At 40.3% G+C, this 72,089-nt stretch overlaps 2 protein-coding genes and 2 pseudogenes across 2 annotated transcripts; 2 read left to right on the top strand and 2 right to left on the bottom strand.

Moving 5' to 3' along the window:
- The first annotated feature begins 22,951 nt into the window (after positions 1 to 22,951).
- Positions 22,952 to 28,373, top strand: LOC148999292 (uncharacterized). Its single transcript, XM_089141316.1, has 3 exons — positions 22,952 to 23,300; positions 26,768 to 26,922; positions 27,607 to 28,373. Exons 1-3 carry the CDS (start codon positions 23,081 to 23,083, stop codon positions 27,823 to 27,825), a joined length of 594 nt encoding a protein of 197 aa, XP_088997442.1. The 5' UTR covers positions 22,952 to 23,080; the 3' UTR covers positions 27,826 to 28,373.
- Positions 28,374 to 32,595: 4,222 nt separating this feature from the next.
- Positions 32,596 to 50,291, bottom strand: LOC148999291 (protein SHOU4-like; annotated as a pseudogene).
- Positions 50,292 to 51,399: 1,108 nt separating this feature from the next.
- LOC148999290 (putative F-box protein PP2-B12) lies at positions 51,400 to 53,668 on the bottom strand. The gene is made up of 3 exons (XM_089141301.1): positions 53,190 to 53,668; positions 52,877 to 52,995; positions 51,400 to 52,490 (listed from the first exon to the last, which is right to left on the bottom strand). The coding sequence occupies exons 1-3, from the start codon at positions 53,490 to 53,492 to the stop codon at positions 51,908 to 51,910; spliced, it is 1,005 nt and encodes a 334-aa protein (XP_088997427.1). The 5' UTR covers positions 53,493 to 53,668; the 3' UTR covers positions 51,400 to 51,907.
- A 1,523-nt stretch (positions 53,669 to 55,191) lies between these two features.
- Positions 55,192 to 56,347, top strand: LOC148999289 (high mobility group B protein 7-like; annotated as a pseudogene).
- The last annotated feature ends 15,742 nt before the right edge of the window (positions 56,348 to 72,089 follow it).

Raw genomic sequence — 72,089 nt, 5'->3', positions numbered from 1 at the left:
GAAAAGCATTGGAGATTCGAAATCCCAAAGATCTTCACATATTCATAGTTAATGTTTTTGCATTAATTAATATATTTAATTTAAATTAGTTTTGTTGAATTCAATCTTAGTAACTTAGCCTTTTAGTTCCCCATAGTTCGACTCCGTACTTTCTGCTTGCTAGATTAGTATAGGATATTATTTTTGATTGGTTAGCGACACGATCAGAAACCTAAGGCATTTAACTAAAAACCCAACATATGGTGATCGAAAAAACACGAAGACCTAAACTTCTTAGGCATCTAAAAACTGAGCTCTGGTAGTCGGAAATCTAAAAAAGGCACGACCTTCGATGCTCGGAAAGGAATGACTATGATCATTCCCTTAACCAAGCTACAGTACTAATAGAGCATCAAAAAGACCTAAGTAAGCTTAGGCACCCAAAGAACCTTAAGAAACTAAGATTTTAAGAAAAAGAAGGATTGCATAATCAAACGTTCACCGAGCAGAAATACTTGGCTCAAAAAGATTTCATATCAATTAAAATAAAGACCAAAAAGGTCATACATACATACATACAAAAGATTAATTGTTCAAAGATAAGGTTCACTTCGGAACCTTCTTATCAGACTTGTCTTTAGAAGAAGCAGCTGAACTTCCGACCTCAGGCAGTGGGTCCCAATCCGAGTCTAAAAAACCGGCCACTTCAACATTCTAAGGTTTGGGAAATCTTGGCTCACCAACACACCATTGAAGACGAGGAACCTTGAGGTCGTCATAAGTCCAAGGGTTGATCAAACCTTTGAATCTCTCCAGATCCAAATCCTTAAAAGCCCCTATGATTCCTTGGTACGTCTGACACCGAGCATAAAGATACCCAGGTGTAGCGACCTTAGCCATAAATTTCTTGCATCTAGCCGTCCTGACCCATCTCTTAATAACTTCATGACAAAGTTCATTAGGGAGGTCTTCAAAAACGCAAGGAGCCTTCGCCTCAACTAGCTTGGTCAGACGGGAAACTGCGCTATCCGAACTCTTCAACTTAGATCGGAGACTAGAAATCTCAACATCCTTACCGACCAGGGAGCCTTCAGCCTCTTCCAAATGAGTCTGAAGAGAAGACTTCTCGAGCACCAAAGCTTCGTTATTCCCCTTCATTGCGGCCAACTCACTCATCAATTCGGCCTCTCGAGCAACCAAAGAATCATTACTCGATTTCAAAGAAGATAACTTAGCTTCTAATTCCTTGTTGCGTTGCTTGGTTTGTTGAAGGGAAAAGAAATCCTATCTGGCAGAATCAATACTTTGACCCAGAGATTGGATCAAAGCACAAGCCATCCTGCAAACAAGTAAAAGGTTTACAAACAAAATAAAGGAAATAAACTTCCAAAAAAGAAGGAAACAAATACATACCTCACAGTAATACTGTGGGCTTGCAAACGACCAAATCCTTGAAGGTAGGTTAGGTCGGCTAGAAGGATGGCTCCACCCAACCATTCATTAGCAACTCTAGACATAGAGCGAAAATCACCCCTGAACACCGAAGAGCTGCATCCAGCGACCACTTTGGTCGGAGAACGTTGGCCGGTCCTAGGCCCCTCATCTCTAACTCTAGAGCATCTTTAAAGGAAATATACTCACCCAAAGACGGATGAGGATTAGAATCAGAGGCTTTCTCGGAGCCAGCACTCCAACTAGCCACCCTCTTCGAGGGTTGGGGTGGGAGCTCAGAAGGCTTTTCTTTCCTAACTCGTGAGGGTGTTTTCCCCTTTGAAGAAGAAGCAAGGCTAGCCTACGCTTTATCTAGCTTGGTTGGATGTTTCTCTTCCACTTTCAGCATAGTGGATGCAGCATCTTCAAAATCCTCTTCATCGTGCAACACTGCATCATTTCCGAGTAAGGTAACTTCGCAAAAAGTTAGAACGAATAAACAAAAGAAAAGGCACATGTCTTACCAGTGAAACCCAGCCCAAACCTTGACCCGGAAAAACCCTGTTGTTTGTAGGACCAACAACTCGAAGTAAAGCAAGAAGTCAGCTTTGGGCCATCCCAGTGGAGGACTTGGTGTCTGGCTTTGAATCCATGAGTGTTGATGACAATGTTCTATTTATGGAAACTGAATCTTGATGAAGATCGGATTAGTTAATGGACTTGGAGTGTTCTCTATCATGGTTTGAAGGCATTTCTACCTATTAGGTAAGTCACTTGGTGTGTGTGCAAAACCCCTTTAAGTTTGGATTTGATCTGAGCCTTCAATTCCCTGTTTTGAACTTGCTGAACTTATTGGTCGACTCATTGGTCGACTGGACCAGTCGACCAATCCAATCGACCAATGGGTTCTGTCTTTGGTAATTAGGTCTTGCTTGCTCTATTTAAGTCCAATCTCGAGTCTACTTCGTATTTTCTGCCTCCAAACTCTTTGGAACGAACCAAAGACCTCTGCAAGTCATCTCCCTTGCGCTCTTGGTGTTTATCTTGACGGATCTTCGTCAAAACTTGTGTTCTTATACAAAAAGGTATGTTTACACTCTCTTCTTCTTCATCATCCTTGTTTTCGTTCCTTTTTGAGTTGAGACAGTAGAGGAGATGCTGCATTCTCTGTTGCAAACATCTCTGAACTTACCTCTCATGATCTTCCTAAGGAGTAATGGCTAAAGCAATGTCCGTAATCATGATCATTGCAAGCTTTTGAAGGAATCATGATCTAAATCATGATCTTGTCTTCGTTTGTCTTTGATTTTAATTATGATCTTCTTAGATCTATTTTACTGATCATATTAGTAGTCAATCGTTGTGTTTTCCTTACATGATCCATGATCTATCAATCTCTTGTTGTTTCTCCTCTATCTTACCATGCTTTCTTCAAGTATCATGACTGATACATCTATGGTAAGTTTTGTTTCCTTATTTAGATTCAGGTTCTTAGATCTATTTCTTGAAGATCTATGTATGCCTTCTATGATATCTTTATCAAAATCAATGATTCATTCTCCTATTGTCCGTGTCTATGATTTGTATTTTTAATTCTTCAAGAACCATGATTAATCTAATTATGGTAACTTTTATTTCCTAATTTGTAACTCTAAAACTTGATTCGATTGATGTTTTGAAGTCCTCTTTATGTTAGGATACTACCAATGTAGTTTACCCCTTGTTTAGTACCCTTTTGAACCACCAAATTCGGTTCTTTATTCTTAAAACTCTGATTTTGTAAGCCACTGTCTCTGTTGGTCGACTGATTGGTCGACTGATTGGTCGACTGGGACAGTAGACCAATCCAATCGACCAATGAGTACAGCAACTCCAGATTTGTTCTGTTTTGGATGTTTTGATATCTTTTCTTTTAGGGATCTTTCCTAATATGTTGTATACACTTGTCTAGGACCTTCTTCTCAAGTTTGTCAAGGTCTTACTTGAATTCTTAAGATTCCTTTGCAAGTTATAAAAGGTAAGGATGGTTACTTCCTTAACAACATAAATTGTATATCTTAGTTTCTACATTTGAATCTTGTTAGTTTAATTCCTTAATTAGATTCTTACAATGTTATACTACTGTTGTACTGTCTTGATATTAGTAGCATTACTTGTTTATATTAAATAGACTGATGTATGATTTACTTACCAGTTTTATACAAGTTGAATGTTATTGTTGATTTCTTTCCATATATGAAGTTACCATATATGTGAGGTTATGGATTGATGCTTGTGTATGCTTAAGTATGGTTTGGAAAGGGGAGGTGTCCTCTTGACACTTCTGTCCTAGGACTACTACGGGAATATTATGGGATGTTTCCGGAGATGCCCTTTGGACACCTTCCTAAACTGTTGGATGACATATTTAGGATTGTCTAGTAGTGTTTGGCTAGGATGTCCCGTTATGTCAGACCCTAATCGGAGGGGTATTGAGACCAAACGACCCGTGGTAGCAATAGGGATTCATGGGCGCTCAAGACCGGTAACCAACCCGTGAGAGGACAGGAATCACATTGTGGGGACCATTTATCGGTAGGGTTGCATATGGTTAGACTTGGGCTCACGGGCGCTCAAGACCGGTAACCAACCCGTGAGAGGACGTGAGAGCTTCCCGTTTACCATATGTGGATGACCTATAGGGTTGATGAGTCCGTAGTCAGGGACTATGAGGACTCTAGTGTGAAGGATACCGGAAAGGATCGCCAGGGGCGAGGAATCGACGTATCTGGATCTGATTGGATATAACTAAGTAGAAAACTTGCATTTGGCTAGGCTTAACCCTGACATGCGCCAATACTTATACCAAATGGTGATGTGAGAGAGCGGTGACCTATACCCCCACCCATGGAATGTCCCGAGGGATGCCAAACCCACTACCAAAAGGCGTTGTGTGATGAGACCTTCCTAAAGAAGTATGGTGCTATGACTTAAAGCATGTCTGCCAATAGAGACCAGCATACATAGAGTTAGATTCATACATTCATTATTTGTCTCATACCATATTGCATTTATGTTTGTTTTGAAATCTTGCCATTTATGTTATTACGGTTTAACTGCCTTACTGAGTTTCTTTGAAACTCATTCCTTTTGTACAATGTTTTGTTAGATTACTCTACAGGTTCTGAGTATCATGACTGCTCGTATGAAGAAGCGCAAGGAGAAGAGGCATATCTCCAGGAAGGTGATTGCGGTTACGACAATTACACTGAAGATTCCGAGGGTGGTTATGCTCCGTACGATGCTTAGTCCGACCATAGAGTGGAAGCGCCCTTGTGCCATTTTTGAGATTTATACTTATAGAGACGTTGTCTATAAGATTGAGAACAATTTAGTTACCTATTGTACCTGCTATTGGGATTAGATTTTATCTTGTTCCTTTTCTTTTAGAACTACTTTTCCGCTGGTTGTAGAGTGGGATTCCGCCTCACTTTACTTATTGATTTAGACATTCTGATTATCTTTCGTACTCTGATCGTATACATGGTGTATTCTTTCCTTATTTGGATCTTTGGTTTATCTATTGCATAGATTATTATTGTTCATAATTATGTTATTGTTTATGTGGGAGGTTGATTACTCAATACCTGATCTTCGGGGTTGTGGATCACACTCTCGGGTATGCCAGTTAGGGTACCGGCTGGGAGGATGTGATAGATTGGTATCAGAGCCCAAGGTTCGAGGAAATCCTAACCACAGAAGACAATAACGGAACATTCCTGGGTCATAAATCTGAAATGACTCATCTACTCTTAGAAGTAAATAATAGGACATTTGGATTAGAAACTTAACCAATGAAGCATAACAGAACATTTCTGAATAACATACCATAATTATACGTGAACCAATGTCATTAATGCAATAAAAGAAAAGTGCATAATATACAATAATTAAGTGAAACAAAATGAACTTCATTAATTTCAAAAGCTTTTACAACGATTACATCTGAAATGCATAAATGAAAAATCCTAAGGTACAGTCTATCTAGGTGATCTCCTCTGATCTCTGTATGCTCTGAACTCCTCCGTTAGCTAAGTCACCTGATGCTCTATCCTATCCTGTCGTGACTCCATCCTCCCATACATCTGCTCCTGTCTAACCTCCATCCTCTCTAGCATGGAAGTCATCGATCTTATCTGTGCCCCAAGATCTGAAGCCTCTGGAACTGCATGAGAGGGGCCACCTGCCTCAAAGTGCGATGAAGGAAACTCGTGATGCATTGGCTCAGCCTCGTGCATCTCTGTATCGTCTCCGGCCTGATCATCACTATCAGGACCGATATCCTCTCCTCCATCCTCTGACTCCTGATCCTCATCCTCTGTCTCCTCATCATCCTCACCCTCTGGACCGGGGAGATCTCACGATCTGCTGCGTCTCATCTGACGAATGGTCCGAGTCCCGATCGTATATCCCTGTGAACCAATGTCCACTGGTGTATCCTCGAAACTCACCCCGAAATGCCTGAAGATCAACGTCAGTAGCCTCCCATAGCAAAGGTTCCGCATGCTAGGCCGCAGAACCAAGTCCAGCATAACCTGCTAAATGATGTAGGAGAGATCGATCTCAAAGCCCATGTAGATGCGGTAGATGACTAAGGCTTCCATCACTGTGACCCGATGGTGATGTCCAGCTTTCGGCATAATGTTTCGGCCGACTATGCGATCGATAATCCGTGCTGAATCTGTCATCCGTCCGCTGGTCCACGGAGTGAAGCAGCGGCGACTATCCCATAGTGTGGAGCATATCTCACGCAGCTCATATGGCATCAGTAGCAGTCTATATCTGCCCTCGCAGGTATCCATACACACTGCCGTGGGTAGTAAGGAACCTGCAAAATCTCAGCTAGTGATCGGGTGGAAAAGCGAATCTGAGTCTGGAAGACCCTGCTCCTTAGGACAAGTCTAAGCGGATGTCCTAGACCTCGAGCCTCCTCAGTGTAAGTAAGGTTGCTGAAGAACAACCTCACTAGCTCCGGGTATACCCGCAGATCCTCAGTGAAGAGATGTGTCCTCTGCAACGTGTTGAATCTCTGCCGAATCCTAAAGACTCTGAGCTGGCATAGGTGAAGCAGACGTCCCAGCTCGATGTTGCAATAACTGAAGTAGGCCTCGTACAAAAACTCGGCCTGTGGTCTGTCGAACATGTCCGGTCTCCGAACCTCCTATCTAGGCTCTGAAGGAACCTGACCTCTGCCCATGAGTGCCCCTACAATACGACCATGACCTCTACCTCGTCCTCGCCCTCCCCTCTGCATAGTGTGTGTCTGTAGAAGAGACAATGACATTGTTGGTTAAGTGCTATTCAAGATTTAAGCCAAAAGGGTATTTTCGTAATTTTTCGAAAATTTTCAAATTTGGGGGAAATTTGATTTGAAGATACTATCATGTGCATAATACTTGGAATTTCATGTCTATGAAGTTTGTTGAAGAAAATCGATCGAGAACTTGGGTAAAAGTGGAAAATTCAGCAAGAAGGAATTTGGGGATTTTGCATTCTAGGTCAAACTGGAATTTTTGAAAAGTTGAAATTGGTTAAATCAAACTATATGGACATATCTACAATATCATTTTGAGCATGTAGCAATTGATTTCATGCGAAAACTCTTAGCGGTTTGTGAGAAATCGAAATTTTTCTAAAGATAACGATTTCGGTACGAAAATCTTGCGAGAAGTGCAAAGAGGTGTTAGAACTTGTTGACTATGCATGGCATTGTGTTTAAAACCTAGGGAATATGTTTCTAAGTATTCCTAAACATGATTTCTAACAATGGATACGAGTAAAACATAGATTTGATTGAAATGCAAACATGAGAAGATGAAGTAAAAGAGAAAATGTTAGTTTTACCTTGTGTTTGATGATTGTGAATTGTGGTGTTGTTGTTGAAGCACTTGAATCACCCAAAGATGCTTGGAAGAACCTTAGAAGATGTTTCCCTAGAGCTCACTCACTTGTGGAAGAAGTTAAAATGAGGTTTGAATGTGAAAATGAGGCTTATAATGCGAATTTTCGTATTCTGTCTTGATTGGTCGACTCATTGGTCGATGGGCCCCATCGACCAATCACTTGACTAATGGATACAGAGACCTCATTTTCTGCAGAATTTTTGGAAATTGTGATTTTTATCTTATGGATTATTGTTTGATGGTTACATGGATATATTTAAGTATGATTTAAGTTTTCAAATCATTTGGACTTGTGGATTACGTTGAAACTTCGAAATTCGGTATTTTGATGTTCTCAATTTTTGCAGAATGGTTACTCTGAGAAGTGGGCGTGGTGAATCCAGTGGTCATGGAGGTGGTGAAATACCTCATGGAGGTGGTGAGATACCTAATGATGGTCATGATCAGCAGACCAATAATGAGGATCAGGGTACCCAAGAGATACCCGGTGCCCCGAATGTTGGAAGCTTTCGTGATATTGCCAATATTATGGGCAATATGATGCAGCAGCAAGCAGCTCAGTTTAATCAAATGTTGACGGGTTTCATGACTCTGCATAATGCGACTCGAACTGGTGCTAATGTAAATCCTCATGCCGCAGTCCTGAATGCGGGAGGTTTAGCTGGAACTCCTCATACTCGCCTAATGGAGAGTTTTCTGAAGATGCAAGTGCCCACTTTCACTAGAGTTACCAAGGACCCCTTGTTTCCTAACAAGTGGCTTCGTGAGTTGGAGAAGGCTTTCAGACATCTGCAATGCTCGGAAACTCAGAAGATTTTGTTTGCTAAACAGAAGTTGCAACAAGAAGCTGATGCATGGTGGACCTCCACTCGGCCTGTTTTGGAAGGTTTGCATGCGGGAGTTGTAACTTGGGAGTTGTTCAAGGAAGCTTTTTGCATTAATTATTTCCCTTAGGCGGTGAAAGATGCGAAGGAAGCTGAGTTTATGGTTCTCGTGCAAGGATCTTTGTCTGTGTTGGAGTACCAACAGAAGTTTGAGGAACTTCACTTCTTTGCTCCTAATTCTCTGAAGGTCGATCTCGCCAAAGCGAAGAAGTTCTTCAAAGGACTGCGCCCTGCCATTAAAGCTTACCTCACAGTCCAGCCTATTGTGAGCTATGCCCAAGTGGTGCAGAACTCGAAGAAGTTGGAAGAAACGGAGAAGGAGAATGCACGTATGCAAAGGCCCTGGCAGCCAAGGAACCCTAGTTTGGTGGATCGTAATGATCGGCGTTTTGTAAGACCTACACCCTACCCCACTCCTACTTTTCAGCCTAGGAGTGTAGGTCAGAACCCTGGTTTCCAGCAACGCGGCCAGTTTAAATAGTATGGCAGAAACCGACCACCAATGAGTGCAAGTGCTAGGCCTATGAATGCGAATCCTAGGCCTTTTGTTCAGAAGCCCCCTGTTGCAGCTACCCCAGTTGGACCCAGCAATCCTGTTTGCTTTTTATGTAAGCAAACCGGTCATTTCGCTCGTGACTGTCCGAAGCGGCCTGCCCAACAGCCTGCTCCTGTGGTGAAGAATACTCCTACTCCTCCCTCTGGTAGAGTGTTCAGTATTTCTAGTGCTGAGCAGGATCCAAGCCATGAAGTGATTACAGGTACATTGTTAGTCGCTTCTATTCCTGCATTTGTCTTATTTGATACGGGTGCATCTCATTCGTTCATGTCATCTGCATTCATCAAGAAGACTAACCTAATCCTTGAGAAATTGTCTAGTTGTTTGTTGATTAGTACACCTACTGGTCCTGTTGTGAAACTAGATAAGGGTTTAGTTAAATGTCCTGTTTTGATTGGTGAGAAGAACTTGGAAGCCAATTTTGTACTTCTTGATATGAAGGACTTCGATGTTATTTTGGGAATTGATTGGTTAACAGCCCACAAAGTTGTGTTTCTTTGTTCCTCAAGGAAGATTCAGTTCCATATCTGTGGAAGTCCACTCTTTGAATTTCAAGGTGAGAAAAGAAGGGTTTGTAAGAAGGTGCTGTCTGCACTGATGCAAGTCTATGCCCTAGTGGATGATGCTTCATCTGAAGACAAGGGTAAGGTGGAGAAAAGAGTTGATGAAGTCAAGATTGTCTGTGACTTTGTTGATGTCTTCCCTGACGATCTATCAAGAGTGCCTCCAGATAGGGATATTGAGTTTTCTATTGATCTCGTCCCTGGTGCCGCTCCGATATCTAAGGCTCCGTATAGGATGGCTCCAACTGAGTTGAAAGAGTTGCAAAACCAGTTGAACGAGCTCATTGATAGAGGTTTCGTACAACCTAGTGTATCACCTTGGGGAGCTCCGGTCTTGTTTGTCAAGAAGAAAGATGGTAGTATGCGTCTGTGCATCGACTACCGAGTTGAATAAGCTGACTATCAAGAATAGATAACCGCTGCCCAGAATTGATGATCTCTTCGATCAGTTGAAAGGTGCAGCTCTGTTCTCAATGATTGACTTGAGATCTAGATATCACCAATTGAAAGTGAAGTCTAGTGATATCTTCAAGACAGCTTTCCGAACACGGTATGGCCACTATGAGTTTAGAGTCATGCCTTTCGGATTGACTAATGCTCCTGCAGTGTTCATGGACCTCATGAACCAAGTTTTTCACGATGTGCTTGATAAGTTTGTAATTGCTTTCATCGACGACATCTTGATCTACTCGAAGAATTAAGAAGAGCATGCGAGCCATCTAAGTTTCACTTTGCAAAGATTGCGAGAAAAGAAGTTGTACACCAAGTTTAGCAAGTGTGACTTCTAGCTTAAGAGAGTAGTATTCCTCAGCCATGTGGTTTCAGCTGAAGGGATTCATGTCGATCCTGAAAAAGTCCAAGCTGTGGCTGATTGGGAAAGACCGAAATCGGTAACGGAAATAAGAAGTTTTCTTGGATTGGCGGGTTACTACAGAAGATTTATTGAGAACTTCTCTCGGTTGGCTGCTCCTATGACTGAGTTGACCAGGAAAGAAGAGAAGTTTGTTTGGTCTGACGCCTGTGAGAAGAATTTCCAAGAGTTGAAAGATAGATTGACAATCGCCCCGGTTTTGACTATACCTGATAGTTCCAGTGGTATGACAGTTTATACCGATGCGTCAAAGATTGGTTTGGGTTGTGTACTGATGCAACATGGCAAGGTCGTAGCCTATGCTTCTCGGCAATTGAAAGATTATGAGCGGAATTACCCCACTCACGATCTAGAACTTGCCGCTGTTGTCTTCGCTTTGAAGATTTGGAGACATTACCTCTACGGTGAGAAGATTTCCATTTTCACGGATCATAAGAGTTTGAAATACTTCTTTACCCAAAAGGAGTTGAACATGAGACAAAGGAGATGGTTGGAACTAGTCTCTGATTATGATTGTGATATTCAGTATCACCCTGGGAAGGCAAACGTTGTTGCTGATGCTCTTAGTAGGAAGAACCAGAAGAAGACTTTGGATTTGAATGCTTTGAATCTACCGTTGTGGTATTCTATTAAGAGTTTTGATTTGGAAGTTGTCCCAGAGAATTCTGTTTTTGTTCTTTCTGCCATGACGGCAAGATCTGGCCTTAGAGATAAGATTGTTGCTCTGCAGAGTTCTGATCAAGAACTTATGGTCAAAGTTGAGAAGATTTCTTCAAATCCTGAGTCAGACCCCGACTTTGGTATATCCATGGATGGTGCCTTATTGTTTAGAGGTAGACTGTGCGTGCCGGCAAATGAAGAAGTTAAAAAGGAAATATTGAAGGAAGCACACCAGTCAGTCTTTACTATACACATGGGAAGCACCAAGATGTACAAGGACTTGAAGGAACATTTTTTGTGGATTGGTTTGAAGGCTGATGTTGATAATTTTGTTGCCAAGTGTGAGACTTGCCAACGTGTGAAAGCCGTTCGTCAACCCCCATCTGGATTACTTCAACCCCTTCCTATTCCTAGTTGGAAGTGGGAGGATATCTCTATGGATTTTGTAACTAGCTTGCCTCGGACAAGTAAAGGCAATGACACGGTGTGGGTGATTGTTGATAGGTTGACCAAATCAGCCCACTTCATTCCTATGAAGATCACTCATACTCTGGATAAGTTAGCTAAGCTTTATGTGGACAATGTGGTTCGTCTGCATGGTGTGCCGATGAGTGTTGTTTCTGATTGCGATCCTAGGTTCACCTCAAGGTTTTGGAATAGTTTGCAGAAAGCTTTGGGAACCCAATTAAATTTGAGTATAGCTCATCACCCACAATCGAATGGACAATCTGAGCGAACAATTCAGACGTTGGAAGACATGCTCAGATCTTGTGTAGTGGATATGGGTGGTAATTGGGATGAACACCTAGCTTTGGTTGAGTTTGCCTATAGCAACAGTTATCAAGCAACAATAGGCATGGCTCCATTTAAGGCTTTGTATGGAAACACTTGTAGGACACCTCTGTATTGGACTGAGACGGGGGGAAGAAAAGTCTTAGGTCCTGAGATGATTGAGGCTACAAGTGCTATGGTTGATTTGATAAGAGAAAGGATTAAGTCTGCCCAGTCAAGACAGAAATCTTATGCTGACAAGAGGAGGACCGATTTAGAATTTCAAGTGGGAGAGAAAGTTTTTCTGAAGGTTTCACCAATGAAGGGTGTGATGAGATTCAACATTAAGGGAAAGCTTAGCCCTCGTTTCATTGAACCTTTTGAGATTTTGGAAAAGGTTGGACCTGTTGCGTACCGATTAGCATTACCTCCGCCTCTTACTGGTGTTCATAATGTGTTTCATATTTCGATGCTTCGGAAATACATAGAGAATCCGGAACACATTTTACAACAAGCGCCTGAAGGACTTAGTGCTGATTTGACCTACGATGAAGAACCGGTCGAAATCCTGGATAAGAAGGACAAGCAGCTGTGGAATCGCACCATCCCTTTGGTGAGGATTCAGTGGAAGAACCATACCCCTGAAGAAGCTTCTTGGGAGAAGGAAGAAGATATGAAGGAGAAGTTTGCTCACCTCTTTGGAAGCACAGGTACGCTTTCAATTTCGAGGACAAAATTTCTTTAAGGGGGGAGAATGTGAAACCCAGCCCTAACCTTGACCCGGAAAAACCCTGTTGTTTGTAGGACCGACAACTCGAAGTAAAGCAAGAAGTCAGCTTTGGGCCATCCCAGTGGAGGACTTGGTGTCTGGCTTTGAATCCATGAGTGTTGATGACAATGTTCTATTTATGGAAACTGAATCTTGATGAAGATCCGATTAGTTGATGGACTTGGAGTGTTCTCTATCATGGTTTGAAGGCATTTCTACCTATTAGATAAGTCACTTGGTGTGTGTGCAAAACCCCTTTAAGTTTGGATTTGATCTGAGCCTTCAATTCCCTGTTTTTAACTTGCTGAACTTATTATTCGACTCATTGGTCAACTGGACCAGTCGACCAATCCAATCGACCAATGGGTTCTGTCTTTGGTAATTAGGTCTTGCTTGCTCTATTTAAGTCCAATCTCGAGTCTACTTCGTATTTTCTGCCTCCAAACTCTTTGGAACGAACCAAAGACCTCTGCAAGTCATCTCCCTTGCGCTCTTGGTGTTTATCTTGACGGATCTTCGTCAAAACTTGTGTTCTTATACAAAAAGGTATGTTTACACTCTCTTCTTCTTCATCATCCTTGTTTTCTTTCCTTTTTGAGTTGAGACAGTAGAGGAGATGCTGCATTCTCTGTTACAAACATCTCTGAACTTACCTCTCATGATCTTCCTAAGGATTAATGGTTAAAGCAATGTCCGTAATCATGATCATTGCAAGCTTTTGAAGGAATCATGATCTAAATCATGATCTTGTCTTCGTTTGTCTTTGATTTTAATTATGATCTTCTTAGATCTATTTTACTGATCATATTAGTAGTCAATCGTTGTGTTTTCCTTACATGATCCATGATCTATCAATCTCTAGTTGTTTCTCCTCTATCTTACCATGCTTTCTTCAAGTATCATGACTGATACATCTATGGTAAGTTTTGTTTCCTTATTTAGATTCAGGTTCTTAGATCTATTTCTTGAAGATCTATGTATGCCTTCTATGATATCTTTATCAAAATCAATGATTCATTCTCCTATTGTTCGTGTCTATGATTTGTATTTTTAATTCTTCAAGAACCATGATTAATCTAATTATGGTAACTTTTATTTCCTAATTTGTAACTCTAAAACTTGATTCGATTGATGTTTTGAAGTCCTCTTTATGTTAGGATACTACCAATGTAGTTTACCCCTTGTTTAGTACCCTTTTGAACCACCAAATTCGGTTCTTTATTCTTAAAACTCTGATTTTGTAAGCCACTGTCTCTGTTGGTCGACTGATTGGTCGACTGATTGGTCGACTGGGATAGTAGACCAATCCAATCGACCAATGAGTACAGCAACTCCAGATTTGGTCTGTTTTGGATGTTTTGATATCTTTTCTTTTAGGGATCTTTCCTAATATGTTGTATACACTTGTCTAGGACCTTCTTCTCAAGTTTGTCAAGGTCTTACTTGAATTCTTAAGATTCCTTTGCAAGTTATAAAAGGTAAGGATGGTTACTTCCTTAACAACATAAATTGTATATCTTAGTTTCTACATTTGAATCTTGTTAGTTTAATTCCTTAATTAGATTCTTACAACGTTATACTATTGTTGTACTGTCTTGATATCAGTAGCATTACTTGTTTATATTAAATAGACTGATGTATGATTTACTTACCAGTTTTATACAAGTTGAATGTTATTGTTGATTTCTTTCCATATATGAAGTTACCATATATGTGAGGTTATGGATTGATGCTTGTGTATGCTTAAGTATGGTTTGGAAAGGGGAGGTGTCCTCTTGACACTTCTGTCCTAGGACTACTACGGGAATATTATGGGATGTTTTCGGAGATGCCCTTTGGACACCTTCCTAAACTATTGGATGACATATTTAGGACTGTCTAGTAGTGTTTGGCTAGGATGTCCCGTTATGTCAGACCCTAATCGGAGGGGTATTGAGACCGAAAGACCCGTGGTAGCAATAGGGATTCATGGGCGCTCAAGACCGGTAACCAACCCGTGAGAGGACAGGAATCACATTGTGGAGACCATTATCGGTAGGGTTGCATATGGTTAGACTTGGGCTCACGGGCGCTCAAGACCGGTAACCAACCCGTGAGAGGACGTGAGAGCTTCCCGTTTACCATATGTGGATGACCTATAGGATTGATGAGTCCGTAGTCAGGGACTATGAGGACTCTAGTGTGAAGGATACCGGAAAGGATCGCCAGGGGCGAGGAATGGACGTATCTGGATCTGACTGGATATAACTAAATAGAAGACCTTCATTTGGCTAGGCTTAACCCTGACATGCGCCAATACTTATACCAAATGGTGATGTGAGAGAGCGGTGACCTATACCCCCAGCCATGGAATGTCCCGAGGGATGTCGGACCCACTACCAAAAGGCGTTGTGTGATGAGACCTTCCCAAAGAAGTATGGTGCTATGACTCAAAGCATGTCTGCCAATAGAGACCAGCATACATAGAGTTAGATTAATACATTCATTATTTGTCTCATACCATATTGCATTTATGTTTGTTTTGAAATCCTGCCATTTATGTTATTACGGTTTAACTGCTTTACTGAGTTTCTTTGAAACTCATTCCTTTTGTACAATGTTTTGTTAGATTACTCTACAGGTTCTGAGTATCATGACTGCTCGTATGAAGAAGCGCAAGGAGAAGAGGCATATCTCCAGGAAGGTGATTGCGGTTACGACAATTACACTGAAGATTCCGCGGGTGGTTATGCTCCGTACGATGCTTAGTCCGACCATAGAGTGGAAGCGCCCTTGTGCCATTTTTGAGATTTATACTTATAGAGACATTGTCTATAAGATTGAGAACAATTTAGTTACCTATTGTACCTGCTATTGGGATTAGATTTTATCTTGTTCCTTTTCTTTTAGAACTACTTTTCCGCTGGTTGTAGAGTGGGATTCCGCCTCACTTTACTTATTGATTTAGACATTCTGATTATCTTTCGTACTCTGATCGTATACATGGTGTATTCTTTCCTTATTTGGATCTTTGGTTTATCTATTGCATATAGATTATTATTGTTCATGATTATGTTATTGTTTATGTGGGAGGTTGATTACTAGATACCTGATCTTCGGGGCTGTGGATCACACTCTCGGTTATGCCAATTAGGGTACCAGCTGGGAGGATGTGACATTATCAATCAAGAACCCCCAATGATGAAGGATATTCGGATATTCCGGACAATATCCATTTACAGCAAGAAGGTTCCAATCTTTAGTGGGGATCATCCGAATACGATCCCTTGCTTCCTGTTTGAAACGAGAAAGGACAAGGATGGCATTTGAATCCTCCCTAGCATTTTAGGGCCAAGAAGTTAGAAAGTTAGGAGGAGAAGGAAGACGAACAAAGAAATATCTAGACCTCCAACCCTTGGTATTTGAAGGAAGGGTATCTTTCCCAACGAAATTACCCACACATCCAAACTGAAGAATAGTTCGTTTTGAAAGATAGAACCAACGACTTTGCTCTTGCTTCTTATGCATAAAAAAATGAAGAAATAAATTTAAGGTCGGTACTACACCGACCTCGTTTTGCTTACAGAAGCCCCAAAAACAGATTATGCTACGCCAACATCCCCAGACACATCCCAAAATGATTAAGAATGTCTATAAAGACCTGGTGTACGAGAAGCCTAAAGCCACTAATTAAAGCATCCTCATACACAGCAAACTCATCCAAGGGAGGTCAGTGAGCCTGTTCATGAGAAGAGGGGACCCTGATCACAAAATCATTAGGAATAGCGTATTGAGCTCGGATAAGGTCTAAGTCACCCTCAGTCAGCTCAGAAGGAAAAAAGATAGGACCCAAACTGCTAGGATCAAAGTCTATATGCTCGGACATCCTAGGTCGACTTCTCTCAAAATCAAGTTCAAATGGAGAAAGGCTTTTTAACCATTTTCTCCTATTCGTACGAAACCGAGCACGAATACTTAGTGACTTAAACTCAACATCACTAAGAAGATTTGGACGAGCTCCAGGAGACAAGGCTGGGTTAACAGAGGTATCACTTTCAAAGTCGCTATACCCAGAAGAAGAAGCTCCACTGTTCTCAGAACGAACAGTCTCACTTTCAGAAGAGGGTTGGCTAACGGAAGTCCTAAGAGGTTTTGAAGCTACCGACTTAACCCCCATGAAGACAAATGCAAATACACAGACTAGAATAAACAGAGAAAAAGAAGAAGAAAAACAGTGAAAAGAAAGTGCAAAATACACTTAGAATCTAGCACAAAATTATATTTATAAAGCAAATAAAAATGACCGTGAAGAAAACATGAACTTACTTGCAAAAGGAATCACTGAAGAAGCTCCTGGGAAGATCAAAGAAGAGATTTTGAAAATTCTGCAAATACTCTTCTTCTTCACAGATGAAAGGGAAAGTTTCAGCAGAAATGAAGTGAAAGAGAAACAATGGGTTCTTATATTTTTCAGAAGATCCTAATCTAAGGGACCAAAAGGGAAGACTACAAAACTTCAATAAAAAATCTTGATCTAACATCTTCTAAGAAATCCTCATCCAAACGGTCCAAGAAGAATTAATCTCTTGTAGCCTCAAAAGATTCCAATCTAGAGGACAAGATAGGAAGATAAAAAACGGTTGAAATTCGTGACTTTTGAAATCCAAAAAGTCATCATGAGACATCATTCGTGCCAGGCCACATGTCAATAAAGTCGTTCCTTCAATAAACGTGCGCCATCGTTTTTGTTCTTACGGCGCAGTATCATATCAAGTGACGTTAGCAAAATAAAAATTAGATTTTTTAGATACAAAAGACTTAAGTTATGTTGGACGGAAGTTCAAGCATCAAATCTCTAAAATCCGAACAGCCTGCAATTCGGACTTCAAAGACTGGGGGGCTTATGATGAAGAGAAATAAGGAATACGAACCAGCTCGGAACCAGCTCGAATAAACCTAGCCCGAATAGGTCGAACCTAATCGAACTGACCAGGCCAAGGTCGGTCAACCAAGCATAAAGACGGAATAGCAAGACGAATCCAATAAAGCTAGTAGCCAAAGAAAAAGTGTTTGATTGGAATCCAATAACTCATATTTGAGTAGGACTCAATTGTTGTATAGTCTTAGTCCCACATCTAGTAGAAGTAGGAGTTGTTATCCCACATCATAAAGAAGTGGGAGTTTGTTGAGAGTTTTAGTCCCAGTTCAAGTAGATGTGGGAGAAGGTAAGATGGGGAGAGGCTATAAAAGGATGCCTCCCCCCTCCATATGTAATTCATCCCAAAATCTTTCCTCTTATATATTTCTTTATCTATAGTGGAGTTTTCTCTCTTGCCCGTGGTTGTTTCCCTTTAAGGGTTTTCCACAAAAATTCTTGTGTTCTTCTTTTCTCTTATTTGTTGATTGTTCTATTCGGTGGGTTTTTCATAATCCAACAATGGTATCAGAGCAAGGTTTTGTTTTCATCCTACGGAGGTGCTGAAGAAATATTTTGAAGTCATTATTCACATATTTGTTTTCTTTTTGGGTATCCTGGAAAGGTATATTGGGTGATTAAGTGCATGTCTAGGAAAATTTTGTCTAAGGAGTCTGGTATTTAAGCGGACCGGTTGTATCCCTCCAGTCTTTCCTGAAAATTTTCCTGGTGTTCTTTGGTTCAACAATATACTAGTTGGAGGTAACCTGAGGAAATATTTTTCACGTGAAATAGTGGGAGTTATTCTGTAGTCAAAAACAGTTCGTGATATAAGCAATGGCAGCAAAGATCGACATCGGCAAGTTTAACGGCACGAAATTCTCATTATGGAAAATGAAGATGAAGGCATTATTGATAAAAGATAATTGTCTGGAAGCCATTAGTGTTCGGCCGGCAGAGATCATAGATAACGAAAAGTGGAACAGAATAAATGCAATGGCCCTTTCCAATTTGCATCTGGCATTATCTGATGATATTTTAGCAGGCGTAGAAGAGAAGAAAACTGCTAAGGAGGTGGGATCACCTCATCAAATTGTATGAAGCCAAATCACTTCACAACAAAATCTTCTTAAAGAAATCTTCTTGAAGAGAAAGTTGTACACCTTATGAATGGCAGAATCTATATTAGTTACAGAGCACTTACGTACTCTGATTTCCTTATGTTCTCAACTTTCAACGTTAGGACATAATGTTTCACCACAGGAACATGTTGAAATTCTACTCCAAAGTCTTCCAGATTCATATGACTTAGTCATCATCAATTTAACCAATAATATCCTCTCTGATTATCTGGTATTTGATGATGTCGCTACTATAATTCTTGAAGAAGAAAGTAGACGAAAAGGTAGGAAAGATAGATAGGCAAGCTCACAACAAGCAGAAGCTTTGTCTATGACTCGAGGAAGGTCAACGGAACATGATTTCAGTGGGAGTCACAATCAAGGGAGGTCAAAATCCAGGGGTAAGAAGAATTTCAAGTGTTATAATTGTGGCAGAAGGGGACACTTCAAAAATGAGTGTCAATTCAAAAAGGGTGTAGATAATGCAGAAACATCTCAAGGGTGCGTTGCTGAAGGAGATATTCTTTACAGCGAAGCAGCAACGGTATCCAAGGATAGATTGGAGCTCACTGATGCTTGGGTCTTGGATTCGGGAGCAACATGGCACATGACCTCTCATAGAGATTGGTTTCACACTTATGAACCTATCTCTACAGGGTCTATGTACATGGGAAATGATCATGCCTTGGAGATTGCTGGAATTGGTACTATCAAATTGAAAATATATGATGGTATGATACACACTATTCAAAATGTGCGGCATGTGAAGGGCCTAAAGAAGAATCTATTGTCTTTGGGACAGTTAGATGAAATTGGGTGCAAGGAGACAGAAGCATCAGTTGCATCAACCGGTACTGCGGAAGAGATGACAAAAGTGTGGCATAAAAAATTGGGCCACATGTTAGAGCAATGGTTGATGGTTCTCGCCGAACGGAAATTACTCTCGGGCCTCACAAAGATTTCATTACCCTTTTGTGAGCACTGTGTTACAAGTAAGTAGCATAGATTGAAGTTCAATGCATCTGCTTCCAAGAGTAAAAGTATTCTAGAATTAGTTCATTCTAATGTTTGGCAAGCACCTGTTACATATTTGGGAGGAGCAAGGTACTTTGTATCTTTTATTGATGATTATTCCAGAAGATGTTGGGTGTTTCCTATCAAGAAGAGTCAGATGTGTTTTCAGTTTTCAAAATATTTAAAGCGCAAATTGAACGAGAAACTGAGAAGAAAATCAAGTGCCTCAGGACAGACAATGGCGGAGAATATACAGGGGATGACTCTGTTGAGTTTTGTAATCAAGAAGGCATCAAGAGACAATTCACGGTGGCTTACATCCTCAACAAAATGTAGTGGAGCGGATGAATAGAACTCTACTCGAAAGAACGAGAGCCATGCTAAGCACTGCAAGTATGGCGAAGTCCTTTTGGGCAAGAAGCGTAAACGCTGCCTGCTATGTGATTAATCGATCACCATCAAGATCGATTGATCTGAAGACACCTATGGAGATGTGGACTGGCAAGCCAGTTGATTATTCACGCCTGCATACATTTGGGAGTCCTGTGTATGTGACGTATCATTCCCAAGAAATTTCGAATTTGGATCCAAAATCCAGAAAGTGCAGATTCTTGGGATATGCTTATGGAGTTAAGGGGTATCGACTGTGGGATCCCACTGCCCACAAGGTCGTCATCAGCAGAGATGCCATTTTTGCAGAAGATAAGCTGCAGAAGGAAGATGTGAGTAGCACTTCAATAGAAATTCCGGAGAGTAGAACAATTCAGGAGGAAGAGAAATCCGATCCAGAAAATTCTTCTAGAGCTAAATTAGAAAATGAGGAAGAAGTACCAGTTGAGTCTACAACTGTAGAAGTTCGACGATCACCTCGTGAAAGACATACACCAACCTGGCAGTCTGATTATATTATGGAGAGCAACGTTGCATACTGTCTTCTAACAAAAGATGGGCAGCCATCAACATTCAGAGAAGCGATTGATAGCTCAAAAGCGTCACTTTGGATGGTAGCTATGCAAGAAGAACTAGAAGCTCTTCATAAGAATAAGACGTGGGAGCTTGTACCTTTACCGCACGGAAGGAAGCCCATTGATAACAAATTGATTTACAAGATCAAATGAAACAGTGATGATCAGTAGAGCGGTATCGTGCAAGAATGGTGATCAAAGGATATGCTCAGAAAGAAGGTGTCAATTTCACAAAAATCTTTTCTCCAGTGGTTCGACTTACTACTGTCCGGATAGTTCTGGCACTTTGTGCTACATTTGATCTACATCTTGAGCAGTTAGATGTAAAAACTGCATTTCTTCATGGAGATCTTGAAGAAGAAATCTATATGCTCCAACAAAAAGGTTTTAAAGAACTAAAAAATAAGAACTTGGTTTGCAAGTTAAACAAATCTCTATACAGCTTAAAACAGGCACCAAGATGTTGGTATAAGAGATTTGATTCGTTCATATTAAGCCTTGGATACAACAGACTTGCTTCAGACCCTTGTGCGTATTACAAGAGGTTTGGTGGTGATGACTTCATTATTTTGTTGTTGTATGTTGATGATATGTTGGGCAACAAAAATCATATCGTAGAATTAAAGGCTCAGTTGGCTAGGGAATTTGAAATGAAGAACTTGGGACTCGCAAACAAGATTCTAAGGATGCAAATTCACCGAGACAGAAATAACAGGAAGATTTGGCTATCTCAGAAGAGTTACTTAAGGAAAGTCTTGCGCCGCTTCAATATGCAAGACTGTAAGCCAATTTCTACTCCTCTTCCTGTTAATTTCAAGTTATCCTCAAGTATGTGTCCTAGCAATGAAGCAGAGAGGATGGAGATGTATCGAGTACCGTATGCATCAGTAGTGGGAAGTCTGATGTTCGCTATGATATGTACAAGACCGGACATTGCACATGCAATGGGAGTAATTAGTCGGCATATGGCGAATCCGGGACAAGAGCATTGGATTATAGTGAAGAGGATCCTAAGATACATTAAAGGAACCTCGGATGCTGCTCTATGTTATGGAGGATCTGAATTTACTATTAGAGGATATGTTGATTCTAATTTTGCAGTTGATCTTGATAAAAGGAGATCCACTACTGGCTATGTGTTTACAATTGCAGGAGGAGCTGTGAGCTGGCTATCTAAACTACAGACAGTTGTAGCACTATCTACAACAGAAGCTGAGTATATGGCAGCTACACAATCTTGTAAAGAAGCAATCTGGATAAGACGATTCATGGAAGAACTTGGGCACAAACACGAGAATATTCTCTTGTATTGTGACAGTCAGAGTGCCTTGCACATTGCAAGGAATCCAACGTTTCATTCCAGGACAAAACACATAGAAGTACAATATCATTTTGTTCATGAAGTGGTGGAAGACGGAAGGGTGAATATGCAAAAAATCCACACGAAAGAGAACCTAACAGATGTATTGACAAAGGCAATCAACACTGACAAGTTCATTTGGTACAGAACCTTGTATGGCTTGACAGAGACATAGACAGCATGGTGGTGGCAAGATAGAAAATGGTGTGGAGATTAATTGGTTCTCAATCTAATCTCCAAGTGGGAGATTGTTGTATAGTCTTAGTCCCACATCTAGTAAAAGTAGGAGTTGTTATCCCACATCATAAAGAAGTGGGAGTTTATTGAGAGTTTTAGTCCCAATTCGATTAGATGTGGGAGAAGGTAGGATGGGGAGAGGCTATAAAAGGATGCCTCCCCCTCCATATGTAATTCATCCTAAAATCTTTCCTCTTGTATATTTCTTTATCTATAGTGGAGTTTTCTCTCTTGCCTGTGGTTGTTTCCTTTTAAGGGTTTTCCACATAAATTCTTGTGTTCTTCTTTTCTCTTATTTGTTGATTGTTCTATTCGGTGGGTTTTTCATAACCCAACATCAATCACTAAGATTCGTATTGCAGTCCAAATAATGTTTAAGTTCGAGACGAACTCACACATAGAAAACATATAAAAAAGTAAGGGAGCACAAGAGAAAGGTACGCTGAATAGAACTATCACTATTCGAATTCTTATTGTTCATTACTTTTTTGTCTTCCTTAGTCGGATTCCTAACTAAATCGTCAGAGGTGAAAGCTCGACTTCGACGGTCGAGCTCATTCTTGCGATTCATCTGGTTGAGTGGACGAACAGGATTGCGTAGCAACAGGTCCATTGTTCAAACCGTTTCAATTTACAGATTCGTTTGAAAACTTACCAATTAAAAGTCAGCAGCTGGATTTTAGCCTCTGAAACGTGGCAGCCATCCAGGATGGCCGCTTGGTTTTGGGCTGCAGAGGATTAAAATCCCATCATCATCAGGAGAGAATAACATGCTCCCCTCATTGTTTGAACCACACAGTAAAAGGTGGGGCCCACATGAGACTACAAAAAGTTTTGTTTTTAATTTATAAATATTTATAAGTGGGACCCGGTTCTCATACTTTATGGGACAAAATTGCATACATTGTATTGTTATCCCCTGACGGGGAGGCGACCAGACATCGTGGTTCATTGACAAACATATGTGCTCCCCTCCAAACACACATGCCGTGCAGGGCATCCCAACTCGGCCTTCTTTACGAGACTGAAACTCATCGATACAACAGAAGGGAGAGAGAGAAGAATGAGTGGGATTTTGGCTCCACCTTCTTCCCTCCCCACACCTCGTCTTACCATGAAAACTAAATACGTTTGTTCTCCTCCTTCTGTTTACTGTGTTGGTTCTCGACTCCCTTTTCATCCCTCAGACTCTGAATTCAAGAGCTGTAGTCTCAGAGGAGGGTTTCCGAAGCTCAATTTACAGTGTCGCAGCAGCAGCAGCCCTCCACCTGGAGCCCCATCAGGTGAAAATTGCATAAATCCAATTCTTCTGTTCTGGTTTTTTTTTTCTTTCACTAAAATAGATTCCACGACGAATTGATATGCTAGGAATTTTTTATATATATATTCTGCTATGAATGAACGACTGGTTTGATGTGTAAAGTGGGTTTGTCTCGTTTTGTTGGATTTTCATTTTGCATCATTGACTTTGGTAATGGTTGGTAATGATGGAAACTTCTCGCTTTTGCTTGATTTTTTGATTCTATTTTCTTGTCTGACTTTCAGTTATTGATCCTCTGAAACTAGATTTTTCCTTTCTTCTGTGTTGATCATTGGACTTAAGATAGAGTAGATAAAAGGGATCCTGTAAACTTAATTAGATTGTTTTTGTGTCAATCCTGTTTGCCTTTTCTTGTCCTACAAGTGTTTGAGATTTTCCCAGTTCACTGAATTGGGGCCTCTGAGCTTTCACCGTTGAATTAATGTAGACTTGTGGTTGGCATCTAATATTACCAGTGCTGCTTCTGATTATCCTCATTGAGTATTGTTATTGTTTTGGTGGGAGTTACTTGCTTCATGGAGAGGCTCGGCTCTTGGTTGTGAGGTTGAACATCTCATCCCAATAGTTACCCCATAAACCTAACATGGTGTTGACTGATGTGTTCTTTAACATAATAACCTATGGGGAGAGATTGTAGTGTGGGATATGGATCTTTTAATTATTGTAGTACTGGCTATTGTTGCTGCCAAATCCGACTCAAACGCTCTTACTTTCTGATCTGACTAGAACCAGGCTTGGGCTGATCTAATCTCTGGACCTACATACAATGAACCAAATGGAATCAGGGAATCCAACCAGAGCCAGTAGAAACCTTCAGATGCCCAAGCAATAGATTTTGCTGAAATGACTGAGACCAATTCAAGAAGCAATGAATTGAACTTCTGCAACGAAAGGGAATACCTTTATTAATAGGCTGTTAATAGATCAGTGTAAAATAAAGTGTTTATGTAGACATTTTTAAGGATGTTTCCCATGGTACAGGTTGTAGACTCTCATACTGACATACTGACACCTATGATGTCATGTAAATTGTGTGACTTGGAACCCAGGTCACAGGTGTCCAATTATTCAGCTTAGTTAAAAAGTAACTGACTAGGTAAACTGTTGTCCTGCTTAGTGTCGGTCTGCTAAGACCATGCAAAATGCTCTCCATGTGAGAGTATTCTGAATGGGACTATTTGCCATATGAATGATTGGAAGTGGCTCTAGGGCTGATCCATCAATCTTAGTCATCTGGTCAGAATATCATCTAAGGGATCCAGAATCATCATGAACTGGATTCTGGTTCGGCTGACTGCCAGTAGGTTCAAGACTCCGCTTCTTTTTGCTATTATACGTGTCAATCCTTGATTGGGTGAACAGAAATTGGTACATGAGCTATCAAGCTTGTCAGTTTTCTCAGGTATGTTTTTAGTAAAGCCTATGTTTTGCTCTTTTTCTCTGCAAAAGAAATTTATCCTATGTGGTACAAAAAAAGAAGGGAGGAAGGGTTGGCATGGAGGAAATCTGGCAGCAAGATTATGGCTTACTGGACAAATGATACTCTGTATTCGAGATGCACCTGAGGAAAACTGAAAATAGAAATAGTCTCTAAATTACAATTTGATAGCCTTTCTAAGCATAAGAAGGGAAATGAGGTAAAGTCTTTGCTTGTAAAGGCAATCCTTCCAAGTTCTGATACTATAAGTTCATTGTATCCTCTTCTGTTCTATTCTATTCTCCCCCACTCATCTCTGGAATTGGAATTACAGAGAGTTATTTTCTCTTATTTCCACTGTTGTAATTAATCTTCCTTGTTATGAAAATAAATAAATAAAGAATGAGGATATCCACATGAAGCTCTGTTTCATATGAAAAAGAAGAACTCTTTCCCCTCAGAGCTTGAAATTGATATTACATCAAGCTTCACTTTCATTAAACTTACTGTGTGGATTGCTCCTTGTGCATTGAAGAGTCGTCTGAGTTACCTATTTCTTTCCTTCATAGTTCTTGAAACATATATAATCTCACACTGACGGAAATACGGGATTTGTGTGAGATCTCTATCGGGCTGTTGATTTGATGCCAATAAAGATGAATCTTACAAAACATGGACATAAAATGTAGTCAAGCCTTTATTTTTAGTAGGCCATGTCTAGTCATCTAATCCTGTTCTCATTTTGAAATGTATTTCTATTTTTAAACTAGAGGCTCCTATTTATAATATGTTCTGTTATTCTTATTATATCACCAAGTTGCAGCAAATGATTAGATTTTAAGGTCTCTGCTAAAAGAGGAGTATCATCTAATTATGCTTTTGTGCTTATTCTCTAAATGTTTTAAAGTTAATTTTTAGCTATTTGTTTTTGATTATTTCCTCCAATATTATTGTTCTGTGCTAGTGTAATAGGTTAGTGAAACTTATTTTCTTCCAAAATTTGTGAATTTTCCATAAGAAGGAAGACTCTAATATATTTTTCTGGGAGCAACGTTTTGAGATTGAAGTGTATAACATTCAATTCTTTTAGCAATTATTTGGATCAGCTGACCATATAAAAGCATTTTCTTGAAACAGAAAGCATTTGCATCTATTTGGATGTATATATGGCTTGAATAATGGTCACTTTACACACTTGTAGAAATAAACAAGAAGGGGGGGTGTTGTGGAGGGGAAACTTGTTTCCCCATATTGAATGTTTGAATTGGATTATCCCCTTCTCTCACAAGCACCCACCCCTCCCTTTTCTGTCTCCTCTTTGGGAGATTCCCACTAAATACCCTGAAACAAAAGAAAGGGGCTATACTATAACATGCATGTAAGATTTGTCTGGTTGTAATTAGAGGGTAGGACAGTAAACCAGTAAGAGAAAAAAAGGGAAGGTTTTCGTTTTCATGATTCTGTAAACTGTGTAAATTTTTTTAACATATATCAGGTATTTTTCTTTCCCAAAACAATTTGATTAAAAAGTAAAATTTGACAACCATTTTTAGAATATTTCTGGAGTGAGTTGCACTATCATGAAGGTGATGATACAAAAACTTTCCACTTTGGTACATTCGCTTCCCTTTCATTTATTTCCCTTGCAACCAGAGGAAGCTGTAAGGAGATAAGACATGAAATACACTGCAAAGTGCCAATGGTAATTTCCAGTTGGTTGTGTTTTCTTAATTATTCAGTTGGGATAATGCTTGGTCTGGCACAACCAAAACAGCCAGAGATTTCACTAGACGCGAGACCAGGAAACCAAATGAATATGTGGGATGCTTTCACTCAGTGGGGGCTTGAATTTTTATTTATTTATTTATTTTTGTTTTTTAAGAGAATGTCAGTGTCGCCCAGGATCATTATTTGGAAGGCCATGGGAAGAAATACCCACTCCAGCATGGTGGAAATCCTTATTACTTCTAGTATCATTTATGTTAAAAAATACGGTAATTTTCATCTTGCAGGTGATAATGATAGTAGGACCATTCTGGATGCCTTTTTCTTAGGCAAGGCTTTTGCAGAAGCAATTAATAAACGTATTGAGTCTACTGTAGGGGAGTTGTTGAGTGCAGGTGGGAGGTTGCAAGCTGAGCAACAGAAGCAAGTGCAAGAATTCCAGGTGGAACCTCCATCCATTTATGAGTAGTTTTTTTCAATGGGATAATTCATGATTACCTTTGCATTTCTGCATTTCTAGTTCTATCTTTGTTTGTCAAACCACCTTTATGTGAACATGAACATGGCATTTCATGTCAGACTGTGTTGGAGGAAATGGTCCTATGTGGAAATGGGTAAATTACTGTATATTTTGGTCAAACTTTCATGCTTGATATATTTTAGTCCATCCTAAGGTTTTGTTCAAAGGTGACAAAAGGTTTAGCTGACACGTATGAGCTTGGTGTATGATGGTACTTTTTCAGGGCCTCTTATGGTTTTGGTACATATTTATCATGCTTGACTCAAAATAAGCCAATGCAGTGGGAATCTAGGAGAAACACGCGCGCAGACATATCTTTAGGCTATTAAAGTACACCTTTTGTATGGCATGTCAAAGAAATATCTTCAGCAAAAAAGATTTGGAAACACGACAAATTGAAACCATGATTTTCTTTTCTATGAGAGTAAAGTAGATAATCTTATTAATTTTCTTTTGGGGTGGAGGCAGTGTGTTAGCTTTCCCTGAAAAGGATTGAGAGGATGGATTAAGTTGTACATTTTTCCCATTTTTCCCTTGTGTGTCATTCTTTGTCAGGCATTCTTGACTCCGTGCTGCAAATAGCTAACTGAATACATGGTGATGCAGGATGATGTGTTGGAGAGAGCAAAGCGAGCCAAGCAGAAAGCGGCACACGAAGCCAGAGGAGCCCAAGGGCTTACTCCCAGTTCTACTACAGCAGTGATATCAGTGTCCAGTGATGTTGCTACTACATCAATTTCACCTGCTTCAGAGTCAACCTCCTCTGCAACTAATGAGGAACCAGTTGACCAGGATTCTGTTTTGGGGAAGACAAAAATTGACTGAAATTCTTCTCTTCCTGTATAGTTAAGGTGTTATGTTCCTCATCTGATCCGTACTATATTGCTTCAACCAATACTCTACTGAAGAAGAGAGTAGTCGTGTATTTCATGGTAGGCTCAGAGTAAGCTTTTGTGAACCATAATAAAACAGTAACTTTTGTTCACTATGCACAGTCATGTTTGGATTCTTTTTACAGATTTGCTGAAAAATATTTTGGATCTGTAGCAGGAAACTCAAACTCTACACAAGAAGACTTCTGAGTTTGAAGGTTGTCAATCTCCACAACCAATTAAGGTGCACAACTAATGCAAGAGGCTCTAGCCTGTCCACACCGGATTCAGAGAATTAAGGCGTAGCCTTATTCTTATCGTTTTATGTTATTTTACATTAACAAAAAAACAAAAGAAGAAAAATATTTTTTCCTTTGGTATGAATTGGATTTCCAGAAATGAAAAAATACTTTTTTTTTTTCATTTTATTTTGGGAACTTGATAGCTTTATATCAGGGTGGGGAGACTATCACATGTACCATTAAAGATGGTTGAATCTATGAGATCTTCACTAAGAAGTGTTGGTTATTAGTAGAGCAATGCTTTAGTAGTATGATTTCTTTCACTAGATGAAATTGAAGGCATGTGAAATGTATTTTTAGAACAATGATGGTAATAATCTTTTGTATAGAGATATTAAGTCCAAAGAGTTCCTGAGCTCACCACTAACCAACCCCCCCCCCACCAAAAGAAAAAATATTCATCCAATGGGAAATATTCATCCAATGGGAAATATTCATCCAAAGGGAGGAGCTATTGAGGATTTTTTTTTACTACTAGAACAATTCTACATTGCAACTATTGACGATTATCTTTTTTTAATTTAAAACTACACTTTTAATCTCAACCATCGATTGTGTATAAAGAATGCAATGTTGTGCAAAACAGAAAAAAAATTTAATATAAAAGGTAAACTGCTCTGCAAAACAGGAAGATGTCATAGTTGAGGAAGGATTTGTTTTTTTCCCCTAAAAGAGGAGGTCAGTTTAGTTGATTATCTAATAATCATCTCTCTCCTACTCATATTTAGCAGGATTAGAGGGATTCAAATCGGAGAACTTTTGACATCGACATCCATAACCACCATTATAGTAGTCTGACTTGTTAAAATTTTTAAAGTCAAAATAGTACAAGAACAGACGAAACCTTCTTTTTCAAGAAACCCTAAAGTCGTTAAAGGTTGTTTATTCAGCTTCAAATGTAGATGTAGTAAGACAAAAGCATGCAGCTTATTCCGCATGAAGCTAGAAATTAACAATATAATTAATGTCTCCCAGACCCAGTGGAATGGAATATATACGTGACGACTAGGAGTGAAAGACTTCGTCGCTAAGGCTTTTTATCTTCCCTGTTTTTAAGTTGATAGGTCTTCTTTTGTCCAAAGGCGTGGCGGGTTAAATTAAGAAGACGACTTTTAAACGGAGACAAGATATAAGTTATCGAATCCTTCGTGGCTAAGGCTTAGAGCTCATATGATTACCAATTTATTGCTGGTGATTGTGGCTCACACTTAGCAGACTTAGCTAGTTCTGTTTTTCGGTAGAAGACTTAGCTAGTTCTGTTAGGGCTGTTTGATTGGTTACATGAATTCAAATATTTCAAATATCTGGATTCACAAATGGGAGATTTATATTCATTTGGTTGTGTGAATCCTTGAATTCATAAAATCCAAAGATTTCACCTCTACTATAAAAATATTAAACATTTGAACCATTACTCCATAGATGTTTTTTTAGGATGGTTCAATAGATTTCATTCCAAAGATTTAGGCTAACCAAACAGTTACTTTTATGAACCATGACTCCATAAATTTGAAATTTCTAGATTTTTTAAATCTCCAGACTCAAGTAAACAAACAAGCCCTTAAGTAATTCAAATTTTGAAAATCAAATGATCAAAATTTCCTAATACAAATGTTATGACCAAATTATCCCCATCATTGTCTCATTCCATATCCAACCCTTAGGTGGATGAAGAGATTTTTCCTTCACCATCTTCTTCCTAGACCTCGCTGAAAACCAACCACCACCCCCATCCTCCCCCTCCCATTGCCGAAAATCACCCACCACTAGTTGGAAGCATGACCTCCACACTTCCATTGGTTGCAAGTGCTACAGCTTGATATTCAACTTCTCCATTTGAACCTGCCACTACATTTTGTTTTTTGCCCCATCAACAAATGTACAAAATATAGTATTAGATTTTTTGTCTAAAGGGTTTCCAACCCAATCAGCATATGCATAATCAACAATCTTGGTATGACCATGTTTCTTCATCAAGATTCGACCATGGTTCTTCATCAAGATTCCTTTTCTGAAGATGTCTTCAGAGATCTCAAAATTCGATCAACTAGTTCCTACTAATATAAGCACTTGCAAAAATTGGCTCACATAACTGAAAAAATAAGTAATATTAGGCCTAGTTATAGTGAAAAAAAAACAGCTTCCCTGCCAACTGTTGATATGCCCCCACTATCTTGTTATAGGGTATTATTTAAGGTGATCTTACTGTTATAATCCATGGGAACACTTGTTGGCTTCACTCCTTATTTGTTCCTCTATTTTAATAAATCCAAAGCACATTTTCGCTGAGACAAAAATAATCCCTTCTAAGCTTGCAACTTCAATACCAAGAAAAATAACCTAGTTCCTAAGTCTTTGATGTTAAATTCTTTATTCAGGTGTTGTTTCAGAGTCTCAACTCCAAGGTGGTTGCTGTCCGTGATGATAGTGTCATCAACATAGACAAGGACAATCACCACACCTTCTTTGCCCTTTTGAACAAAAACAGATTCACCCTTTTAAAATCGAAATTAATGAATGTCAAACTAATTAAGCTTTTTGTACCATGCTCGTGGTGACTTTTGAGTCTATATATAGCTTTCTTGAGCTTGCAAACTGGTCCAACTTGATTTTCTAGGGCATGGCTAGGAGGGAGATCCATATATATCTATTCTTCTAAGTCTCCAAAAGAACACATTCTTTACGTTCATTTCAAATAGGATCCATCCACAATTGTTGTGACCAGTGGCAGACCCAGGATTCAATATTTGGGGGGAGGGGGGCGAAGAATGAAAACCAGATAACTTTCCCATTAGGGAAGCACTAATGTTTTTTGCCACACATATTGTGGGCCCTTATAAGACCCATTGGGGGTCTCACCTCTAAAATTATTTTATTATATTAATGAATAGGCCCACATATATTTTGTGGGGCCACACATATTTATAAAAAAAAAGTAAATTATTGATAATATTATTTTTTTTAACAAAATATAGGTAAATTGAAGCAACAATTCAAAAAAAATATATACACATGACTTCAACCCTAAAAAGTTAGATGCATGCCAAAATTTTATTTGGTAGGAGATGTAACTCAAATTTTTTTTTTAGGTAAGAGATGCAAACCAATGGTAGTTAGTACTACCTTACTAAGTATAGACATTTTATTCACAATACAAAATCAAATAACAAAAATTGTAGAAAAAATAAAGAAACATAGAATATATAAAATCAAATAAAAAGAATAACAAAAAAATGAGAAAAAGATAAACGATAAATAAATTGAAAAAGAGAAAGAGTACCTAATTGTGGAGTACATATTTTCCAAATTTTCTTAACCTACGCTTATAAAAAGGGAATAGAATAAATAGGAAGAAATAGGAAGAAAGAAAGGAGAGAGAGGATATAGGAGAGAATAAATAGGGATTGAGGAGTATTACCAAAAGAAAAAGAAAAAAAAAAAAAAAAAGGATTGAGGTGTTAGTTTCTAATTAGGAATGACATTTTAAATACCTAATCAGATTTTTTTTTCAAAAATTTCCTTTAACCTACGTTTATATAGAAAGAGAAGAGAATAAATAGGAAGAAAGATGAGAGAGAAGAGACAGGAGAATAAATAGGGATTGAGGAGTTAATTATTTAAACCCATTGTTTTACCTTTAAAATTGTTCTCAATATTGGGGGCGGCCAAATAGTGACATTTCACATGTGGCAAGAGAAAAAACTGAAAAAAAATTAAGAAAATCAATATAAGAACTAGAAAAAATAAGCGAATTAGTATTAATATTTGAATTCCCTCTATAGGTCTGCCCGTGGTTGTGACTAACATAAAAATGCGAACAATATTCATCTTTACGACAAGGGCCAATGTCTCCTTGTAATCAAAAACTATATGTCTGGGTCTATCCTTTGGAGACGAGTCTTACCTTATGTCTTTCAACAATTCCATCACTATTATATTATATTTTATTAGGTAATTTTCATCTGAACCCCCTAAGGTTTAGTCCATGTCATTTTTAGTCCAAAAATATGGACACTTTGCATCTGCCTCCCCTGAGGTATTCAATAAGATCAGTTAAAGACAATTTATGATTTTTATGACCAAAATACCCTCACACCTATTCTACCATAAGATTTGCACATTTTCTAAATGTGGATCATTCTAATCGGATGAACATAAATCCATCTAAATCCCTATTCTCTCTCATCTCTTCATCGTTTCCATCTTCTGTCCGGCGTCTCCGCCCTCTATGTTTTTTTCCTCTTCAACTCCGGCGACAGAATCGTAATAAAATGAAATCAAAAGATGGACCTCCTCAAAATAAGACAAACAAGCAAATTTAAGTTGAGTAAATGGTGAACAAAACTGGAAAAGATAAAGCTCACCAACAGTGGGGATCAACAGGAACAGGAAAAGGAAGGAAATAAAAGAAATCTGTACCGTCAGGAACAAAATCCAATTCTTAGTTTATCAGAATCAAGAGAGCTCTTCAAGTACCTCCAGAGGCCTCTCTTTCCCCAAGTATAATTTCGCAAGAACAAAAGCATAACCGGTGCCACGAGAGGACCAACCACAATCAAATCACAGGTTTTTTTAACTGTAACAAAGACGAAGGCACCCACTAAAAAACTCATTGCATGCACTCACCACTACGAAAACCCACATTATTTACATCGTTTGTAAGACGGCTTAGACACATTAAATCCATTATTTACATCTTCTGTAAGATGGGTTACAGCGGAACCATATACAGGCTTGATCATTGAAACAGAGGGCTCCAACTGGCCCGAGTCGGCGAGCAGAAGCAGTGGTGCCACGGGAAGACCCAAGAGGACCGGAGATGACAAGTCCGGTGGGAGGTATAGGCATAGGACCGGAGGACTTCTTCTAGGGATGCAAAGGCCTGAACCAGTAGAGGATTTGGAGACATGACCTGAACTGGAAGCGGATCGTTGGATTTAATTGTTGTGTTGGAAGGAAGAGTGGCGAGAAGGCCTTGATGGAGTTGGCCCAAACGAAGTTCCGGCGGTGGAAGAAGGATCCACCACTAGTATGTCAAACATTTTGCCCAGTTCGCCTGATTTCTTGATGTCGCCGCCGGTGTACGGCATGGCTCTTGATCCCATTACGGGTTGTCGTTCTTTGGTTGCTCTGGAGGACCTGAGACATACAACCGGATCGAATTTTGATTTTCACCCTTGGATTTAATTGTGAAGAAAATATGCAAATCTTACGGTAGAATAGATGTGTGGGTATTTTGGTCATAAAAATCATAAATTGTCCTTAATTGATCTTATTGAATACTTCAGGGGAGGCAGATGCAAGGTGTCCATTTTTTTGGACTAAAAATGACATGGACCTGAGATGGAGAAAATATGATCGAACCGGGTTCATACCTGGTTTGATCCTCGACTCCCGGTCGAGACAGAAGGAATCGACTCGCTCCCGAGCGAACCGAATCCGTAAGATGGCTTGCTGAGGAAGAAAACTTATTCAGCTACAAGCACGCCCTAATTCAACTTATGAATTAGGTTAATTACCCTAATGATGGCAGACTCAAATTGACGGTTGCGGCTAATCATTATCGAAGGGATAAACATCGCATAACCTAAAGGTTATCTCAGGAGTCCTCTACTAGTCCAAACTAGTAGAAGTCTATCGCTCAACGGATCTAACTGTTAAGATCCAACGACTACCCGAAGAAGGCTCAAGTGCATCCAACGAAGGAGATTCGAAGGTACACTCTATATAAACCTCACTGCCGTACGAGGTGAGGGACAGAGATTGATATACACACTGGTAGACATAAACTATCAGGGGCTCACGATCTAGATCACCTTTCCTAGTTCTTCATTCTTTAGCTCTGTGCTTCTAGCAGAGCCATTTGTGATTAAGTTCATCAACTGACTTAGCCTTCGGAGGTGGACTCCCGACCCCCGCGGTCGGGCCACGTCTGACGCTTTCGTTTTGCAGGTCATCTCGAGAAGATCTAAGGGCTGAGCAGATTTTGGACGCATCATTTGGCGCCGTCTGTGGGAAAGACTTGTGAAGCCATGGTGACTAGATCGGCAGCAGCCGCTGCACAGCGCGATTCCGATGTTCAGATCCCTGGAGTGAATAATCCAGATGTTCCCCAGGGAAGCCAAAATCCTATCGAAGTAGATGGTGGTCAGGGAGGACGTAATCCTCTTGATACATTCCAAGATCAATTGAATCAAGTAAAGATTCAACTCTTGGAGGTGAGCCAAGCACTCCGCATGCTCACCAGATGAGTGGTATTACCACAAGAGCCTGACCATCGCGATCCAGGGAGGCGCGCGTTACCACGTGATCAACTGCGTGATCAAAGATTGGCTGTAGACCGGAATATAGGTCAGAACTTTTATGAAGGCGACCGAGGACCTAAACGAGTTGACGATCAACCTAGGCGGGACGATCGGTTCGACAGACCATAGGAAAGTACAACCGATTCAAATACAAGGTTGGACACAGGGGTGAGAACTCACTCACCAACTGTCAGAAGAACCGTTCATGAGGATCGAATAGCTCGTGAAGATTGTGTTAATCGAGGTCGTGATCATATCGCTGAAGATCACCCGACCCAGATTGGTCAGGAATTGGCCAACTTCAATCAGAAGTTAGGGCAGTTGGCTAAAGGAAGGATGACTGAGGATATTTACTCAGTCATTCAGAAGACCCCCTTTGCCGAGCCAATTGCGGGATATCAGTTTCCCCATAACTTCCGTTTACCTACCTTTTCTACATTCGATGGCTCCGGAGATCCAATGGCCCACATTGGCTATTATCAGCAGACCATGGCAGTTTCAGGTAATTCTGACGAAATTTTATGCAGGGCTTTTGGTTCATCTTTAACCGGAGCAGCACAAAAGTGGTTTTCGAACCTCCCATCTAGAAGGATCGTAAACTTTGATGAATTGGCGCGCAAATTCATAGGGCGATTCTAGAGTGGGATACAGGTCAAGAAAACGGAAGAAACCTTGTTTACAGTCAGACAAGGAAAGAGCGAATCAATCAGAGAGTTTTTGAAAAGATTCAACAAAGTAACGATGGAGATAGAAATTTTGGATGAGCAAGTAGCCAAAACTGCTCTATTCATTAGACTCACTAACCGGAAACTCCTGGAGTTATTACTACAGGATATGCCTGCAACTTATGCTGAGTTGGTACAGAGATGCCAGAAGCAGGCCGAAGTCATGGAGATACTAGATGCGTGCCAAGGAGATAACAAAGTCTCCAATAAGGAAATGTAAGGCTCTGAGCGAGAAGCGAAGCCAAAGAAAAATGTCCGTGATCGGGTTGGAAAATCTCAGGCTTGGCGCCAGAGGTCTCCCGGTAAAAGTGAATATACTCCATTGAATGTTCCTCGGGCTGATATTCTAAATATCATCAAAAGAGAAAATATTTTGAAGTGGCCACCTAAAATTCTTTTGAAACCTGGGGAGCAGCAGGATCGAGAAAAGTATTGCCGATTCCACAAGGACTATGGTCATTATACAAATGACTGTTGTCATCTGAAAGCAGATATTGAGAGATTAATATCTCAGGGACACTTGTCCAATTTTGTTAGTAGAAGAAGGGAGGAGCCACGTGAGCCACGCGCGGCTGCTCCTAAAAGGGATCGTTTGGTTAGTTCAAAACGATCAAGGGAGGCTCCGAAGTCTAAGAAGGGCAAGGAGGTGACTGAAACTACTCGGTCACCTATCCTTACCATTTTCGGAGGACCAGAGCCCGAATCACTCCGTAGTTTGAAGACAAAATCCAAATTTGTCGGAACCGGAGAGACGCAGAAGCGAAAGAAGCTGAATGGTGAAGATTCTATCACCTTTGGCGAGGAGGATGAAAGAGGCGTTTGTTTACCTCATGATGATGCCATAGTCATCAAGGTAGAGATTGCACGTCGGGAAGTGCATAGAGTTTTGGTTGATATAGGATCTGCAGCTGACCTAATTTCTTATGAAGTGTATCAAAAACTGAAGGTGGATGAGGACTTGATGGAGCCTTCATCCACGCATCTATATGGTTTTGCAGGGTCGTCTGCGTTGGTGGAAGGATCTGTCCAGTTGGACTTATCTATTGGAAGTTTTCCTAAGGAAACAACCGTCTGAATCAATTTTTTGGTGGTTCGAGAACTGCCAGCTTACAATGTTATCCTCGGGCGACCATCTTTATCCAAGATAGGTGCTATTGTTTCGACAAAACACCTAAAGATAAAATTCCCGACTGATATGGGAATTGGTCAAGTTTCCTCTGATCAGAGGATCTCTCGGCAATGTTACGTTGCCTATTTAAAAGACAAGGAGGGCCCGAGGAAGGTGACTGCCCTACCTATAGAAGTTCGAGAAGATCGGGAAGAAGCAGAAATGCAAAGGCCTGAACCAGTGGAGAAGCTGGAGCAAATCCAACTGTGTACCGAAGATAAGAAGAAGATTACTTATATCGGGTCTGAACAGCTGGAGGAATTCAAAGATGAGTTGAAGTTATTTCTTCAACAGAATAAAGACATATTTGCATGTTCTGCTGAAGACAAGCCAAGAATCGATCGGGCTGTCGCAGAGCATAAACTCTGGATAGATCCGAAGGTGAAACCAGTGATACAAAAAAGGAGAAATTTCTCCCATTGAAAAGTATGAAGCCGTTCGGGGCGAAGTTGAAAAACTGAAGAATTTTGGTTTCATAGAACCAATTGAATGCCCAACTTGGTTAGCTAACGTGGTAATGGTAAAATAGGCGAATGGGAAGTGGAGAATGTTACAGACTACACAGATCTCAACAAGGCTTGCCCTAAAGATTGCTATCCGTTGCCTCGGATTGACCTCTTGATAGATGCGACTGCGGGATATGAAACTCTAAGTTTCATGGATGCCTACTCAGGGTATAATCAGATCCTTATTAATAAGGAAGATGAGAAGTTTACGGCTTTCATGACTGATCGTGAAAGCTACTATTATAAAGTCATGTCATTTGGCCTGAAGAATGCAGAAGCTACATATCAGAGAGCCGTCAACAAGATTTTTAGAGATTTGATAGGAAAGAATGTTGAAGCTTATGTTGACGACATGCTTGTGAAGAGCTTTACAAAAGCAAATCATATTGCAGATTTGACTGAGGTATTCTCAGTACTGCGAAAATATCAAATGAAGCTGAATCCAGAAAAGTGCGCCTTTGAAGTTTCCTCGGGCAAATTTTTGGGCTTCATGGTGTCACAGAGAGGTAGAGTTGCCGCTTTGAATCGATTCATCTCCAAGTCTGGAGAAAATTGTTTGCCATTCTTCAAGGCACTCAAAGATTTGAGGGGCAGCAAGGAAGCAAAATGGACCGAAGAATGCCAGAAAGCCTTCGTGGAGTTAAAAGAAGCACTCGGACAATTGCCGATCTTGTCCGACCAGAGAAGGGGGAAATATTACAGCTATATTTAGCGACGTCCCTTTCAGCGGTCAGTGCAGTACTTGTTCGTGAGAAAGATAAAAAACAGTGGCCGATTTATTATGTGAGCCACATATTGCTAGCGGAGACACGATATTCGCAGATTGAGAAGCAGGCTCTGGCTCTCATGATGGCCGCCAGGAAGCTAAGGCCATACTTTCAGGCTCATCCAATTGAGGTATTTACAACTTTTCCTCTCAATAAAGTTCTTAATAAACCTGATTTGTCTGGAAGGATGGTGTCCTGGTCGGTTGAACTCAGCGAGTTCTAAGTGAGCTTTAAGCCCAGAACCGCAATCAAGGCTCAAGCATTAGCCGATTTTGTAGTAGAAACTACTGCACCAGTGGAGTCCACCATTGAGGATCCCATTATACCAACCACTTGGGAGGTATATGTGGATGGTTCGAGTAATAAAGATGGAGCAGGAGTTGGAATTCTATTGAAAAGTCCAGCAGGATTTATTATTCGATATGCTTTGAGGTTTGCATTCGGAGCAAGTAATAACGAAGCAGAATATGAGGCTCTGATAGCTGGACTTCGGTTGTCAAAAGCATTGTCTATCGCAGATGTTACTATTTATAATGACTCTCAACTTATAGTCAACCAAGTCCAGGGGGAGTATGGTTTTAAAGAACCACGCTTGCAGAAATATCGAGAGATAGTGCAGGCATTTCAAAACCAATTTCGGAATTTCAAGATATCTCAGATTCCGAGGACTAAAAATTCAGTGGCAAATGAGCTATCCCGACTAGCCAATGCCAAAGAAAAAAATCTAGATCTTTCAGTCTATATTGAAGAGATAACATTTCCAAGTTATCATGAGAAAGAAATTTCTTATATTGAAGCAGAGCGTTGTTGGATGGATTCGATAATTGAGTATCTGAGAGATGACAAATTACCTGAGGATCCGAAAGAGGCAAGGTTGATCAAGAAACGATCGGCGAGATTTGTCATTCAGAATGGGAGACTATACAAAAGATCTTATTTTGGACCCCTTATGAGATGTATAGGCCCCGAAGGAGCAAAGTCAGCTTTGGCTGAGGTTCATGAAGGAATTTGTGGAGCTCACATGGGTGGACGAGCCCTGGCCCACAAAATTCTAAGACTTGGGTTATATTGGCCTAAGATCCAAGAGGCTCCTATGGAGTATGTTCATCAATGTGGCAACTGTCAAATTCATGCTATAGTATCGAAGCGCCCAGCGGAAACCATGACTTCAATTCTAGATCCCATTCCCTTTACGATGTGGGGAATTGATATCATGGGCAAATTCACCAAAGCATCAGGCAGACGGGAATATCTGATAGTAGCAATTGATTACTTCACAAAATGGGTTGAAGCCAGTGCATTGGCAGCAATTACTGAGAAAAAAGTGGAGAAATTTGTGCTTGAGTCAATCATATATCGCTTTGGGATTCCAAAGATTATCGTCACTGACCATGGTACTCAGTTTGACTGTCCGCAATTTGAGCAATTTTGTGGAACATATATGATCGAGCATCGTATGTCCTCAGTGGCATACCCCCAAAGCAATGGACAAGTAGAGGTTACTAACCGAACGCTACTGGAAGGAATAAAGAGAAGACTCAAAGCTGACAAGGCTTTTTGGGTCGAAGAACTTCATAATGTATTGTGGGCCTATAGAACTACGGTTCGAACACCCACAGGAGAAACTCCATTCAGTTTAGCATATGGGTCCGAAGCATTGGCACCGGTGGAGATAATGGCGGGGACATTACGGGATCGAGAGTTCTAGGAAAAAGCAAACGAGCAAGGACTGCTTGATAGTCTTGATCTGTTGGACGAAGTTCGGGCAAAGGCAATAGCACGAACTCAACATTATCAAAGAAGGATAGCGTCTAATTATAATACTCGAGTGAAGAATCGTCGGTATTTAGCCGGAGATTTGGTGTTGAAAAACACCTTAGCTTCCGACCCGTGTCACCAAAGAAAATTGGACCCTTCCTGGGAAGGACCTTATATGGTTGTAAAACCAGTTGGTTCAGGAGCTTACAAGCTAAAGAACATCAACACCCAGAAAGAGTTGGATCGTTCGTGGAATGCCAGGCATCTAAATTTTTTTTATCCTTGATGATGATTTCAATTTTGTTCGTGATGTAAACATTTTCAACTCAATCAATGCAATTTTTGGCTTTCAACAAATTATCTTTTGATTGGGGGCCATCATACACCACATTCAGGAACAAGATCCAACTATAAGGCATCGGATGAAAATCCGTGTGGGTCCTTCAACACTTATGGAATTTTTTTCGGAATTTCTTAAGTCGAGGCATCGGATGAAAATCCGAGTGAGTTCCTTCCGCAAGGCGTCGGTTTGAAACCCGAGTAAGTTCCTTCAAGACTTATTGAATTTTCGAATTATCCTTAAGTAAAGGCACCGGTTTAAAACCCGAGTGAGTTCCTTCTTAGACTTATTGTACTTCTCTGGAAATCCTTAAGTAAAGGCATCGGTTTAAAACCCAAGTGAGTTCCTTCTCAGACTTATTGTATTTCTCCGGAAATCCTTAAGTAAAGACATCGGTTTAAAACCCGAGTGAGTTCTTTCTCAGACTTATTGTATTTCTCCGGAAATCTTTAAGTAAAGGCATTGTTCTAAACAACTAAGACCTAGTACAACAGCGATTCAAGTGGCTAGCAAAGTTCAAGATGAAGTTAATTTCTTATTTCTTCAAAAGACCAGAAGAGGCCGGTCTCAACATCAAACATAAGATTACAAGAGCTGGATACAATCTTCGGTCCAAAAAGAAAGTCATCATCGATGATCATTAAGAAGTCATACAAGATCGGCACAACTTTGCTAGAACAAACACATGAGTCAATCATTGGTATGGATTCAAGGAGAAGAAGAGGAGAAATGAGGATTATAAAAAACATTTCAGTATGTATAAAATCCTCCACAATTTTATACTCTTTGTCCAGCTTGTCCAGGAGAAGTATGGTCTTCGACCAAACTTGCATTCAAGGCGAGCTCGTCATAATTGAATCCTTCCAAGGGAGAATACACAGGAGAATCTTCCAGATAATGCATAATATCTGGATCAGAAGGCGGAGGATCAATCTTATTTTTGGTCCAGTCAGGAGGAGGAAGGCCCAGTTTGGTAAATACTTCAGGATGGCAAACAGCACTGTAGGGAGTCGTATCAAAATGAGGATCCTTCCTTAATATTGATTCCCATACTTCATTCTCACCATCCCGGTACGCCTGCAAGTTCTAAGCATTCAGCATATCAACAAAGGGCTTACTGTGTAAATACTTGAAGACGCAGGCTCTACGAACATCAGTTGGAAGGGATTCGGGCAAAGGAACGACAGCTTGCCTTTGGGGTAACTTTTCAGATCCTTTGGCTCCTGACTTTCCAACTCCTCGCTCCAGGTGCCGAATCTTCTCCCTGGCATCATCCAAGTCTGACCGAAGACGATCGATCACCGAATTCTTTTCTCCTGTAAACTCCCAAGCTAGTTTCCTAAGGCGAGCAATCTCAGCATCTTTAGCTTCAGAGATTTCCCGAAGCCTGGAAACTTCATTGCTCAACCTTTTGAGCCTAGAGGCTGCTTCCACTTGATTGTGGAAGTTGCCAGTAAGACTCCTGCAAACAATTTCCGAGTTAAAAAGGAGCAGAAGAGTAATATTCAGAATCAAAAGATAATGAAGAAAGACTTACATCACCAGTGACTTCATAAAGACTTCATCTGGAAGCTTGGAAAGAACTGCGCTCTCAGAAGTCATTCGAGCAGCAGTGCACCATTCCAACGCTCTGTCAAACTCGTTTGACACTAATTCGGGCGAAGGATGAGAAGGATGAGCTACACCAAGAGAAGGATGAGCTGCATCACTTGTCACCCGACGGCGCTTCCTAGTGGCAAAATCCTCCAACTCCAAGGGAGAGGAGGAGGATGCCAAACAAACACTAGAATTGGAAATAGGAGCAGCACCTGCTGGGACCACACCTTCATCAGACGTCAACATAGTTGCCTCAGATGCCCGAAGAGTCTCCTTCGGGGGTGCATGAACGATCTCTGCAGCAGGGGCGTCAGCAGCGCCATCAATAACAGAGTGATCAAAATCTTCCTGGGAAAAACGAGCGATCACTTCGGGCAGAAGAGGCGTAGGGACGGCGTCAATAGAAACTGTGGGAATCTGACTTGAAGATTCACCAATAGCAGTCGCCTTACGTTTGGAGGATTCACTAGCTGAAACCACCTCACTGGCCCCAACCACCGCCGACGGAACGATTTTCTTACAAGATTTCGCTCTGATAAAGATCGGGTTGATCTTGGGAGCCACTATATAAATAGAAAAGCCGTATCAGTATAGATATCCAACAACGAAAGAAAAGAGGGAAACCCTAGTTCTCTATCAACTATGAAAAACTCGATTAAATAAACCCCAAGTATTACTACTGTGCAATTTACTCAGGGGGAAGGGGGAAAGAGATGAGTAATCAAAAAAACTCACTTGTTCAGAAGTTGATAGAGTTATTGTTGGAGTACGAGGAATACGAAAGCAAGCAGGAGGACGGAATGTCGCTTTAGCAAATCTAACTTGCAGATAGCAGGATAGATGGAGAGTACCCACAAAGGCTTTAAATAGCCTCAGGTATTAAGACGACGGTTGAGAGCTAAAGACAACCAATGGCCCTGATCGAAATGACGCTTCAAAATCCGTAACAAGCAAGATCAACGGTCATAGGGAGGCCACATGGAAACATGTGGAGGCGAGCACCCAATGCAAGAATACCTCCAACCGTCGCACCGCCATTGTGATAATGGATGTATTACCGATTCATTGGAAACAGTGAATGGTATACTAAGGCAAGGAAACGTTTGGACTTCGCAGATACCAGAAGGGAAATGTGTGGACCTTGCAGTAAATGAAGGAGTGGGGAAGATTAATGCATCTTTCCAAAACGTATCTTCATAATATCTCTACAAGATTATTATTCGTTAAGGAATGTGAAGTTAAGTGATAAGTTTTATCATTTATATTTTATTCAAGACAAGATTTTAGCAGGAGACAAGGAAATAGTAAGGCCAAAAAAAAAAAAAAAAAAAAATAACTCCCTAAAGCCTCTTCTTTATTGTTGCCTGAGGAGCCTTGGTCAGGAGGACTTTTCTTAGGATCCCGAGAAGAGCCTTCCTCAAGATTAACGTTGTCAGAGTCCTCTTTAGCAGCAGCTTGTGACTCGGCTTGTGACTTTTCCTCTGAAAGTGTCGGCTCGTCAGCCAGATATGCTTCATATTGCGGGTCGGCTGGAAAAGGATCATCTTCTTCCCGAGCCCAGTCTGGGAGATCCATGCCTAATTTCCCGAAGACCTCTTTATGGCACACCTCACGAAAGGGAGCAGTATCGAAGGAAGGGATTGATGCGAGAATTCGCTCCCAAACATCATTCTGCCCCAAGCGATAAGCTTGGACGTTGTAAGCACCCAATAGCTGGGAGAAAGGTTCGCTGTTCAGGTATTTCCGAACACAATCCTTCCAAAGCTCTGGCTTGATGTGCTCGGGCTTGCTGGGAATAGCCAACTTCAAGTATTCTTCGTTCTCTATACATTTAAATTCAAGTCTGTCACTGAACAACGTGGTAGCTTCTTTTTGCTTTTTGGCCTCGAGCTCGGCAGCAATAGCACGAGCCTTAGAAGCATCAAGGGCCTCCTTGAGGGAGATCACTTCTTCCTCATGCTTTCTTTGCAGCTCCTCGGCAGCTACAGTCAGCCGGTCTATCTCAGAATTGGCTTTGGCCAAATTCTCTTCACTGGTTTGCAGCAAGGAGCTGTTGCGGCCAACCCGGCTCAATGCTTCCATGTGTTGATAGAAGCTCAACACAACATTCCTGGGAAGGCGGAAATTATCAGAAGAAGTCATAAGAAATTGTGAAAAAATAAGTAAGCAAGAAGACCGGTACCTTGTGGATTCACTAACAAGGGCAACGTCATCCAGGGTTTCAAATTCCTGGCGATCAGAAGGAACAAGACTGAGGGAGCTCCACTCTGCAGCTTTCTCAGGATCCTGTGTCACCCTGTCACTCAACTTCAGGGTCCACTGGGGGGTGAAGACCTCCTCACAATCAGCAAAATTTTTGGATTTTTTGTGGGAGGAAGCATCAACTGTATCATGCCTCCTTTTGGTTCGGGCGGAGGAGGAGACATTAGTCCTCTCCACCATCGGCTTCTTCCCTTTACCCGAAGCATCAGCCACGGGCCTGATATTCCTGATACCCCTATAAGAGGGGTCGGGAGAGGGAACAGAAGCCTCTTGATCAACGGTCAAGGCTCTAGGCGATCGTTGCTCGGCTGTCACAATGGCCCTAGCGGCCTTCACTCGCAGGTTCTCGGGGTTCATTCTTGGAGGCACTGCAAAGAAGAGCAAAAGTCAGAATTAAAGACGTATCACTTCCATAAAATTAAAAGATGATGGTTAGAAGCTCACAATGAGCCAAGCCCCAATACTGAAGAATGGAGTTATATTCCACCTCAAGTCCATGTATCTCTTGATACCATGGAATGAATTTGATCTTCCTGATGGCCGCCTCATCTTCTTTGGATAAGGGTAGGCCTCGGTTATTCTCAGAAGAAGAAGTACACCGCCTCCAGACGGTCGGGAAGTTAAGATCTGATGGAGGCGCTCGACAGAAAAAGTATCGTTCGCGCCATCTTTTGTGGTTAGAAGGGCAAGTTCCTTTGACAAGGATGCTGCCCCTCCAATCAAGTTCAGCCTTATTGCGTTTGGACAGAAAAACCCAGCCGGGAGGATGGGAGATAGAAAGAACATGAAAATGCACAAAGAGAGAAAGAGATGGCGTAATGCCAAGTTCAAAACACAAACCCAAGAAGCCAACGATGAGACACCAGCTATTGGGAAGGAGCATTCCAGGACAAATGTCCCAATGATTCAGAACCTCCGAGAACAAAGGATTAAAAAAGGGAAAGCAAACCCCGCTTTCCAGTGCATCTATGTACAAAGAAAATTCACCCGAAAGGGTTGAATCAACCCTCTCATCAGGATGGGGAGCCCTAACCTGATAAGAGGAAGGAAAGTCAAAATCTTGGATCGCTGAAAGAAGGGTTTCCTCCTTGAAAATGGAAGGAACAGAGCCAGGTCCGCCATCGGACCTGGAAGTTTGAGGCTGCCTAGAAGACTCGGCAATTATCCTAGAAGTCTTGGAAGATCCAGACTTAGGAAGGACAGAAGGAGTTTCGGTTTTTCTCTCTAAACCTTTTTGAGAAACTTCAAGAACTCGCGCCGAGACAACGTTAGGGTTTTGTTATCACTATCCGACTGTTCAGAAGGAGGAGAAGCAAAAGCTTCATTACCACTACTATTACTAACACTGGATACCAGAGAAACCCTATTATCCGCCATTACTTGTTTCAGTAAGGTACAAAAAGAAAATAGACCAGTAAACTTACTTATTCAGTGAGGCAAAAGCTTGAGAGCAGGAAGGCGCGAAGCAGACGACAAAGGTTCAAATTCCGGACAGGAAGAATGAAACCTACGAAGACAACGAACCGCTTTTAAAAGCACCCGCACTAGTATTCGGGAATCTGAACGATCGAGATTGATTCAAAATCAACGATCGAGATTAGAAGACGTTTTGAAAGTTTGAACTCACGAATCCGAAACAGGCGTTCGGAAACCGTCGCTTGGATTACGTGAGCCACGACAGATCGACTGCAAGGAGACACGTGGCCTTACCCTCACAACGCTCGAGGAAAAGTGACCACCGCATTAAATGTGATATGACATTTAATGGAACACGCAGAGACTATTGCTTGACGAAGAACCCAGTTAAAAACCAAGCCCTCGGGATAGACCGAACGCTTGGTCTGGGGGGCTCGTGATATGGAGAAAATATGATCGAACCGGGTTCATACCTGGTTTGATCCTCGACTCCAGTCAAGACAGAAGGAATCGACTCGCTCCCGAGCGAACCGAATCCGTAAGATGGCTTGCTGAGGAAGAAAACTTATTCAGCTACAAGCACGCCCTAATTCAATTTATGAATTAGGTTAATTACTCTAATGATGGCAGACTTGAATTGACGGCTGCAGCTAATCATTATCGAAGGGATAAACATCGCATAACCTAAAGGTTATCTCAGGAGTCCTCTACTAGTCCAAACTAGTAGAAGTCTATCGCTCAACGGATCTAACTGTTAAGATCCAACGACTACTCGAAGAAGGCTCAAGTGCATCCAATGAAGGAGATTCGTAGGTACACTCTATATAAACCTCACTGCCATACGAGGTGAGGGACAGAGATTGATATACACACTGGTAGACGTAAACTATCAGGGGCTCACGATCTAAATCATCTTTCCCAGTTCTTCATTCCTTAGCTCTGTGCTTCTAGCAGAGCCATTTGTGATTAAGTTCATCAACTGACTTAGCCTTCGGAGGTGGACTCCCGACCCTTGCGGTCGGGCCACATCTGACGCTTTCATTTTGTAGGTCATCTCGAGAAGATCTAAGGGCTGAGCAGATTTTGGATGCATCAGGACCAAACCTCTAGGGGTCCATATGAAAATTACCCTATTTTATTTATAAATCCATCACCATCCAACACAATGCTTACCATCTTGCAATTGAACAAACTCCGGCCCAACTATGCTTCTAATCTGGCAAGGGCTTGTAGCTCATCATTCATAAGTTTAACCCAAATTAACAACCTTTTTTATTACTATTTTATTATTCTTTATTTTTTATTCTTTGGCTTCCAAAAACTTGGTTCCTTAACTTTTTAGAGTCAATAGCATATAGAAAACTCAAGAACTTCAGAGAAATATGATCATAACTCACACACTTTTGAATAGGATATTGCATGAATGGTTGGTGAAGAAATCCTTAAGACGAGTCAAGGGCTTGAGAACTCATTGGATCTACGAAGAATTGTAGGAGCAACTGGAGCAATAATTGGAGGTGTAGTGATAGTTTCAGTAATAGTTTCATTGATATCATCATTGTCATGATTTTTTATATTACCATAATCACTCTCAGTAGTTGGAAGAGGAAGAGGGACAGGTGCAAACTCTTCAACCTTCAAGTCGCTATTATCAAATGAATGGTTATCCCCCTTGAATTTGGAGCCTAATGAGAAAGAACATGTGTTGCGCATCAAATATAACATCACATGATATATTAAGAACAATTTGCATTGGGATCTTTCTAGTAGAGGAACAGCCAACAAAGATAAACTTGTCCACGCGAGGATCAAGTCCCTTCCAAATTTGGGAGTGAAAACAATAGATACACTAAACACCCAGAAGTGAGAAATATCAATCTTATGACCATAAAGCTCTTCCACTAGGGCCTCGTAATTAAGGGTTTTGCTAGGGAGATGATTAATGAGGTAGCAACTTGTGAGGACAGGATTAGATCAATATGACTTTGGGACATGTCTAGAATAAAGGAGGGCAAGAGCTATTTTTTTTAGTTTAGAAACTATATATTGCTTAAGAATACATATTTTTTGTAATATTTAGAACAATGTTAGTCTTTAGTTATTCTTTAAGTTGTATACCTTAGATTTGATTATTCTTCCGCACTCTATTACTTTTTATTTTATCTTCAATTACATTAATACAATGATTGATTCTTGCTCATGATTGTACTATTGTGTGGAATGGGAGGATGATTGTCTGAGACTTGATCTTCGGGACTGTGGATCACACCTCTTGGTATTTCAGGTAGGGTACCAGCTGGGGGGATGTGACACTTCTCAATCACTATTCTTGTAAGTTTTCCCTTCATTCTTGTAGCCACTTCTATTGGTTTCCAAGACTTCTTCCACGATGGCCATTTCATAACTCAAGTCCAACAACTCAGCTAGGGTCTTGGGCTTTTTCTCCACAATGGAGGCCACAACCTTTCACTAGTAACTACTCTCTTCAAGGCAGTGAAGGCCATTTTATCATCAAGATCCTTTATTAGGATAGGTATGTTATTAAAGCAAGCTATGAAGTCTCGGATGGACTTAGAGCAGCCTTGTCTAAACAGTAAGAGGTTGTCTTCTGTCTTGTCCTTCTTGATTCCACTCTTAAACTGTGCAGCAAAGACATAACCCAGCTCAATGAAGTTGTGAATGAAATGTCTAGGTAAAAGATAGATCCATGTTGTTGTTGGGCTAGCTTGTTAGGGAAGCTGGAAATCAGGGGCGGACCCAGGAATCAATATTGGGGGTGGGCCGAAGAATGGAAGTCTATATTGGGGAAGCACAAATGTTTTTTCGCCACACATATTGTATGGCCCTTATAAGACCCATTGGGGGTCCCACCTATGAATTATTTTATTATATTAAGGAATATGCCCACTTATATTTTGTGGGACCCACACATATTTGACAAAAATAAGTAAATTATTGATAATGATATTTTTTTTTCAACAAGATAATATATAAATTAAAGCATCATTACAAAAAAAATAAAAGTCAGATGCAAACCAAATTTCTTTTAGGTAAGAGATGCAAACCAATGATAGTTAGTTACTTTACTAATTATAGACATTTTATTTACAATATATAATTAAATAACACAAATTGCAAAAGAAATAAAGAAACAAAGAATTTAAAATCAAATAAAGAATAACAAAAAAAAATGAAAAAAATATAAACAATAAATAAATTGAGAAAGAGAAAGAGTACCTAATTATGAAGAAGATTTTTTTCCCAAATTTACCTACGCTTATAGAAAGTTGAAGAATAATAAATAGGAAAAAGGAAACGGAAGAGAACAAATAAGAAGAAAAGAGGAGAGATGAGAGATATGAGAGAATAAATAGGGATTGAGGAGTTAGTTTCTAATTAGGAATGACATTTTGAATTTCTAATAAGATTTTTTTTCAAATACTTTCTTTAACCCATGTTTATAGGAAGAGAAGAAAATAAATAGAAAGAAAAGATGTGAGAGAGTGTTGGGGTAATTGTATTACAAATTCTTCAAACATACAAAAAATGAAATTGCAATACAATTGAGAGATGAAGATCTTTAGCAAATCCGAAGAGCTTGTAGTTGCAACCGAACGAACCACCGATCGATGAGGTTGAGTCACACCTTGATGCTGTCTTTAAGGTAATTGATGCACCCTACTACCAAGGGTTCTTCGCACCACCACCTCCAAGATAAAGCAAACCTCCAACTAGAAGATGAGGTAGTTCTTTTAGTCCCTTCAAGGAGCCAAAAGCTAGAGCACAACACTTACACAACTCAAGAAAGAAGTGAACTTTGTAAAACAAACAATGTGAGTGAGGAGTGTCTCAATTGCACCCAATATGCAAGGAAGGGTTGGGTTTATATAGGCCCAAACCACACCTCCTCACAAGGGGAGAATCAATTCTCTACTAATGGAGAATCAATGGTTTGTCCCTCCTCCACTAATGTGAATAAACCCCCTTGACCTAACCTCCCCACTACTTGGGGAAGTAACTCTCATATTCACTTCTTTGGAATGAATAGGCTTTAACCCATTCAAAGACCTTAACCCCCATTCATGGTAATGGCCATGAATGGTCATGAAGTTGAAATGAGAAATGAAGGTCAAGAGTTAGAATTTGAGTAATTCCACCATTCAAGTTAGCCCACCTCATCACCATGATCAAGACCTTTAAGACCCATGACCAATGTCATGAAGAGCCTCATAACCAAGGTCATGAAGGGCCTCCTTTACTCATGGTGCCTCATTACCACCCTTACCACAAGGGTCCCACACACAAACAAAACAATTAAATATAAGAAATGCAAAAACTAATTTTGAAACTTAACATATAGATAATATAGTTTTTAATAAAAAACCTAATAGAGAGAAGAGGGGAGAATAAATAGGGATTGAGGAGTTAGTTTTTAACTAGGGATGACAGATATATCCATTATTTTACCTTTAAAAATTGTTCGCAATATTGAGGGGGGGGGGGCAAATAGTGACATTTCACATGTAAGAAGAGAATAAAACTGAAAAAAATGAAGAAAATTAATATAAAATCGAGAAACTAAGAGAATTATTAACAAAATTTTAAAATCCGGGGGGGGGGGCATGGCCCCTCTCGCCCCCTTAGTGGGTCCGCCCCTGCTGGAAATCATCTACCCTTGGTGGCATCACCCCCACCACACATAGTCATGATAGAGTTGAAGTGACTAATGTGTGCCATGGGACCAGCCGAACCATTATACAAAGAGAAAGATGGGATTTTGAACCCTAAGGGCAATGGAGCTGCCATGATCTCGGGGATGAATGGGTCCTGGGGATAGTACCTCATGCATGTCATCTAGGATTTTCCGATCCAACTGGCACAAATGTTCATTTATAGCCCTGATCTGTTGGTAGAGGTTATCATCTCTTCCACGATGAGGCCTTTGGAATCCTCCATCCATGTTCATCGAAGCACTCGACTTTGCATTGTGCTCCTTTTGGCTTTTCTTGCCCTTTTGAGGTTGGTGATCTCTTGCAACAGCATCTGGAAATGAATGTTGAGCATGTGGTACTCCTAGTCTATTGAAAAAGAACAATGGTCTCCTCCTTGATGACCTCTCCTCAGTTCTTATTCCTCTCTGATCCTCATGAAGTCAGTGGGGGGAGCAAAGCTACTCCAACTCCCCGGGCCCCATCTTGCTGATCGAAAGGGGAGGGTACCACTGTCTCCAGAAGAGCTACCATAGGGCCCCTTGGTGGCATGAGATGGCTCCATTGGGTCACCATGGTCTGGAAAGCACCCATCATTCTCCTTTCTAGGGCTTGCACCTAAGTAAGGTCATATACGGGTTTGAGGTTGTTCCCTGCAGGGGAAGACCAACATTTAAGGCAGCTCCATGGTCCTAGACTTGCACTTCGTGTGGATGGATGAGAGAAGTATCTTTGGATGGACCATCCTTTCAAGGGTTCACTTTCTTCTTCCCACCACATGCACGTCCTTGAGACTTGGAACCATTATTGTCTAAATTATCTCCTGCCATTTTTACTGAGGTATTGTAAGCACATGAAAGAATGAATAACTTTCCTTCCCACATACGGTGACAAATGTTGCTCCAAAATCTTGCAACTCCAGTTCAGCCAAGAAGCATATAGGACCAGGGATCTATGAACAAAGAAACATGTGAGAGTGGGCCGCCTCTGTGGACGGGAAGCCGCCTCCGATGGTGAAGTTAGATTTAGGATAACAGAGTTCCTCTCAGGGAGGAGTAAATGCCCGAAGAGATGAAGTTCTCTTGGGTAGGTACAAGAGTTAATTCAGGCTTAACTTGGCTTAGCAAACGAAGGTCCAAGTGACGTAGTTGGAGCAAACCTTGGAGACAATTGATGCTGGCCATTGGATGGCCAAATAAAATTCCTAATAATCGCATGCTCTAGGCGTGCATCACAAGATCTATATAGACCTTTGCAAAAGTTGACACCTAATGTGACATGTGTTGTTCTAAACTCTCGACAAGCCAGCAAGAAGCAATATCCATAGGGATTTTGGCGCGTTAGCATATCTCTTGATAAGCGTAGACCATTAATTGTATAGGGACGGTGCATTAAATGTTGAATTTAATGCTCTAGCAAGCGCACAATTGTATAAGAAGTATTCGTATCTGCTAAGATCTTGCTGACAAGTGAGGGTCAAGAAGTCCAAGCAATATGTCCGGAAAGTAAAACTACCAAGTGGCTAACCCGGAGACTAAATTCCAAAAAGTACTAAAGTCTAGGAAGCAACTATGCCAAACCTGGTTGAGCCTGATTCATACGTTTCGCTCTGGTTCGGAAGTCTGAAATATGGTTAAGCATAACACACTTCAACCAAAATAAAATGATAATATTCGTTTATAATGAGAAGCATCTATTGTGATATTGATCTTCATATGATAATATTCGTTTATGATAAAGAAGCATCCATTGTGATAATCTTCATATGATAATATTCGTTTACAATGAGAACCATCCAATACAAAAAAGTTTGTCTTTGAAGAATCATTCGGAGCTCATCACATTGACAATGACTAAGTGGAGATCGAAGTTTTATTTTCTTTTCCAATTAGAGTAATTAAAAGAGTAGGATCTCCTAGTCATTTCAGCAAGATTGGTGAAGCTTTTGACATAGACATCCAACACTAATGGAAGTACAAGCTGGTGGAATTTGGAAAACTCTTTAAAAGAAGAAACTTCAAAGTCTAGTATATAGAGTATCACATAAAGGTTTTCTACTTTTTAGGTCATCTTCACGTTGAAATATGCAGCTCCAACCCATGCATAAACAAATATAAGAATAAGAAAATGAAGAACCTCTTCACATGGTCTCCAAAATGGAGAATATAATTAATAAAAATCTTATCTGAATGCACCAGACCCAGATGGATGAGTGGTTTCTACTGATGTGTTTTTGGGTCTGATTTCGATTCCTTGGATGATTAGACCACCTTTCCAGTTACCACCATTGACCTCCATGAGAGACATCTCAACTTCTCCATCTTCACCTTCTTTGTTGAAGAACTCACCCATCTCTACCTCCAACCACCCATCTTCTCTCTTCTTTGGTACCTCCCCTAGCTCTTGTTCTGGTTCTGGTTCTGGTTTTGAATCTTCTCCCAGCAATAGATCCTGAGGTCTCAACGAATAACTGAATAACAAACTCCTTGAAAAACTTCCAAGTCTCTTGTAAATTCCAAGCTGCCGCCTCCGTCTTCCTACTGGATTCAAATAGACTGGCTTCTTCTCTTCCTCTTCACGACCTTCATTATTTGTTACTTTGACTGAAACTTCTGCTGGTGGAAACTCGAATCCATAGGCTGATTCAGTGAACTTGTGCACCAGGTAAGCTACGTATATCGTGTTTGGAGATAGCGATCGTGTCTCCATTTTGCCACGGATTTCAAGCCAGCATACGCTTAAGAGCTCGGCAACCTCTGAGAACCTGCAGCAATAAAAGGTCATTATAAGCATAAACACTTTTAAAACTCATCCTCTCATGAAATGAAATGAAATGAAGAATAAGGGGAAAAGAGAAAAAAAAAAACAAACAAGGTTTTATGTGGTTAGAGAATCTGTCTATGATAATAAGAAACCCTCATTTCATCAACTTAGTGATAACATATGCTGCATATGAAAATCCTCATCTTATCAAATTAGTGCTCACGTATATTGGGGAAGAAAACCCTCGTCTCATCAAGTTAGTGAGTAGGGATAATAGTTAAACGCCTTGATCTCCAAAACACATTAAATAAGGCAATGTGTCAGCCCCACTTCACCTGTGGCTGTGAGTTTTGATAATGGAACGTTACAATAGGTTTAGAGAGATACCTGGATTCATGATGAGGTCGCCAGTTCCAATAAGCAGGTGTATCTCCCCAAACAATCGAGAGTGCTCTCGCTCCAATCATGTAACATTTCCTCCCGCTGCATTTCTCCAACGTAAAGATCTGCACAAGACATGAAAAGAAAAACAATGGCGTCGTTTAGTTTGATGGTCCTCCTTCAAAAAATAAAGCAACTGTGGAGGTTTTCTGGATTGTCTTCTTTGATTTTGATTTTTTATTTTTCCTCCTAATGTGGCATAATTTAAATAATCTGTCCATCCATGGAAGAACTGAAGAAGACGGTTAATGTTAATTACCTTTGTACCCTTATCTATGAGGAGTTGATTGTCACAGAGATAGAGATAAAGATTCTTTTTTGACGAAAAAACGGACGGCGAGGGAGACACGGAGGAGGACGACAAGATCTGTTGATAGTCGGAAGGTAAGAACCTCTCCCATACGGAATCAGAATCCGCCGCCGACCGGGAAACGGAAGAGATCACCGAGGACCTACAGGCATCTCGGGGAGATGTGAGAGATACAATGTTGGAGATACAATCTTCCGGTAGAACGTAGAGATTATTAACGCTGCTGCTGCTGCTGCTGGTTCGTTGTTCCATTGCTGCTGCTGCTGCTTCGTTGTTCGTGGTGGTGCTGCTTCTGCTAATTGGGTTCCTTTATATACTTGACTAGCTGGGAGACAGAGAGAAAGAAAGAGGAGAAGGCTTCGTCGCTAAGGCTATTCTCCAAGCCACAGAGTTAGCGAGAGAGGTCTTTTTTAGGAATCTTCTTTTATTCAAAGATGAAAGAAGTAAAACTAAAAGGCGGCTATCCATCGTCTCTATCCATAAAAGGGAGAGAGATACACGAAGCCTTCGCGGCTAAGTTGTTTCGTGGACTCGATCAGACTCTCGGGAACGGCCGACCGTTGGGACATGAATGAATGAATGGTGTTTGAATGGTGCGTTGTGACGTATTAATGCCTGTGATGATCACCGTTTTACGCACGCGATATGAATTTTATTGAATTTCAGTCGCTCAAAACGCTATGTGAATATTTAATTAAATAAAACGTTAAAATAAAGCCAATTATGTTCGGAGAGAGTAAGATCTAATATAATCCAACGCCTTGTGTCTACGAGGCATCACATGCTCCACGACGTACGTGGCACACAGGGGCCGGTAATTCAATGCGCAGGACCGTCAAGCGAGCCGTCCGATTAGATCGGACGGCCCGCATTGTTCTTCCATTAAAATAATCTAAACAACCTGTAAAAGCAGCTTTTTGGGAACGGGTCGGTCCAATGACGCTAAACCGGTTCGAGTTGGGCGGTTCGGGTGGTTTATGTAATCGAAGTATTGGTATTTCATACAAGTTTGGTTAATACGTTTTAAAAACACAAAATACCCCAAGTTCGTATATACGAATTCAAAAACCATTCAAAAACAAAGGAGCGCGGTTCAATTTAGCTTTTCAAAATGTTTTGAAAATACCCAAAACCCATGGCTTTCACCTCGCCCAACTCATTTTACGATTTGGAGCTCGAAAATCTGGAGAAGAACAAAGCAAGCCCTCTCGCTCTTGAGAACGAACTCGCTTCCGTTGATCGAAAACAGTTGCTCATCTTGAGAATGAACTCGCTTCGTTGATCGCATCTTGGAGAAGCTTTGGTTTCATTTCAAAATCAAAAGCCTGACAACTCTAAACACGAACTTGCAGAGGAGAAGAAGAAATTTTGGACAAAGAGGGAGAGACGAGACAAAGACGAGACGAACTTGGGGCTTGCGGAACTTGACGAGCGCGAACTTGCGAGGAGAAATTTTGGCGACGAACTTGCGAGAGGAGAGAAGACGAAGACAAAGACGAACTTGGGGGTTGCGGCTTGACGAAGGCGAACTTGGAGAGGAGAAATTTTGGACGGGGGGGGGGGGGGGGGGGGGGGGAGGGGGGGGGGGCTTGACGAAGGCGAACTTGGAGAGGGAGAAATTTTGGACGAACTTGCGAGAGGAGAAGACGAAGACGAAGACGAAGACGAACTTGGGGCTTTCAGGTCGACGAAGGCGAACTTGCATGTTCATAGTTTTAGAATCTCCAAGCTTTTTCTTGGTTTGAAGATATATGTAAATTTTCACCCATTCCATTGTACCACAAAGCTATTTGTCTGAAAGGATAGAAAAGCAGAAGTCTGAACAGGGATTCCAGATATTTCGTTTGTGATGATTGCAGAGAAGCAGCCGAAGAGGAGGTGTGGAAGACAAAGATGATGAGAAGACGAGAGGAGAGAGATAAAGACGGGCCCTCAAAAGCCTGCAACCGAAATGAGTGGCACCGCACCGGGAGTAATGCTCTCAGATCCGCTTGTTTTTATTCTTGTGTGGCTTCGGGCTCTTCTACCTTCCCGGCTTTATTAATAAATCCATCATTCTTTGGTCAGGTTCTATGGAGGAAATTACATATTAGTTGGTGGCGCTTATTGATATGAACGAATGTAGCATTGAGTCAAAAATCAAGATGACGTTAGGCATGTCTATGTTCCTATTATATGGTTGCTCTGTTTATCGATGAGTACGTTGGTGTATTTGCTTTCATTTTTCTAGCATTTGATCTTTTTCTGATTGGTCTTCTCCGTTTCCTTCAGAGGTGCGTATCATAGAAAAAGCTACAGAAGTGAAGAAGCCAGCAGAAAAGAAGAGGATATCTGTGTCGTCCAAATCAAAGGGAAAGAAGACCGAATCTGTTAAGAAAGTAAAAACCTAAAAGCTCCTAAGCCTAAGCGCCATCCTCGCTTCGTTCCCCCTCCTTTTATGTATGTCTCTATCCTTTTCCCCCGCCATCTGTTTCTGTCTTATTGATTTTGATGGCTTTTAATAGTATAGTTTGGTTACAGGGATGACTTAAGAGAATCATTCAAGGAAGAGAACCCAAATGGAAATAAATCGGTAATATTTATCTATTTATTACTTAATTAAAATGTCCGTTTCCTTTTTTTATGTGTTTGTCTTGTGGATTTCTGCTTTTAACTTTACTGACATTTGTTGTAAATCAAATAAGAAAGGTTGCAAAAGAAGGTGGAGCTAAATGGAAATCTATGACTGATGATGTGAGTAAATAATCATATCCTCTTTGTCAAAAGTACTATATTTGTTTCTCTTTATATTTTCTTGCTTGTATTCTTCAGTTAACATTTTCATGGTTCATTGGTTCTTCAGGAGAAGAAGCCTTACATTGATAGGGCACAAGAGCTCAAGGAAGATTATGAAAAGACTAAGGAAACCTTCAAGGTAGTTTTCCTTGTTGGTTCTGCTTTTGTTCTCGTTATCATTGTTTCAACCAGCTTTGGGATTTTATTGAGCAAAAGATTTTGAATGTTTCTTTGGTGTCTTGGTTGTTTATTTGATTGCCTCGTTACAGGAAGAAGAGAAGCAAGAGGAGCAAGAAGAAGGGATTTTGAGCAAGAAGAGTAGAAGATTTTGAGCATAATCCTGGGCACCATATGGATAGGCTTCGCTATCCTTTATAAATGCTTATGTAGGTTTGGAGTAGTGAGTCTGTGTTTTGTTCATTAGACTTTAAAGTTTCAACAGTTCATGAATTGTGAAATAATCCATTTGTCCTCTACCATGTAAAACTGAAAGTCAATTTTCTGAATCAAGCAACTTAGTTTTGGCTGCAATGAGTCATTTAAGATTTCTCTAAGTCGCATTTGATTCCTAGTCAGATTCAGGTTCATTTCAAAATCCCATCCGGTATTTTTCTCGATGGTGGTTTCTCTTTATTCTTACAGAGTTGTCATGTGTTTATTGATTGAGCCATTTCCGGAATCAGCTTTGAATGCACAAAGCTAGCAAGATGTTACTTGAAAATTATGAAGAGTATGCTAGGCTTGCCAGTGAGTGGTTCCAACTTCTTTTGTTTGATGACATGTCATGATGTGTTTGGATTTATTATCTTTCGAATATGAGTTGATACAATATCCTTAATTCTGCCCTTGTAGATTATTGTAATTTAAGTTGTTATATGTTTGAGGTTTCAATGACTATTTGTTGCCTCTTCAATTTTCAAAGAGAAATTTATGATTTATTTGCTTTCGGGTGACCTTGACAAATTAGAGATTCTTGGATTAACTCTCACCAATCAAGTGAAGAGGCTAGACAAGGGATATCAGCAGAGCTGAAGATTAGACACCGACCAAAGGCATATCTCGTCTTCGAGGTCTTGAGCTTTAGGAACAATAAGAACCTGTGCTAACTGAATAGTTTGACAATAAACCACTTGCATTTTGTTTGTGACTTACTTAACAATCTTCACTTACCGCTCCTCGCCCAAGCACCTAGAACAAGACATTCTCGTTGTGTCGGTGGTGTATTTACATCAGTGATAATCATGCAACATGCACAAATGCATTTTGGATGCATTTCTGGTTTTTTCTGTCTTTACACATTAATGTTTGTAGTTATTGCTGTAAATGACTTCTTTTTATAGAATGCATGTTTTATTTATCCATCGGGTGCATCTGATGGATCACCATATAATAGTTTTTTTATCTAAGATGAATGGATTTTAGGTGTTTCTGGTTTAGGTATACAGGGGGTGGTTGTTCACAGACTTCATTTCATTAAATCAATACTTTTGACAAATACTGATGCTTGACTGATGTTTTCCTTTGCATCAGAGTCTTAAGAACCTTCTTTTTCCTTTAATTTGACATTTATTTCTTGAAACCATATATGGATAATCCCCCTATCAATCGTCATCTCAACTGATCCATCTTTTGTACTTCGTGTTTATAAAATAGATATTGGAAGACACAAATAAATGTAAGATTAGAACCTAAATAGGTCTAATCCCATTCAAAGATGAAATAAACATCTCCCGAACAAGACAAATGTTGGTGTGATCTGAAAAATGGTAACCTTTGAAATTCATATGGTTGGTATATATATATATATATATAGACTAAGCCACTCATGGTTTTATGTGTTATAATCCGCATCGTATTCTTCTTTATAATTGTAAACTATCAATTAATATTCATTAAGGAATCATTTAGGATTCCTTTTAAGTTTATTAATGTATTTAAATTTTAGTCTGTGCATGAATATCGACTATATTTCACATGAATTTTGCAGACATTACCCAGAAAGGAGGGAAAGTGGAATTCTGACGTGATGAAGTCTCTTGTGAGACATAATCAATTGAAGCAAACGTTCCAACAATTGGGTCAGTGAAGTCATCGACAAACTGAAACCAAAGTCCATAATCTTCAAAGGCGAATTGTGGATTTCATTCAGAAATGCATTTGTCGGGCTTCAAGTCACGGTGAATAATATTGTGCTTGGTGTAGTGAACATTAAGGTATCAGCAATTTGCTGAACCACACCTTCTATATATGATGCTCGACATCCAATTCTTTTATTTGTCATATCAACCTTTCATATGACATTACAGTCTGATGAAACAAATAATTGAAACATGACATTCATATTGAAACATTGTTTATTCCCTTGAAATTTGTATAAAACAATGATAGACCATACACGTTATTGTAATTCTTCGTTTGGAAATTTCAGTGTGCATAACAGTGATTGGTTGGTCAATTATGGGATGTTTTTTAGTTTTTATTTGGGGTTTCCAATACAAAAATTCTTCACGTAAAGAGTTGGTATGTACAGTTGTTATTCTAATTTACCAAAAAATTATGAAGATATGAAGGTTTTGTATGTATGATTGCGATTACGTTTAGGCAAACTTGGTAAAATTGAATGGTTCTGTTTCAACCTATTATAAAGGGAATGATTCCGTTTCATCAGATCGATCAGATAGTTGAATCGCCCATCACCGTTATGAAGGTACTTGAAAAGTTATTTTTTTTTTTTAATTGTTTGATTTTTTTTGACTATCAAGTATATTGCTACTTCTATTGTCTCGTTTCTCAAGTCCGTGTGTCATACCGAGGTTGGTGGATTTCAGTTGCCACATTACATTCAAGACTTTACCAAATCGTTTTACAGCTGATGTAGTAGAGAACTTTGTCTCAGTAAACAAATGTTGGTATGATTTAATTATTCTTTTTGAAGCACGTATTTGCTTTTGAAATTATTTATTTTGAGTAGGTTGGATGTTGTTTCTTTTATTTTTGGAAGTTTGAATTAGGTTGACGGGTGGAGGTCCGAGACAGATCAATGTCGCTTGATCTGTGTATAATGGGAATAACCGGGATGACCATATTTTTAGTGACAAAGATGAGCGCACAAGCAAGCTGATCAAAGTTGAACTTGTATGAGAGTCTCGGTCAAGTAGGTTTGAAACTTTCCTTCACATGACTTGAGAATATTCTATATTTTGTACCGCTTTGTGAAAAATTCCCATTCCTCGGTACTTTAGGTCATCAAGATAGTTCAATTCATATCAACTTCGGAAATATTAATCAATAGAAGTTGGATTTAATTCAATCATAACCGTTCCGCTTCATTCTCTACTTTTTGACTCTTTTGTCAGTTCAATCAGTTTAATTGCGCAAAATTGCTAATCTTCGTCATCAAGTTTTTTATCAACCTTTAACCTTTCGTATTATTTCCGGAAATCATTAATTTTTGAAACAAGTATTGGAATTCCGATTGTCAAAGTTGTCATCAATTTAACCAATTAACGCCGATCTTGCACATAATGCCTCTTGTGGTCAGCCGCCCCAAATGTTTTGTAATCATCCAAATTCGAGGTCACCGTCCCAAATCAAATCACCTCATTAATGCACCTGTCCAGCTTCGTTGACGTTATCTTCTTCTCCGTCGTTTGATCAATAAATATTATTTGCTTCCCATCGCACGATTGTAATGATCTCCTTAATCGTTTTTATTTTATCCACGTGTCTGCGGTCGCAATGTTTCCAAATCCACCGATAAACCCCAAGCGCCGATTACGAATAGTTATAGCCGTCGATCCGAAGCATCGCATATTTCCCTCCAGCTTTCAAGAGTCTTTTCAGTATGTCACCTCATCTTCATATTGTATTTATTTACTCCACGTCATCCGCTTCGCACATAACCCGCAGCTTTTGGTCTTCATACTCAAACCGCAAACCGCATTCCTCTCGCAACTCCCATTATCATAATTCCCGAACCTTCGTTGCTGCATTTCTTGTTCTTCTTCATGGATCCCTCTATGAATTCATCAGCCCCAAAGCACCTCCGAACAAGTGAATGCGCCTTCACATGTTAATGTTGATAGCCCTGCTCCGTATGCTGTGGACGAAGAAATAACTCCATATGTTCCGTTGGACACCACCAAAGCAAAGATGGACCCCAGACTTGCTGGACCAGAATGGTATCCAACTACGGTCAAAGAATCTCACCTTTCGTCTTACCGTCAAGATTTCCATTTTCCTTCTAATGCCAAGTTATGGGTTCCCGAACATTCTCAGGCGTCCATATAATGCTTGCCCCGGCGTTATTGCCGTTTACCTCCATCACCTTGATTCGGATTTAGAGTTCCCGTGATTCCGATTGTCCAGCCTTTTACTTGACTACTACCGCGTCTCGCTCTTCTCAACTTACTCCCAACAGTTGGAAGTTGGTTTATCGTTTCTTTGCCTTCATCCGTCAAATGGCCCGCACCCCATCTATCGAACTTTTTAGAAATTTTCACAGACTCAAAGTTTCCCGTGAGCGTGGTTATCTCCATTTTGCTCGAAGAAATAGTATTGCTGCTGAGTTGGGTGACACAACCAAAATCTTCACAGAGCACTCTATTCCTCATGACAACAAGAAATGGAGAGAAAGGTATTTTTTTTGTTCCATCCCCATTCCCAATTACCGCTCTCGATGGTGTTTCCATACAAAGGAATCCCTTCGTCCTTTGAACCAGCGTCCCACGCTCAAGTGCATATGATCGAGAAACATGGAGCCTCATCCCGTCTGGAATACCCATTGATGCAACAGAATCGAAGACCGATGCCTGGATTGGCAACTCACAACCTCTTACCAGGTACATAAGATAGGGTTTTTCGTGTTCTTCTTCTAAATTTTTTTTAATACTATAAATTTTGTTGCGCTTGTTCACAATCTGTTTTTTTGTGGACCGATGTTTATCAAATCCCTAACATTTATGAACTCCGAAAGGTTGCTTCGTAAGAAGAAAAGCGTGATTCCAAACCCGTGAAGCGCAACTCGGAAGTCGTAAGAAAAGAAAACATTCTCATTGCTCACAACCCACCAAGAGAAAGGTTGGTAAGAAGAGGCCGACGAAAATGTCCATCTCGGTCGCAAAAAGGTAGAACAGTGTACAAGAAGAAATTGTACAAGAAAATGCTGATGAAGAAATGCCCGATATTGAGATTGTGAAAGTGATGTCAAGTAAAAACCCTCCCTGTTCGAACAAGAACCTCAAGAACCTCCAAGGGCCTCAGATGTAAAGTGAACTCACCAGGTCCCTCTTCAGCCACAAGGTATCAGCTTCAAAGAAAAGAAAGGAAGAAAAGTCAACCCCTCCCCGCCGGAAGACCCGACAGTGTAGGTGAAGAGACTCACTCCTCCCATGTCACCCATCCTACCCGATGATGTTTCTGTTCTCCCAAATGTCCTCGGTTGAGAATGAATATCAAGGTAAGGAAGTACCCGATTATTCCATTCAAAATTTGAAGAATATGGCAGAAGAAATTCTTGCTAATGCCGCAGGTGATGTTATTGAAGAAATGGCTGATCCGGTGTTTGATGATAACACTTCTGCTCCCGCTCCTCCCCCCGAATTTGTTGATGAAGAGAATATCCGTAAGGATATTCCCGAAAATGAAAATGTTGTTGCCGATGATGACCATGTTTTAGTTATTTGGTCGCCCTATACATGATCCCGCCCCTGTTTTGGCTCCCCCTATACATGATGATGATTTGCCTGCCCCCTTCATGATGATGATTTGCCTGCCCCGTTTTGGCTCCCCTTTACATGATGATGATTTGCCCGCCCGTTTTTTTTGCTCCCCCTATACATGATCCCGATTTGCCTCGCCCTCGTTTTTGCTCCGCCTATAAATGATCCCCGCTTTGCCCGCCCCCTTTTGGCTCCCCCTATACATGATCCCGCTTTGCTCCCTTCCCTATACATGATCCCGCTTTGCCTCGCCCCTCATTTGGCTCCCCCTATACATGATCCCGCTTTGGCTGCCCCCGTTTTTGACAATATTGGGTCTTTTGTTGTTTGGTGAAGAGAATGCACAGATTGCTCGCCAAATGAAGATTTTGTTCATCCCGCTCCCCCGAATTTGATATGCCAGCTGATCCTCTTAATGGACCTGATGATGAAGATAACATTGCGGCTGAAGTTGTTGACATGCAAGTAGATTCGAATGACGCCGCTGAAGATGTTAATCCCGATTATGTGGTTGAAGATGTGAACCCACACCCAATTGGCCCCGGCCAATTAGAAGAAGATGCCCAAAGTGTTGCCGACTCGGTGACCATTTTCAGCCTGTTTGGGATTTGAAAGAAAATCATAGTGCCAATTGGAAATGGGAAGTTGCCCGTGAATGGGGGACCAAGGGTAGAATACCCCGTGACAAAAGAGAGACCGCTGCCATGTCTCGCTGATGGGCTTTACACACATGCATGGGGGTAAAAAGTTAACTATTATCGTTATTGTTAAGATAAATTTACTTTCATTATCCATTGTTTGCTAAGTCTTTATCACTTTTGCTGCAGATGCTTTGGTGCCGCTTTCAATGCTTTTGGTTGAGGTCTTGGAAAGACAAAATCTATGTCTTTGGAAAATGACAATTTGATAAAACGTAATTTTGAATTGAATGATCAGGTACGAGAGCTCAAGAATTGTTTCAAATCGTCATAAAGGAAATTTGAGTCTGCTCGGTTGAGAGAGAAAGGATTTATGTTCCGAGATATATATTTTGGAAGATGATTTTAAAATTTCTTCCGATACAACCACTGTTTTTTGCAGAAGAAGTTTCGGGTTTAAAGGATTCGTTAATGAAATATAAGGAAGACTTCTTGCAGATTGAGATGTCGAAGAATAATGCATTGGAGAGGGCCGACTTGCCACTTATGAAAGAGATGAAATTCAAGCTAAGTTGGCAAGGGCAATTGCTTGGTCCCAAGGTTTTGAAAGAGAAACAAGCAGAATGGAAAATGAAATTAGAAGAAGTGGAGAAATTGAATTTGAACTTTGAAAGAAGAAATGAATTGTTGCAACAAGCATTTGATTCTCTTTCGAAGGAGAAAGAAGATCCTGAAATCCAGAAAGACAAATTGACTTTGGGTTCTGAGTCGATGTCCTTGGAGAAGGACAATATGAGTACTTCTTACAATGAAGTGTGTATGGAATTAAAAAAATTATCTGTTGCCTGGAAAGAAAGTGTAAAAGAGAGGACTTCCATGGTTGCGAAGTTTGAGGAAGAGAAAAAAGAAGCAGAAGTGCAATTTGAACTTGAGAAGAAAAAAATGAAGGATGATCATGAACTTCTCCTAAGTTCTGTTACCTCTGCAGTTGAAGAAGCAGGAGACAACCCAACTTTCCCGAGGTTCGCGCAAGACCGTAGTGAAAGTCTGTTCTCCGATAATATTTTTTCGCAGATACTCTGGATCTGTCCAAACATTGATTTTAAATCGCTTCCTCCGTAGTTTGTTCCATCTCGTAAGTTCTTTCATCTCAATAATTTGAAGCATCCTGACTCTGAGGATTCTGCAGATGATAATGGAGAAAGTGAAGAACACAATGAAGATAATGATTCTGAAGAGGAAGAAACCGAATGTTCAAGTAAGGATGGTGATTGTAGCGATCAATCAAAGCATCCAAGAAAGATGATATCCACACTCTCGCGGACCCAAAACTTTGATGTTTAACTTTGAATAGAAACATTGAAAGTCCTTTGTTAAATTTTTTGTTTTAGAAAAAAGTCAGTTTCACTATTTTTCTGATATATTAATATATCTTGCCCCTTAGTTCCTTTTTCTATATCAATTTATCTATTGTCATTTGTAATATAACATCCTTTTTGTGTTTTAATGGTTGGTTGAGTAGCATCCACCATTATTATGACCTTCTTAGCTGTTGGCCGACCCGGAGACTCGCTTTATATAATGGAATTAAACCGATAATCTTAGATTTAGACCGGAGTGAATCACGTTGAACCGAGGTTGGGGTATTTTATTGACAAAGTTGGCCCCATGCCGATCAAGTTCAACTTATCCGAGAGTATGGTCGGAGGTTTTTTCTCCGAACTAATAGGTCATTCCGTAATGTTGTGCACGCCATCGCCTTTTAAATTTCGCTTTTGTTAAGAAAATATTTTCCCCACATATCGACTTTTTAATATATCCTCCACCTCGCAGGTTTTACTTGATGAACGCCTGTAATTTCCATAATTAATTATATTTTAAATATCAAAACCTCGGACTTAATCGCTTTAATTAAGTCAATTTCCCAAAAAAAAAAAAATTAAAAAAAAATCCTTATAATTAAGTCGAAAAATTGGTGATGGGGTGACCCATCACTTATTTGCATTTATGAATTTAAACAAGAAATTTATCGGGAGTCGATCCGTGCATCGTAACCCTAACCATAGATTATCGTGCTCAGCCCACAAATCTCTCGTAAGATCAGCCAAATCTTAGTATGTCGACATTTTTGGTTCTCTCTCTTCAATTTTACTTTTTGTCTTCTTTGACGTTTTCCTCCTTTGCGCGATCCATTTGATCATAAATTAAAATTTTTGCCAACATGCGGTTATCATATCTCTCTTCTTTCGTTTGATATCATCCACGTGTCCGGAGGTAATGCTTTTAAATCAACCGATTGACTCCACGCGTCGAGTACGAATACATATATCCATTGATCTGAAACGCCTTATACTTCCCTCCAAATTTTCAAGAACCCACCTCCTCTTTCGCCTTACGTCGTCCTTCTATTTATTCATCCGTCGTGATTTGCTCTCGCTCATTTGAAAACATATTGTAATCATCCGCCATTTTCATTGCTCTTATCGCTCTTACTTACGCCTTCGAATCTTTACTCCTCTCTTTTATCGAAATGACATGGATTCTGCAAGTAATCCTTCAAAGACCCAAGACTTCAAACCGACCCGATACTCCTTCTACTCGCCGATCAAACAGAGGAAACCCTAAATATTTTGTCGTCTGATCTAGTCCCCTTAGACTGAAACCCGCTCTTTATGCTCATTATGAAGATATAGTTCCTTACACACCTGAGACATGTCTCAGAGAGAAGAAAGATCCAAGATATGCTGGTCCGGAGTGGTATCCAAGTAAGCTTAAAAATCGCACCTGTCTTCGTACTTGGAAGATTATCTCTTTCCCTCCGATGCTAAGGTATGGGTTCCCGAACCCTCCGAACGTCCATATGATGCAGAGCCCGGAGTTATTGCTGCTTACCTTGACCATCTTGAGTCTGGTTTTAGAGTTCCTTTGCTTCCCATAGTTCAGTCACTGCTTGACTACTACCATGTCTGTCCTTGTCAACTGACTCCAAACAGTTGGAGATTGGTTTACACTTTTTTTGCTTTTATTCGTAGAATGGGGCGTCTCCCTTCTATAGAACTGTTCAGAAACTATCATACTCTGAAAGTTTCCCGTGAGAGAGGTTACATACACTTTGCGAGAAGAACTTGTATTGCGAGTGAGTTGGGTCCAGAAACCCGTATTTTTACTGATTCCTCCATCCCTCGTGACAACAAACAATGGAGAGAAAAGTATTTTTTCTGTGCCATTCCCACTCCTAACTATCGTTCCCGTTGGTGTTTGCACTCTCCGAGTTCTCTTCTTCCCCTTGAATAAGCGTCCCGAACTAAATGAGTATGACCAAGAGACTTGGGGTTTAATTCCCTGTGGAGAACCAATTGATGCGGCGGATCTAAGAACTCGATGCAGTCCGGCCAGCCATGGGCTTCTTCCGGTATACAATTAAATTGTTTGATAAATTGTGGGGTTTTTTTAATATAAATTAATATTTGTTTTGCACTTTTACATTTGGTTTTTCATTAGGAACTGATGTATACGAAGTTCCCAATGTTTCGAACTCCGAAAGGCTGTTTCGTAAGAAAACAAATCTGAAAAGAAACCTCAATCCAAGTCAAGGAAGTCAGGGAAGAAAAGAAAGCAGGATGTTAAGAAAACTTCAAAGAAGAAAAGCAAATTGCCCAAAAAAGATGTTGCTAAAGAGGAAATTCCATCTGATCGGCAGAGCAGGATCAGGTAGAAAGAAATGAAGATGCTGATAATTCTGATATTGTGTTTGTCAAAGTTGTCCCTACTGAAACTCCGATTCAAATAGCGAGGACCTTGAGAAGTCGACTTCGCTCCATGGGTCCTTCATTTGCTGAAGAGTTACATACTCGCCAAAAAAGGCAAGAGAAAAATATCCTCTGTTTGTCCCCCAATTGAAGTATCCCCGAGACAAGCACCCATTGAAAAAGAAAGTTCAATGGAAAAAGTTGTTGAAGAAGCCATTGATCCCGAAAATTCTTCTGCGGATGAGGCGTTTATCGCCCCCATGTCACCTCATCTTCCCCATGATATTACTGTTGCCCCCTCATAAAATACAGTTGAAGCCGAAAAACCAGGTGAGGACTTTTCTACTTACTTTATTGATCACATGAAGAGAATGGCTCACGAAATTGGTACACATGCTGCAGGTAATATCATTGATCAAATGTCTGATCAATTGTTTGGTGACAATAGTTCTGTTCCCCATCATGAAGATGAAAATGAACAAAATATCCCGATGGATGTTCCCGACAATGATACGTAACTTGGTGATCATCCGGTGTTCCAAATTTAATTTTTACTGTCCCTCGTTATTGAAAATGTTATTCCGAGATATCAATGTTGTGCCCGATGTTGTTGAAGAGATTGTCCCAAATGTCCCCGGTAAAGATTCTCAAGATGCTGCTCCCCCTTTTTTAGTTATGCCGTTGATCCTCCCAATGGTCAACAGGAGCGTGGGTAAATATTGCGGCTGAAGTTGTTGACTTACAAGTTCCTTCTAGTGATGCCGTTGTTGATGTTAACCCCCATGAAGTAATTGAACCCGCCAATCCTCTTCCGATTGGTACTCGGGCGGTTAGATGATGCCCACACCGATGGTGATTCAGGGATGACTTTAACCCAGCTTTGGAAATTGAAGGAAAATCACACCGCTAATCGGAACTGGGAAGTAGCACGTGAATGGGGAACAAAAGGCAGAATTCCTCGAGATAAAAGAGAGACATCCAAAGATGACTGATCCCCGCTCGTACTCACATGCCTGGGGGTAAGGAATGAATTTCCATTTCTCTTATTCAGGTTCATTGATTCAAGAGAAAGGGTTTTTTTTTCATCTTTTATTATCTAGTTTTTGTTAACTGTTCATCACTTTGGATGCAGATGTTTTGGTGCTGCCTTTAATGCCTTTTCTGAAGTGTTGGAAAGAGAGAAGGTTCTTTCTTTGGAAAATGACAGTCTCATAAAGCGGCAGTTTGAATTGATTGATGAGGTAGAAGAACTGAGAAAAAGGTTGAAATCATCGAAAAGAAATTTAGAGGCTGCTCATTTCAGTAGAAATGGAACTATGTTCCGATATAGATGGTTTACATAGTGATTATGAAATGTGTTCCGATCTATGCACCGATCTGCAGGAAGAAGTGTCAAATTTAAGGGCATCAGTTCTAAATCATAAGGATGAACTTCTTCAGATTGAAATGTTGAAGAACGATGGTCTGGAAAGGGCCAGACTTGCTACGCTTGAGAGGGATGAACTGAGAGAGAAATTAGCAAGGGCCATTAGTTGGTCTAAACAGTTTGAGAAAGAAAGAAATGAGATTCTCGAAAATTTCCGAAGATTGATAAATTTAAGTCCGATTTGGAGCAACAACATCAATGTCTGCAGAAAGCCTTTGATTCAGCTTTCAAAGGAAAAATCCGATTTAGAGTGTCAGAAAAACCAATTGGGATTGACCCTCTGTGAGACTTCTAAGGAGAAGGATAATCTCAGAGTGTCTTTAGATTTGGTTTCTAAAGAGAAGGAAAATTTGAAATTGGAATTGGATGAGATCATAAGGAGAAGACTGTTATGGTTGAAGAAATACAATCGAGAGAGGAAAAATTTTGAATTACAAAAGAAAAGAATTGAATATGAACATGAAGTTGTTCTCGAGTACCGTTACATCAGCAATTGAAGAAGCTGGAGATAATCCAACCTTTCTTGGATTCTGCAAAAATATGGTGAAGGTTTGTTCCGATCGGATATTCTCCCGAAATTCATAAAATTTGTCCAAATTGCTGACTTCAAGATGCTTCCTTCGGGGATTCTCCCCTCCCGAAGTTCTTTGACCTTAGAAATCTCAAATATCCCGACTCGATGAATCGAAGGGGATAATGAAGAAAGTGAAGAAGAATGTGAAGATAAAGATTCTGAAGATGGAGAGACGTCAAGTTCAACCAAGGATGACGACTCTCCCGCTCGACCCACATATCTGATGTCAATCATGTTTTGGAAAGAATACTTTAAGGAACTCTTATTTTTTTGTTTAAGTCACTCTTTTTCTGATGTATTGGTCAATCTATCTCCTTATTTTGAGGATATTTTGAGGAAATGAACATTGAATTTTGTATCTTTTATAAGATTGTCTTCGTGTTTCTTTGATCAAAGCTTTTGTCATTTAGTAATTGGCTGACTAGCTTATCCGCAAATTTATAATCTTCAATCTGCGTAATAACTTTTGTTAATCACATTCGGAAAGCATTATTAGGCATTGGAAGCCTGGCTACTTCAGCCTCACACATGGAATGTCGGGACAACCCACGCGGAACATATGACGCCTGGTCAGCTACGAAAAGAATGACCAGGCCTCGGAAGAGTACGGATCAGCGACCCCGACGGGGTGCACAAAGTGCTCCCCCCACGCTTCCTCACCACAAACATCCCCACGCACGGTGAAAAACAATAATTCGGAAAATATGAAAAATAAAAAATTTCACCACTGGGACCACTTGATCCAGACTCGTAATGAAGAAATACATAATGGAACAAAAAGGCGCGAACCCGTAAAGGCGCGAAACCTCGAACTTTTTCGTTCTCTGTCCCTATTCAAGCTCTGATTTCTCTTTGTCCCTTGAATCGATTAAATCTCTAGGTTTTTGGCAATTTTGCTGAGGCTATTTGTGCTTCGTTGACGCAAAACAGTTCGTTGAACCTCTCTGGTTTCTCAGCTGTCACTCTCGATTTGGATGAAACTTCGATGCAAATAAGTCTGTGATAAATTTTCGCCTCCGACGCTTCTCCCTTACTATTCTTCAACTACCCCTGTACAGCCGAATCTGAATATTCCATTTGCCCTCAACATTTGAAGCAGCGCAATAGTGCAACTAAGGTCCTTCAACTGATATCCATTTGCATTTGGTGAGTCCGATCCCTTATTTTTCCAGCTTTTTCCTCTAACGAGTATCTGCATTGTGAAAACGTTTCTTTTCCGAGGCTGTTCCCTCTTTCGGTTGTTTGTGTTGAAGGTTTGGAAATTTTTTTTCTTCTATATTTTTTTTTTTGTAAATTGTTTTGAATCAAATGTTTATAACTCTGCTGCATTCATGTTGTAAACATGAGCGACTATACTTCACATTTGACAAGAACAAGATCAACATGAGATTTTGATTTGTTATAGAAAGCAAGAAGGAGATCATTTGAAACACGTATTTCGTATGAGTCGTATAAAAAACCCAGAACTGAGATTATATTGGAACAGAAAAGGCTTATTCAGTAGAATGGGACAACTTGTTTCAGTTCTTCTAAGACACGGCTGTCAAAATGTTCAGGCCTATATACTACTAGATCAATGTGTGATCGGATGGCAGGTTCCAACTTATCTCATCGATTTGATTACAAATGTGTCCGATGCGATGGGAAGTTGGTGTTAAATTTTTCACATCTCATAATGTTTGTTGGCTTCATCTTTGAATTTGAATAATGTTAAGTGTTTTTCATAACTAAGTTTTGTAAATGTGTCTTTATAGTGAACTCGTCAACATTGGTGGACATGGATGCCGATGTGACACCTCGAATAGGCATGGAATTTACATCTTTTGAACAAGCATATGACTCGTTATAACAAGTATGCGCGTATGATTGGGTTCAGCATTAGGAAAAATTATTTGCACAGGTGTACTATAGATAAGAGTATCATCGTGCAACGGTGTTACGTGTGTAGTAAAGAAGGACATCGAAGAGAGAAACAAGTAGAAGTCAAAGGACAACGTCCTGAGACTAGAACTGGTTGTTTAGCAAGGTTGATTGTCAAAAGAGATAATGATGGACGATTACTAGTAGATAAATTTTGTGAGGAACACAACCATGCTCTTCAAAGTTGAAGAAGTTGCACATTTGTTGCGCTCCCAACGTGCAATATCAACTACCCAAGCCACGAAAATAGAAATGGCGACATGGAATCGGATTGGGGACCAAGTTGACATATAATTTGATGGGTTTGCAAGCGTGGGGCAATGAAAATCTGGGTTTCACAAAGAAAGACTTGCAAAATTTTTTGAATACCAAACGGCAACATGATTTGGCATATGGGGATGCCGGGAGCTTGATGTTATATCTAGACAATCAACGAAATTTAAACCCCGCATTTGTGTATTCGTACAGACAAATGGACAATGAGGATAAGTTGACAAATGTATTTTGGGCTGATCCACAGATGCAATGTGATTATCAACTTTTTGGTGATGTAGTTGTGTTTGATACTACTTTCTCGCACAAACAAAGAAAATAGACCGTTGGCCGTGTTTGTGGGATTTAATCATCATAGGACTATGGTTATCTTTGGAGCTGCCTTGCTTTATGATGAGACAACCGAGTCATTTCAATGGTTATTTCAAACTTTCTTTGGAGTTAATGGTGACAAGAAGCCAATGACAATTTTCACCGACCATGGACGCCGCAATGTCAAGGGCACTAACCGAGGTTGCACCCAATACAGTCCATGCATTGTGCACTTGGCATCTCTCGGCAAAATGCAAAGAAACACCATGGATATTTGATGAGTGAGAAGTCACAATTCTCCAGAATTTTGTACAAATGCATCTACAATTATACGAAGTTGAGGAATTTGAATTTGCATGGAGGAATTTAAGAGAAAATCATGGGGTTGTAAACACCGCTTGGCTAGATAGAACATATGAAATAAGGAATAAATGGGCTTGTTGTTACATGAAGGACTGTTTCACACTAGGTGTGAGGAGCACACAGTTGGCTGAAAGTTTGAATGCCGATTTGAAACAATGTCTTGGACGCAAACTAGATCTTGTAAGGTTTATGAGACATTTCAACGATGTTGTGGAGGCAAAACGTGCAAATGAAATGAAAAAAAGAATTTGATGCACGAAATGAGGTTCTTGGAGGTGCACATAGGTTTAAACCTATGTTGAATCAAGCTTACCAGTTATATACTCCAACTATATTCAAAAAAATTTTGATCGAGTTTGAATTGGTGGATAGTCACGGTATCAACAGCCGTAATGTGTCAAGTAATTTTGTTGAATATGTGATTTTGAAGGCAGATGTGACTGGTTCCTATTCGGTAAGGCATACACAAAGTTGCGTAATACAAGAGAAGAAAGCCTAACATGTAGTTGTAAGAAATTTGAGACTCGTTGGGATCCTTTGTGTCCATATCTTAAGGGTGCTCAATTTTCACCAGCTCATGTGCATCCCGAACAAATATTTTTTGATGAGATGGAGAAGATCAGTCCGAGAATTAACACCAGTTGTCAGAACAGGAAGAGAAGGGGAGGCAAGGAATGACGTTGATGGGAAATTAAGTTGCTTACAGCGAAGTAGGCTGATTACTCCGACATGTTTGAAAGTCATTAACCAAGCCTGTGAAACGGAGGTTGGATATAACATACTATGTAAGCATGTAAATGGGATTCTCAAAGAGCTTGAAGATGTAGACGTTGTGCAACCTACTCAAAGCATCCCTCCGAAGAAAATGTTGAAGACTACCGAAATTTACAGATTAAAACCAAAAGAGTCTCACAAAAGGGGATCAGAAAAAGAATGAAGCCCTGGCATGAAAAAACACAAAAGAAGAGGTCTGTCAGGCTAGTGGAAGGACAGGGCTCCATTGACATAACCTTGCCAGAGTCTGATTATTTGTCAACGTTTGAGGGTTTTAATACCTGGTCAACTCAGGTGAATGCATTTACACACCTTTTTGTATTGT

Source organism: Hakea prostrata, unplaced genomic scaffold (assembly GCF_041222555.1).
Source record: "Hakea prostrata isolate BN-2017 unplaced genomic scaffold, UWA_Hpros_2 contig_18, whole genome shotgun sequence".
Taxonomy (NCBI): Eukaryota; Viridiplantae; Streptophyta; class Magnoliopsida; order Proteales; family Proteaceae; genus Hakea; species Hakea prostrata.
This window is presented reverse-complemented; position numbering and strand designations above follow the sequence as displayed.

Bases quoted from the DNA above. Each gene is read 5' to 3' on its own strand.
- LOC148999292 (XM_089141316.1), top strand. From the start codon at position 23,081: ATGAGTGGGATTTTGGCTCCACCTTCTTCCCTCCCCACACCTCGTCTT. The intron at 23,301-26,767 runs GTGAAAATTGCA...TTCATCTTGCAG, and splicing joins TCCACCTGGAGCCCCATCAG to GTGATAATGATAGTAGGACC. The intron at 26,923-27,606 runs GTGGAACCTCCA...ATGGTGATGCAG, and splicing joins AGCAAGTGCAAGAATTCCAG to GATGATGTGTTGGAGAGAGC.
- LOC148999290 (XM_089141301.1), bottom strand. From the start codon at position 53,492: ATGGAACAACGAACCAGCAGCAGCAGCAGCAGCGTTAATAATCTCTAC. The intron at 52,996-53,189 runs GTAATTAACATT...TGTCTTGTGCAG, and splicing joins TCATAGATAAGGGTACAAAG to ATCTTTACGTTGGAGAAATG. The intron at 52,491-52,876 runs GTATCTCTCTAA...TTATTGCTGCAG, and splicing joins CGACCTCATCATGAATCCAG to GTTCTCAGAGGTTGCCGAGC.